Source organism: Gossypium hirsutum, chromosome D07, assembly GCF_007990345.1.
Source record: "Gossypium hirsutum isolate 1008001.06 chromosome D07, Gossypium_hirsutum_v2.1, whole genome shotgun sequence".
Taxonomy (NCBI): domain Eukaryota; kingdom Viridiplantae; phylum Streptophyta; class Magnoliopsida; order Malvales; family Malvaceae; genus Gossypium; species Gossypium hirsutum.
In genome coordinates this window covers 9,107,125-9,179,213 of record NC_053443.1, presented here as the reverse complement: position 1 = coordinate 9,179,213, position 72,089 = coordinate 9,107,125, and the positions used below count along the sequence as shown (strand labels likewise).

At 34.0% G+C, this 72,089-nt stretch overlaps 5 protein-coding genes across 10 annotated transcripts; 2 read left to right on the top strand and 3 right to left on the bottom strand.

The window, feature by feature from the left end:
• Positions 1-219: 219 nt before the first annotated feature.
• Positions 220-1,696, top strand: LOC107955942 (glycosyltransferase BC10). Its single transcript, XM_016891718.2, has 2 exons — positions 220-747; positions 995-1,696. Exons 1-2 carry the CDS (start codon positions 220-222, stop codon positions 1,625-1,627), a joined length of 1,161 nt encoding a protein of 386 aa, XP_016747207.2. The 3' UTR covers positions 1,628-1,696.
• Positions 1,697-31,643: 29,947 nt separating this feature from the next.
• Positions 31,644-40,214, top strand: LOC107953438 (delta(7)-sterol-C5(6)-desaturase). Of its 3 annotated transcripts, none has more exons than XM_041097383.1 (4): positions 31,644-31,795; positions 32,104-32,208; positions 38,354-38,659; positions 39,519-40,214. In XM_041097383.1, the coding sequence occupies exons 2-4, from the start codon at positions 32,154-32,156 to the stop codon at positions 39,812-39,814; spliced, it is 657 nt and encodes a 218-aa protein (XP_040953317.1). In that variant the 5' UTR covers positions 31,644-31,795; positions 32,104-32,153; the 3' UTR covers positions 39,815-40,214. The 3 variants fall into 3 exon arrangements, with proteins under 3 accessions (XP_040953317.1, XP_040953316.1, XP_016744234.1); XM_041097382.1 differs by having other exon boundaries at positions 31,647-31,795; positions 32,108-32,208; XM_016888745.2 differs by lacking the exons at positions 31,644-31,795; positions 32,104-32,208 and adding an exon at positions 37,728-37,998.
• Positions 34,401-37,459, bottom strand: LOC107953439 (uncharacterized). 3 transcript variants are annotated; one of them, XR_005916067.1, is made up of 4 exons: positions 37,203-37,459; positions 36,993-37,076; positions 35,819-36,160; positions 34,401-35,049 (listed from the first exon to the last, which is right to left on the bottom strand). XR_005916067.1 is itself a non-coding variant. In XM_016888746.2 (4 exons), the coding sequence occupies exons 3-4, from the start codon at positions 36,144-36,146 to the stop codon at positions 34,790-34,792; spliced, it is 534 nt and encodes a 177-aa protein (XP_016744235.2). In that variant the 5' UTR covers positions 36,147-36,160; positions 36,993-37,076; positions 37,203-37,459; the 3' UTR covers positions 34,602-34,789. The 3 variants fall into 3 exon arrangements, 1 of the variants encoding a protein (XP_016744235.2); XR_005916066.1 differs by having other exon boundaries at positions 34,401-35,043; XM_016888746.2 differs by having other exon boundaries at positions 34,602-34,995.
• Positions 40,215-40,615: 401 nt separating the features above from the next.
• Positions 40,616-48,674, bottom strand: LOC107953437 (plastidic glucose transporter 4). Of its 2 annotated transcripts, none has more exons than XM_016888744.2 (14): positions 48,391-48,674; positions 48,001-48,269; positions 46,617-46,731; positions 46,100-46,167; positions 45,568-45,700; positions 45,381-45,480; positions 45,189-45,301; positions 44,162-44,255; positions 43,898-44,051; positions 43,154-43,300; positions 42,981-43,054; positions 41,766-41,854; positions 41,524-41,638; positions 40,616-41,113 (listed from the first exon to the last, which is right to left on the bottom strand). In XM_016888744.2, exons 2-14 carry the CDS (start codon positions 48,260-48,262, stop codon positions 40,931-40,933), a joined length of 1,647 nt encoding a protein of 548 aa, XP_016744233.2. In that variant the 5' UTR covers positions 48,263-48,269; positions 48,391-48,674; the 3' UTR covers positions 40,616-40,930. The 2 variants fall into 2 exon arrangements, with proteins under 2 accessions (XP_016744233.2, XP_040953315.1); XM_041097381.1 differs by having other exon boundaries at positions 40,616-41,078; positions 48,391-48,656.
• A 1,369-nt stretch (positions 48,675-50,043) lies between these two features.
• LOC107953441 (uncharacterized) lies at positions 50,044-51,584 on the bottom strand. The gene has a single exon (XM_016888748.2). The coding sequence runs from the start codon at positions 51,246-51,248 to the stop codon at positions 50,499-50,501; it is 750 nt and encodes a 249-aa protein (XP_016744237.2). The 5' UTR covers positions 51,249-51,584; the 3' UTR covers positions 50,044-50,498.
• Positions 51,585-72,089: the final 20,505 nt, after the last annotated feature.

The following is a 72,089-nucleotide window of genomic DNA, read 5'->3' as shown; positions in this document are numbered from 1 at the left end:
AAGTCTTAAAGATGAGAAAAATTGTAGATGCAGAAAACCCTTGTCTTAAGCTTTAATTTATTTTCTCCCAATTCAACCTTAATAAATTTCATAACAATTCTATTCACACAGTTTCAATTTTTATGGTAAAATGAAGCAATAGAAAAAAATATATGTTTACGTTTGCTGTCACCATTTAAATCGATCCCTCTTCTCTCCCAAATACTTCTTTGCACAAGTATGGGCGGCATTGAGAAACATGCAGTTCAACCATTTTCCAAGCCATTTACAATACATAATCTTGTGTACTATGCTATCTCTTTCGTCTTTGGTCTGTCAATTGGTATTCTAATTAGTTTACAGCTTAAAAGCAGCTCCCCACGGCCTCTTATAGTTTTTCAAGCTGCCCCCAATTTTGTCTCTAGTACTTCTCCGCCAGTTCCACCACCGTCGCCAAGGAATGGCACGTTCAATTCTAGCACTGGTATTTCATTGAAAGAAGAATATCAATCTGTGATGCACAATATGAGTGACCAAGAGTTGTTACTGAGAGCATCTAGCAGGGTTCCAAGACTACAAGAATCTAGAGGTCATCCAAAGATAGCTTTCATGTTCTTAACGGGAGGTCCACTTCCCTTGGCTCCATTGTGGGAAAATTTTTTCGAGGGACACCAAGGCTTTTATACAATCTACGTTCACTCACATCCTCATTACAACCAAACAGTTCCTCAAACTTCCGTCTTCTATGGTCGAAGAATCCCCAGCCAGGTATAGTCTATATATATATATTTTTGATAAAAGACCCGAGGATCAAACTTCAATTAATAGCATCATTCAAAACAAAATCATGGATATCCGAAGGATAATCCATATTAAAATCCATATTACACATATTAATATTAGCCCACTTGCAAAGAGCATCAGCCACTTTGTATATATTTGTATGATCGAAACTGGGTGCTTTTTGCATGATACGTTGAAATAATGGATGCTTTCTTTTTTTGGTGCGGCATAGCCAGTGTATTGGGGAACTGCAACAATGATAGATGCAGAGAGACGACTCCTTGCAAATGCACTACTCGATCCATCCAATCAACGATTCGTTCTTCTATCGGATTCATGCATTCCGTTGTTCAACTTCACCACAATCTATGACTATCTCATCACTTCAACTCTAAGCTTCATAAGCGTATACGATGATCCAGGCAAAGATGGGCGGGGTCGTTACAATCCCCAAATGTCACCTGTAATCAATGCCACCGATTGGCTAAAAGGGTCTCAATGGTTCGAAATGCACCGCGACATGGCCTTACACATTGTTTCCGATCAAACGTATTATTCGATTTTCAAACAATACTGTCGGCCACCTTGTTACAATGACGAACACTACATCGCTACAATGGTGAACATGTTGTATGGGAAGCTAAACTCCAATCGAAGCATTACGTGGGTTGATTGGTCCAGAGAAGGGGCTCATCCTAGGAAATATGGAGATGCTGATATAAACCATGAGCTTTTGAGTCAAATACGATGTGGATCGGAATGTATTTACAATGGGAATACAACTTCAATGTGTTTCCTATTTGCTAGAAAGTTCTCACCATCTACCTTGAAGCCCATGATGAGGTTGCTTCATTTTCAGTATTGAACATATGTTTTTGCTCCGCTCCAATATTGTTCATTAAGGATGCCAAATGTTGCCTACTCACATTAGCTGTTCATAGCATAGGTTTGAATGGACAACTTTATTTGAGTTAATAATGATTTTTTATTAGTACCAATGCTTAGTGAATTGTAAATTGCAAATGTTGATTTCATTTTAATTTATTGTAAAATTTCACCTATTTCCTTTACAACATCTAACTTAACACTGATTTAGTTTTATCAATATAAATAAAAGTGAAACGATAACGACGAAGCAATAACAAAAGAAGATATAAAAACCTTTATGGAAAATGGAAATTGTTATGATTCCAGGTTGGGTCTAAAACGAATTTTTAAAATTTCAAATTTTTGATACAATAAATCCAGATCAAAAAATAATTTTTTCAAATCGGTGTTTAAAGGAAACTGAACAGTACACTTTTGAAAAAAAGAAAAGAAAACTTTTTTTTTTAAATATATTGGCAACCGTAAGTGCTCCGCCACTGAAAATCGGAAACTTGATTTCTCCGGCGATGAAAGCTTGCCGGACATAAAAATGGAGAACAATCATTTTTGGAAATTCGATTAAATAATGGAGAAAAAAATTCTTGAATTTTATAATGAAATTCATTCATGGGTTAATGTCATGGAGTCCTTTGGTATTTTTTGGTTATTAAAGATTGCAGCATTTTAAATTTATGTTTTTCCCTTTAGATTTTTTATTTTTTGAAAATGCCCAACACTGAAAGGAGGAAAACTATTTTAAAACCGTGGGCTATATTTTTTCCCTTTTAATTTAAATGATCGACTGAATATCAATTCTAAAACCACTCAAAAAAATCATGGCTAATTTTGAGAATAGTAAAATGCCCGCAAATTTTTATAAATATGTTTGAAAAAAAATAATTGAGAAAGTAGGCTGAAAATTTTAAAATTTATCAATTTATATTGTTTTTAGAGAGAGAAAGAAAAACGCGTCTTATAGAGCGTGCTTTCACTGTCACATCATTGAAAACGTGCATTGTATGATGCATTTTCAATAGAGAATACAAACGCGTTTTATAAGGCACGTTTTCACTTTGCTAATTTTTTTTCTCTTGTGGTTGGAAATTAAAAGTTTGTATATTTATTTTAGTCCATGTTTGAGATAGACATGATTATAGTTTTAAGGAATTTTTGAACTTACGGTGGTGTCGCAGAGCTGGGTGACTTACAAATTTCATCTACCATGTGAGTATGAAGCCATCACTCGGGAAGTCGAATTGCGTTGCAATTCAATGTCCTAGTTGGCGATGATTATACGTTCTGGGTTAGGGCTTCAAGTTTACAAAGATTATGATGTCAAATTATTGAGCATAAATGGGGCCCCATTAACAGTGGCTATGCAGGCACAACCACCAGTTTTTCCTCATCAGAGGAGGATGCTTTATACCCTGCAAGGAGCGTTTTCTCTCTGGCCATTTCAATCACCAAACTTGATTGCTTCTGAGACCTACAACTTGGGATAAACTTGATTGGGGAAAATTTAGAAATACGAACTCAATGACTTCAGTGTGTCCACACAACCCAAGAGCATCAATGAGAAGAGCTAATTAAAATACTTACTCATGCAGTGAAAATACTAACTTATTTGTTTATTCATTAATTTTGTTTTGTAAAGTGTAAGTTAATATTAATTATTAAAATAATATATATTACAATACTCAAGTCAAAGTTTTAATCTTTTTCCGAATCTTGTGAGCAATTATTTGCTTTCTCAAAATATTGTACTCAACAAACGGACGGAGAAAAACTTAAATGAAAAAGTAACATAAATAATTGTAAATTTTAAACTTACAATATGATATGGTACAAAACAAACCAATTTAATAAATTTGTTTAGTATATTGTAAATAAGTATACATTTGAGATGTAAAACAAAGTATACAATTTGGAAAAATTACAAAAAACATAATCATCGGCATCTCGAATATATATCACAACCGGGTGGGCGTCGGGCAAGCCTAGGGTTCCGTCGCACTATTTGAATTGGCGGCTCCTCATCGACTTCGTCTTGATCTTCACGTGCATGTCAGGGTTGCTCACCGCAATTATCTCATTCCTTTGTTGTTGATTGCGACCATGTCCTGGCCGCCCATCTTACATCCTCCTGTTTGAGTTGGCAGTTGCAAGGATGACCTACCTTGATAGAACAACGATCTTGGGGGTGTTTACGATACTATTGGCGGATAACTATTTTGTGTTGAATGGGCCAATTGCAGATAAATGGTGGGAATTGTCAGCAATGGATGCATCGATGTTGCTGGCGGGATAGGCATGTAATATGATATGGTGGGTGGCGGTCGTGCAAAATAAATTCTTGGAGAAGATGTTGATACATGGAATGATTGCGCGTGTTGTGGTGCTTGTGTAAAATAAACTTGTGTTGAATGTGTTAATGCAGTGAATGATTGTGTGTGCTATGGTGCTTGTGTAAAATAAACTGGAGCTGAAGGTGTTGATGCGAGGAATGAGTGTGCGTACTGTGATGCTTGTATCAAATAAATTGGGTTGGAACAAAAAATGAATGAACCATACTAATCGGGAGGTTGCACGACAATTGAGTCCTCCGATGCAAATGGAGTAGATGTCTTCAAAAAATTTAAATAATATTTATCTTAATTCAAAAAAAGTTAAATAATATTACTTAGTTTCATGTAGATTATAAATGTTATATTTATTGTGTTTTAACTTATATAAAATATATATTTTTAACATAATATGGGAATAAGAGACGAGAATGACATAGTTTCAATCTAAGCCAAATAAGTGTTTGACAAGAATTTTAATCATTGCTCCATACATATATTTCTAAATCTAAATTTCATACAACATTATTTTTAAAAATTGTAACCTTACAAATTAATTTGTTTACTCCTATTTTATATAACCAAAATTTATTATTATTTGATTCTAAAAAAAAGCCATTATAATTCAATTATTTAGTTAGAAATTTATAATTGAATATAGCATAATCTAATTTATACATTAAATTTAAAATTTATTATATTATATGAAATAAAATAATTAGAGGAGATGGTTTTTAGAAAATAAAAAAAGGTGGCATGTACAAAAGTATTTTAGTGATTATATTCATCCTTTCTCATGCAAACCTTCAACTTCATTCGCCAAATTTATTGGAGAAGATTATTCTCGTGTAAAAATAAATCAAAATACTTTGAGAAGTTTATTTAAAAAGTAGACATCAATCCACAAAATTATGTATTTAACCATAATCCAATCTTAATAAATCTGTTGTTGTCCGTGGGGCATAAGAGATAGAGGAAAGGGGAAAATGGTTAATGAATTAATATAACTGTACATAATATTAATGTTGTTGCATATCCAAACCTTAATCTATCAAGACTTGAGGAATTCTCTTATTTTTTCCACCAAATTTACAATCACTCTCGGATTAACATTTTATTTTTCACTTTCATTCGTATACCATGAATTCAAATATTAGAAATTTATAATAATTATTATATAAGTGTCAAAACCATTTTTATGATAATAAAAAAATTAGTTGTCGACTCAAATACGACAATTGGAGTCGCCACCAATCTTTTATTGAGGTGTGATCGGTTCACCTTGAAAACGATTTTAAGTCTACAAATTTTGAGAAAATAAGTTCGGTAGTCGGTTACCCAAGAGGAAGGGTTAGCACCCTGGTAACGCCTAAAATTGGTACCGAATCGATTGTTTAATGTCTTAGTGTCAAAAGTTTGAAAAGATTTTAAAATACGATCATTGTATTTAAAAACTTGTATAAATCAAATTACATGTTAAAACTCTCTCATTTAGGGAAAAGAAAATGTCACACCAATATTTCATATCCTCAAGAATAAACTTGTCCAAAAAAACTCAAGCGGTGAAATTTAAAAGGGTATTCAATTGTTTAAGTCAGACGAAGAAATCGAGACCCAATACGTTAGGGTACAATTTCTCAGAATCCCAAACATTGAATATTGCCTTTATTTTTTAGGAAAATCTTCATCTCGAGAAAGCAATATGTTATACTCAATGCGTTAGGACACAACATGTTGAATTCTCGAAAATAATTTTTTATTTATGTGTTTTAAAATAAAGAATATTCTCGGTTATTTAGGTTCAACGAGGAAAATTGGAACCCAATACGTTAGGGCTCAATCCTCTCGAAGATCCCAAATACCGAATATTGCGTTATCTTGAAAGTCTTTGAACAAAATGGTTTTAAAGCTTTGATGAAACCAAATATATTTTCTTAAAAATGTGATGGAATGTTAATATACAACATGAAACAAATATTTTAATATGAATTATATATGTATATGTATTTACAAAATATGTATATATATATAAAAGTATGATATATGTAAATAAATTATGAAAATATGTATATGTATATATTAAAATACGTATATATATAAGTATAATATGTATATAAAAAAATGACATATGCAAAAAAAAAAACAAATATATATATTTATAATAATTTAAAATAATAATAAAAAGTGTACGTATATACATATTATAAGAATGTATGCATGTATTTAGGATTATAAAATATGAAAATATATGTGCATATGTATATGTATTATAAAATGTACATATATATTTTAAAATTATAAAACACAAAACAAACAAAAACAAATGTATGTACGTATATGAAATATAAAATGTATATGCATATATTATAAGAAGTATGCACAAATACATGGTTATAATAATAATATTAATAAATAATAATACAATAATAATGAGGCAATATAAAAGGATTAATAATATATTAAAATACTTAAAAACCCAAAAAGACAGATTAAGGATTAAATTGAAAATAAACAGAGTTTGGGGGCCAAATTAAAAAATGGAAAACACAAAAAGAAACAAAATCATAACGCGCACAACAGGAGGATGGCCCAAAGGGAAATTAATCCCGTTTTCAAAACGCTGCACAGCATTGGATTAAAATGAAACAATTTCAATATTTCCTGGAAAAATTTGAAAACAAAAACCATGGTTTTGAAATGATGGAAAAATGAAAAGGATTAAAAACATAAATAGCACATTAATGCTTAAAACACACGGATCTGATTGGGTTTTTGGGTCTGGTCACGCGGGCTATTGGATCACACTAATACGACACCGTTTTTTAAACCAGATAAATCCCATTTCAAACCTTAACCAAAACCCAATTTCCCTTTGTAGCAACAGCAGCCGTAGGGACTGCTTCCTCCTCTTCTCTGTTCCACACAGAAATCTTTCCCCCTTTTCAACTCCGATTCGGACGAAGCGCAGCAAGGGCATCGACGGCATGCCACCACTGGTAAGAACCTCTCCTCTTCCACTTCGTTTATTTGTTTTAAAAAAAACAAGTAGGAAAATAAAAAAAACGAAACAAACTGATCTCCTTCAAAAATTTGTTTTTTTTTCTGATTCTTTATTTTTGTCTCTTTCTTAATATTTTTCAATCCCACATGTATCTAACCCTCTTTACAGATTTTTATCTAGCTTTATATAGCCAAAAAGATAAAGAAAAAAAATCTTGAAAACTCTCTCCCTTTCGTCGTAATTTTTGCTGTCGTTTGCTATTCATGGTTCGTGATTTTGCTGCAGGTAGGTACTGGATTAGAGTACGTGGGTTGTGCGAGGGCGACGTGTGCGACATGCGGGGCTGCTATGCGTTCGTGTGTGGAGACGGTTGCTGCGGCGCTGAGGCAAGGAAGAAGGCTGCCGCTAGGGTTCTTTCTGCTTCTGTTCTGTATTTTGGGCTAGTGGGCCGGATTAGATTTGGGTTAATAGACATTTTGGGCCGTGTAAATGGACTGGACATTTTTGTCAGTATTTGGTTTTTATTTGATTTTTTTAACCAAGCCAAAATTGGCCCATTACAGCTGCCCCTCTTTGCTCATTATCGTGTAACTAGAACAGAGCAAATACTTTAGAAATGGCCAATTTTGCCTGGTCGTGCTGGACTTCAGGGTTCTTTTCTTCAAGTAGCTTCATTCCATCCTACTGCATCTTTAGAGGTAAGATTTGTAACTCTTCGAGGGAACATTTACTATCTTCAGTCAGCTCCACTGTAACTTCAAGGAAATAAGACTTGTAGCTTCAACTTGTTCCACTAAGATCTGACGCGACCTGCTTTTCTACAATTCATAGAAATAAGATTTGTTTTTAATCCGCTCCACTGCAACTTCAGGGAGATAGAATCATTTTCTTCAATTTATTTCATTGCCACTTCAGGGAAATCAGATTGGTTTATTCAGTCTGCTCCACTGCAACTTCAGAGAAATCAGATTCGTTTATTTAGTCTGCTCCATTGCAACTTCAGGGAAATATGACTAAATGTGATATGCTCTTTGCAACTTCAGAGAGATAAGACTTTCTATCTTCAATCCACTCCACTGCAACCTCAGGGAGATAGGATTTGCTATCTTCAGCCTGCTCCACTGCAACTTCAAGGAGATAAGACTTGCTATCTTCAGTCTGCTCTGCTGTAACTTCAGGAAGATAAGACTTGCTATCTTCAATCCACTCCACTGCAACTTTAGGGAGATAGGATTTGCTATCTTCAGTCTGCTCTGCTATAACTTCAGGGAGATAAGACTTGCTATCTTCAATCCACTCCACTGCAACTTCAGGGAGATAGGATTTGCTATCTTCAGTCTGCTCCGCTGCAACTTCAGGGAGATAAAACTTGTTATCTTCAATCCACTCCACTGTAACTTCAAGGAGATAGGATTTGCTATCTTCAGTCTGCTCCGCTGCAACTTCAGGGAGATAAGACTTGCTATCTTCAATCCACTCCACTGCAACCTCAGGAAGATAGGATTTGCTATTTTCACCAATCTGTTCTCTGGAGAACATGACCTATATAATTCATTTTATGAACCTAATTATGCCTAGTGATTAGGATGTCATGATCAGAATGAATCAAATGCTCCTAACTAGACGTGTATGAATGACATTTGAATGAATGCAAAATGTCATTTTTTCCGAGAATGATCCCTCTTTAACGCTTAGGTTGTCATTACTCAAAGTTTATTAAGGTTTTATCACTGACGTGCTACAACGCCTTCTTGCCCAGCTAGCGTCTCCAATGAAACACTTAATCAGATTGCCCCCCAATGTAGACTTCAAAGTTCAATCCATTAGGACGCAAAATTTATATCATATTTCTCCCACTGTAACCCAATGGTAGAAAAATCTGACTTTTTTCTCAATCCTCTCCTATTGCAAATCAAGGATACAGACTGTGAAGCTCTTTGGTCCTTTACACCATTCCCAAAGAGTCATACCAAATGTTCATGCACAAATGAAGAATTCTCTTCTCTAAGAATAACTTCTTATTATTATTTGGTGAACATTGCTTGCTTGTTCATTTAAGCTTTATCACCAACACGACATCTCGTCATTTTGTTCAATCAAGTTTTTGACAACAAGATCCAAAGAGATAGTCCAAATTTAGACTCTTCCTTCTTAGATTTCCAACCTTTAAACTTTGTGCGTTCTAAACAATAGTTCTGTTTCAGGTTACTGTATTATCTAAAAACTTTTAGAGTAATATGCGAAACTTCCTTTGTAAAAGTATTATTAGCCCATTAATCGTTGTTTCAATAAAAAATACTTGAACAAGATTATCGTAATGGACAAGATGAAATTTATTGAGAATAAAACTCGAGATGAATAAATCATCGAGAATAATAAGAATAAAAGAGAAATTGATTGGAAACACGTATCTTAAAAAAGAATGAAGTATTCCCAGGCAGCAAATTTAATATAAATAGTGGGAAGGTTAGGCGCCCCAGATATCGCAGCTTGAACTTATTTGTGCAAACTTTCTGAAGACCATTCTGAGTTTGACATGTGCTTAGAAGACCAACAGTACTCTGTTGATGCCCCAAGATGTCGCGTCCCCCTTCCTACTGATCCAATCATAGGAAAATCACTGGATGCCCCACTTGATCAACATTTAAGCCGCCCTTTTTCGAGTTTTCAACTCAAATCCCCATTGGTCTCAAAGCGCCTATTGCGGGTTTTCGCCTTGGCCTCTCCCTTTTTTATTTTTTTTATTTTTTTAAGAAAAGTACTTCTTAACCGAATCTGAGTTTACAGGGTTTGGAAAATCTTTGCCATCCATCTCGCTCAAGATCAAAGCTCTCCCTAAAAAGGTTTTTTTTACTACATATGGACCTTCCCAATTTGGCACCCATTTTCCTCTAAAATCCCTTTGTATAGGAATGATCTTTTTCAACATTAGCTCCCCCTCGTGGAATTCTTTGGGACGAACCTTTTTATTGTAGGCTCGTATTATTCGCCTTTGATACATCTGACCGTGCTGAATAGCCTTTAGCCTTTTTCCTTCTATTAAGTTCAACTGATCATAACAAGATTGAACTCATTCTGCCTCATCTAATTTCAACACAGCCAATACTCGGAGAGAAGAAATTTCCACCTCAATAGGTAAAACTGCTTTCATCCTATAAACCAGAGAGAAAGGTGTTGTCCCGATCGAAGTCCTGACAGACGTTCTATAAGCAAAGAGGGCAAATGGTAATTTCTCATGCCAGTCTTTGTAAGTTTCAGTCATCTTTCCCACAATTTTCTTGATATTCTTATTGGTTGCTTCTACTGCGCCATTCATTTTTGGGCGATATGGCGATGAATTATGATGTCTAATCTTGAATTGACTGTAGACCTCCGCTATTGTAGTATTTTTCAAATTCAGTGAATTATCGGATATGATCCTCTCAGGCATTCCATATCGACATATGATCTCCTTTTTCAAGAATTTGTTAACTGCTGACTTCATGACACTTGCATATGAAGCAGCTTTCAAACATTTTGTAAAGTAGTCAATAACCACAAAGATGAAGCGATGCCCATTAGAAGCCTTTGGCAATATTGGCCAAATGACGTCCATACCCCACATAGAGAAATGCCATGGAGAAGTCATAACATGAAGAGGTGAAGGAGGTGCATGCATTTTATCACCATAAATTTCATGATCTGTCTGGCCATATTAGACCAATAGTACCCAAATCTCATGATCTGTCTGGCCATTGTGAAACCATTTGCATGTGTTTCGTAGATACTCTCATAGACCTCTTCCAGAATTTTTCTAACTTTCGCTGCATCCACACATCTTAGCAGTACCTGATCCTTCCCTTTTTTGTATAGGATCTCTCCATCTAGGACATAGCCAATGGCCGTTCTTCTCAATGCTCTCTTATCATTCTCTGTTTCCTGATTTGGATACTCACGATTTTTCACATATTGTAATATATTTAGATACCAAAGATGATCAACTTTTTCTTCTTCCTCAATATTATAGCAATGAGCCGAAGTTTCAAAAGTGCTCATTTGAATAGGCTTCATGTCTTCCAACTTGTTCACTCAGATCATAGAAGCTAGGGTGGCCAACGCATCAGCCATCTGGTTTTCCTCTCGCGGAAGGTAACAGAAAGTGATGTCATCAAACTCATTCATCAATTCAAGAACCATCTTTCGATAACTGATCAGTTTAGGGTCTCTTGTCTCCCATTCTCCTTTGAGCTGGTATAATACTAATACGAAATCCCCATACACTTTTAGCACTTTAATTTTATGTTCGATGGCTGCATGAATGCCCATAATGCATGCTTCATATTCTGCCATATTGTTTGTACAACCAAATTCCAGTTTGCTAGCAATAGGATAATAATCTCTGCTTGGAGATACCAGAACTGCCCCAATTCTGTTACCCATAGCATTTGAGGCTCCATGAAAATTTAGCTTCCACACATGATCCATTTGGGGATTTTATTCAGTGGCTACCACATACGTCAAATCCCCATTTGGAAAATCAAAGTTCAAAGGCTCATAATCCTCCAAAGCTCTGCTAGGTAAAAAGTCAGCTATTGTGCTCCCTTTCACGACTTTCTAACTCACATACATTATGTCAAATTCAGAAAGTAAGATCTGCCATTTGGCCATCCTTCCATTCAAAACAGTCGACTCCATCATATATTTTAAGGGGTCTAACTTTGCAATCATCCTCGTTGTATGATACAACATATATTGCCGTAATATCTGAGTTGTCCAAACTAGGGCACAACATAACTTCTCGATAGACAAGTATCTCGCTTCATAATCGGTGAATTTCTTGCTGTTAGTATATTGCCCTTTCTTTTCTTCCTGTCTCATCATGTTGGCCTAACACGCACCCTATGAAGTTGTCAAACACTACTAAATACAATATTAATGGCCTATCCAGACTAGGTGGTGACAGTACTAGAGTATTGGACAAGTACTGTTTTATTTTGTTAAAAGCCTTCTGACATTCTTCATCCCATACACCCGGATTATGGTTCCTCAAAAGACAGAATATGGGATCACATTTCTTAGTTAGTTGTGAAATAAACCGAGCAATGTAATTCAATCTTTCCAGAAATCCTTGTACTTCTTTCTGAATGTATGGTGGAGGCAAATCTCGTATTGCCTTGACTTTGTCTGGCTCAACCTCAATTTCTTTTCCACTGACTATGAAGCCCCCCAACTTTCCTGATTTGGCTCCAAAGGTGCACTTTGTTGGATTAAGCTTGAGCTGGAAATTTCTTACTCTCAAAAACAATTTCCTCAGAACTTGAACATGCTCCTCTTCCATTCTGGATTTTACAATCATATCATCAACATAAACCTCAATCTCCTTGTGCATCATGTCATGAAACAAAGTCACCATGGCTCTTTAATAAGTTGCTCCTGCATTCTTCAATCCAAAGGGCATCACTTTATAACAGAACGTTCCCCACAAAGTGATGAATGTGGTCTTTCTCATATTTTTCGGATGCATCTTTATTTGATTATACCCAGAAAAGTCATCCATGAAAGAAAACAATTAATAGCCTGCTGTATTATCCACTAAAGTATCAATGTGAGGTAATAGAAAATTGTCTTTTAGACTGGCCTTGTTCAAATCCCTGTAATCCACACACATTTTCACCTTCCCATCTTTTTTAGAGACAGGGACAACGTTGGCTACCTATTCTGAATATTTGACTTCTTGCAAGAACCCAGTATCAAACTACTTTTTGACTTATTCTTTTATCTTTAGCATAATATCGAGCCTCATTCTCCTGAGCTTCTGCTGAACTGGCTTGCAATCTTCTTTTATAGGAAGACAGTATACCACAATATCAGTGCTTAACCCGAGCATATCCTGGTATGACCATGTAAAGACATCTTTGAATCCATAGAGTAATTCGATGAGATTTCACTTTGTCTTAGCAGTAATGTCAGTTCTGATCTTTACCTCTTTTCCCTCCTCTAGGCTCACAATCTTTAATGATTCTTTGTGAGGTAGGATTTGCTTATCCTCTTCTTCTACCATTCTCAATAAGTCCGGAGATACACCACAGTCTACGTCATCTTCAAAATCATGTGATCCCTCTAGACACATGTCTTGCTCAAAAGGGGATTCTGAGTCTAAAGCATCGTCATTCATATTATTGATATCCGGGGACCTATGGTAGGTGCCAAAGAATATACAAAGAATATATGAATTTATGAACAAATATAATTATGAATGAATAAAAGAATGATGTGGAAAAAGACTAAAAGAATAATTACTCGAAAAGAATGAAAGACTATTGGCTCAAAAATGAATACAAAAAGTGTACTTTATTAGAAACATAATGTTCAACATATGCATATAAAGAAATTCATATTTTTTAAGTCAAAGCAACAAGGATGTTCTGAACGATTACTCTGAACAAGCTCTAAAAACTACAAGAATTTCTTCCGTAGTCCTATTGTTCAGCTCACTTCCAGGTTCGTAAGGGCGAATCTCTAGCAAAGCCTTTCTTTCAATTGCGTCTATGGCATTGATGTGAACATTTCCTAACATTTCTTCAATACCATCCTCTTTAAGCATTCTTCGTTCAAGATAAATGGACCCCATTGATACAAAGGTCTTGGATATATGAGGAAAAACCATAGGCTCCCACTTAACTTCATCTCTACTCAGGCGTGCCTTTCTCCTCTTCTGTCTTTTTTCTATTTCCTTCCTCCTTTGTTTCATGTCTGGTCTATAGCCTAGACCAAAACAATCAAACTTATCTTTCATCATTGGTGTCTCAACTCCTCATTGCAGATGTCTTCCTAATCCTTTTCCCGATACAGCTCCTTTTCCCACCATTAATTGAAGACTCATTTTTGTAGTCTTGGATATCTTTGGCACTGGGATTCTATTCCCTTCAGCAATAATATCGAATTCATGAACTCTAGGGACTGGAAAGAACATTCCACCGCCTCATCATCAGTCTCTACGTATGGTGCATTACTAGTTACTGACGTAATAATACCCTCCTCGGCATTTATTGTCACCAACCGTCCCTCTGACACTAACTTTAAATTTCGATGAAGTGATGAAGGCTTGATATCCAAGGTCTCCCCAACAAATTTCGATGCAGTGATGAAGGCCGAGTGTATCCAAGGTCTCCCCAACAAACAGTTATAGGAAGGCTTGATATCCATTACATTGAAATCCACTTTATAAGTATTTGGGCCAATCAGCAATGGTATCTCAATTCTCTCCATAACCTTCCTTTCTGTTCCATCGAACGCCTTTACTACATTTTGACACGTTTTCATATGTGAGCTATCCACAGGTAGCCTATTGAGAGTAGATAAGGGCAATACATTCAATGCGGATCCATTATCAATCAAAACTCCCAGCAGCATGTACCCTTTACATCGAGTAGTAATGTGCAGAGCCTTAGTGGACCCCAAACCTCCAAATGGTATTTCATCATCATTGAAGAAGATAAAATTATCAACACTTATACTGTTTACCTACCAATCCAATTTATTGACAGAAATATCATTAGCCACATATGTTTCGTTCAACACCTTCATCAGTGCATTTCGATGCACCTCTAAACTCATGAGCAAAGCTAACACAGATATATGAGCTGGTTGCTTATGCAGCTACTCTGCAACACTTTACTCACTGTGTTTTAGAAATTTCAAGAATTCAGTGGCTTCTTCCTCCTTTATTGGCCCATTAATCAATGGCCTAGATTCAACTATCTTCTCTTCCTTTTGCTCTGCCACAAAAAATTTTCCTTCCGCCGATTCTGCTTGGGTATTTATCCAATCGTAATGCTTCTCAGAACCTATCTCTTGGTTTTCTTTTGCAACACTAACCAAAGCTTCCTTTCCTGAAATTGTTACATTGCACTTATAATTCCAGGAGACCTTTTTACTATCCTTATACGAAAAATTTGTCAGCTTCTAAATTACAATCTTCGGTGTCACCTATGCCCTAACCTCATTAACCTTACGATGTGAGATGATAATCACATGATGATTAACCTTCAAAATCCTCGTCATTGACTCTGATGCGTATATACTTCCTTTTTTCTCCACTTATTCGAAAAACTCCACTTTTCTATTATCCATCATGCTCTGGACCAGAGCTCTGAATTCTTCAAATCTCCGAATTTTGTGTCACACCTCATGATGGAACTTACAATAATTTTAGGTCTCACAACCTCCCTCTGAATCCGAGACGATTAACCCTCTTCCCGCCATTTCTTTTCAAACCCACTTCAAAGGGATTTTTACATTAGCAATGCTCTCCTTGACCCTTCTCCCCATATTTTCACTCATCATGTTTACCCCACCATTAGTGTGATTGGGTAACGGATTTCTTGTACCAGATGCATAATCTACCTTGACAACGCACATACTGATGAGCTTTTCAACAAGCTTTTTAAAAGCTGTACAATTTTCTATGGAATGCCCAATAATTCTTGTATGGTAATCACATTGTGCACTCAGGTAATACCATTTGGGATACGGAGGCTGTAAAAGGGTCAAGTAAAAAGGGGCAACAACGTGTGTGTTAAATAAATTCTGATACAACTAATTATATGACATTAGAATTGGTGTGAACTGGGGACTCTCAGTACTTGGCCTCACACCAAATTCCTGTTTTGATGAACCCTGTTGATTAGCCATTACTTTTCTGGGTTGATTCACCGTAATCGATTTGTTGTATGTATTCACATTATTCACCTCACTTTCTTTTTTCTTTGAGGCTTGCCTTCTGTTATTCTCTCCAACATCAATCTTCCCACTCCTTATAGCACTTTCAATCATCTCACCACTCATGACTATGTCAGAAAAGCTTTTTGTGGCACTTCCTAACATATGTGTGATGAATGGGGCTTTCAGCGTATTTATAAAGAGTATTGTCATTTCTCTTTCAAGGAGCGGTGGTTGAACCTGAATTGCAACCTCCCTCCACCTCTGAGCGTACTGCCTGAAACCTTCATTCGACTTCTTCTTCATGTTTTGCAATGTAATTCTATTAGGAACCATTTTTGCCACATGACTATACTGCTTCTAAAAGCCTGTGCCAAATCCCTCCAAGAACTAATCTTAGTACACCGCAATTGATTATCTATTTAGATGCTGCCCCTATGAGGCTATCGTAAAAGCAGTGTATCAACAGTTGGTCATTATTGACATATCTAGTCATTCGCCTATAAAACATGGTGATGTGGGCTTCAGGGTAACTGGTCCCACTATAGTTCTCGAACTCTAACGTCTTGAACTTTTAAGGGAGCACCAAATCTGGAACCAAACTCAAATCCTTAGCATCAATCATACCATATCTCTCAGTGCTTTCCATCGCCCTGAACTTCTCTTCAACCCACTTCCATCTTTCCTCAAATTGCTTTGGTAATTCTTCCTTCGATTTTTTCTTTTCGACCGTCTCATCAAAGTCGGGGATAACAGGATTGACAGGATTATTCTCAGGGCTAGAGCCTGATCCAGCTTGGTAATTCATTGACCTTGAAGCGTCTGCCTGAAACAGCTGAGGCGTAATGGTAATAGAAGATTTACGTGGGTAAACTTCAACTTGGGGATGCGCATATGGAGGAGTAAAGCCTGGAAGATATAAGGGTCCATCATCACCTTCCTCTTCAACATTAGCCATAGGGCCCTTTCCTTTATCTTTTCCTTCAGTCAACAGTCACGTTAACTGTGTCATCATGCTCCCTTGAGATTCTACCATTTTGTTCATCATATTCTGCTGGATCTTCTCGAGCTACTCTTGCATTTGCTACTGAAGTTCATCCTGCAATTTTTTTAGAACAGTTCGAACTTTTCTAATCTTTGGTCCATACTTTTTGATTTCGCCCGTGTACCGTAACAGTGTTGAGTTGGCTGGTTATCTTCCAGGTTAACTTAGGAATGATTTTGATTAACCTTTTAATAGTTTTTAATGTATATGATGCGATGTATGAGAATGAATGCAAAAAGGCGTCAATTCTGATTTCAATTACTTTTAGAAAACTTTATTAGAAAATAAATCTCTTTACATAGAATGGGCTACAAATAAGTCTTTGCCCTAATACTTAAAACCTTAATTTTTTTAAGTAATAAGGCCAATTCTTGTCCCCGGTCTGACTCCAATTCATACTTCACGCTCAACGTGTCGGCCTGTACTGCCAAAGTTTATAGGTGATCTGCTACTTCTCGAATCTGAACCACAGCTTCTCCCATAAGATGATCTTTGTTTTTGACTTGATTCTGAAAGTAGTGAAGTTGCTTATCCTGACGACCTTCCTTTGCCTCTAAATGCTCAATCCGAACCTCACAATTTTGCAATGTTGTTTTCAACTCCTCTATTCTGTTCTTCATCTTTTCAATCTTACTTAGACTCGCTTTCAGCCCTATTGCAGAATTTCGACTTTTATATTGACGAAGAGACCCTTCTAACTCAACCACTCTGTCTTTTAGCTTGTCCTTTTCCTTTTGGCTTTCTGACAAGCTATTTTTTAATGCTTCATTTCGTGCTTGAACCTCTTGAAATTTTTTTCCCATCCATCTACCTTGTTTCTTTCTTCTCGAATCTCTTCACACCACTACTCTGAAGTTTTTCCAAGCCCGACAGTTCTCATTGACAAATGCAGCTTTTTATAATCTGTCTTCAAGCTATCTAGTTCTTCTTCAGCCTTATTCTTCCCCTTTCTTAATTTCTCTGCCTCGAGTTTTTAAACGTCCACATCTAGTTTCAAATTCATCTTTTCTTTTTCCATTTGCTCTATTTTCTTCTCTAATTCCGCGTTTCTTCTTTCAGAATCTTTTTTTATGATCTCTAGCTTAGAAGGGACAACACGCAAATGCTCCTCTATCGACTAACTATTTTCCTAACTTGGCCCAGAGATGTTATCGTTGATCCTCTTAACCCATCATTTGCTATACTTGGGAGTTATCATCGGACCCACAGCCAATCTCTTCATTCGGCGAGTCTGGCTCCATGCACTGACCATCTCACGAACTCGCTTTTTGTAACCATCGCCCTTATACGAGAATTCACACTCGGCCCCTGCCGGAGTTACGGGTACAAACTACATTGACCTGTATTGCCTGAGCACTAGCAAAGGGGCATAACCAACAGCTCCCCAAATTCTAAGCAAAGGAACCTAGTAAAAATCCCCACATCGATATAGGATCTTGTCTGGAAGTAACCACGGAGCTCTCCACTCGATATCCTCCTCTTGAAAATTCTAAAAAATTGTCATCCATTTCTCTTCCGAGACGTCATCCCTCCTTAGTGTAGCCACTATCTCCTTCAATGGTGAATGATTAAATACTAAAGTTACATATTTTATGTAATTAATTTGGTATATTTATGAGAATGCACCACTAAATTTGCCATATTTATTGAATTTTGTGCAGGAATGCAATTTGGGGCTAAATAGAAGAAAAAGGAAACAATTGGGCCAAATTAAAGAAAGAAGCAAAGAAGGAGGGCCAAAGTAGAATTTTTCTAATATTAATTAGCTGAAAATTTTGTTGACTTAGTGGGGGAGATTATTTTGGGATATTTTTTGTCATGGAATATTTATATATTTATATTTTCTTGATTTTCTAGACTAGTTGGCTCCTAAATTAGTAAATCCTCTAGTATAAATAGAGCATGTATTGTTCATCAATTAATCAATCAAAAAAATATTTAGTTTTTATCTCTCAATTTTCTCCTTTCTACGTAGTCTTTGTTGTTTCTTTAGTTTCCTTTCCTTCAAATTTTAATTTCCAGTAGCTAATCACCATTTGCAATTCCTTTTTCAATTTTTTTTTCAAATAGTCAACCACCCCACTTAATATATTTCAACTCCCATACTTAATCACATCACCCACCTTTTCACCCATTTACCTTAATTAATTTATCAAATACCAACATGTCCCAAACCTTAGCCAACTAAACCCATTTTCAGCTTTAGGCTGAAATTAGTCTCGTCAAAACCCATGAGTTACGAACCCGAGCCATTTAACTCCTAAAATTCCAGTACTTATTACTTCTCCGGATTAAGAGTATGATTTTGTCAGCTCATAAAGCCAGATCAACACTAAGTCAAAAAAAGACGTCGTTTGATTTGGTATGACGTACAGTTGGAATTTCGAAAAGAACGTTTCTAATCGGTTTTCTGTGAACACATTGGCGTGCCAAGTGGAGATTGTTGTTTGGTTCCGTCAAGGGAAGTAGTAACCGGATTTAAATGTCCCACGCGGTTGAGGGCATTGGTTCGAGCTAGGCTTTTCAGAACGCAAAGCTGCCGGAGTTCTAAATCACGAACGTTTCGTGGACGTTCCATAACTAATTTACACAAGGAAGAGTTGGTGTCCGAGGCATCCTTGGTAGTTATAACTAGCTTATTGGAAAAGAGGAGTTCATCTAATTTCGGGGATCGGTTCAAAGACGAGGAAAATTCGTGTCTAAAGCTGAGCTTATTCTAATTAATTTTTCTTAATATTTATTTCATGGTTTTTATTATTTTGTTTTCAATTTTTACTTTTGACGTTATTTTTCTGTTTATTTCAGGTTTTCAAATTTTTATCCCCCCGAACGTCTTGGGCATGACAGCTGCCCCGACATAAATCTGGTCAAGCGAGCAATAATTTACAGTAAACCCAGTCTCTGAGGGATCAACCCTACTCCCTATACTGCTTAAATCGTAAATTAGGCGTAGGTCTATATTGGTGGATTCGACACCCATCAGTTTTGGCGCCGTTGCCGGGGACTGGCAACACTTACAAATTGTTTAGATTATCTTCATGACCAGATCTTCATCTAGAGATCTCGAATACGACCCAGAGATCGAAAAATCAGCACGAGCGCGACATAAAGAGACGAAAGTTCTTAAACGTGTAAAAGCAATTGAACGTGGAAAACAAGTCGAAGTGGTTGAACCTGAGACCAAACCACTTTGTGAAACAAAAGAGGTGAAAGACAACCTCGGTGAACCAGAAAGGATGGCGAACCGAACCATTCGTCAGCTAGCCGCTGCTCCCAATGAACAAACACTGTTATGCATCAATTATCCAGCCAGAGAAACCCCGTTCGAGTTGAAGTCAGGCCTGATTCACCTTTTACCCATTTTTCGAGGCCTGAAGAATGAAAACCCACATACCCACTTTAAATATAACTAAAAAAGGAAATATATTTTAGACAAAAAAAGAGAGAAGATTTTGGAAGCCAAAGAATTAACTTTGAACTACTTTTGTTTCTTCTTTCATATTATATATAATTAGTTTGAATTTCTGTGCGATGCATGGATAGGTTTTTTTATCTAATCTTTTTTATTTAAGCATCTATAAAATATTTTAAAACCAATATTTAAATGTAAATCAAATTATATGTATGTATCTATGAACTTAAAAGATTAAACAAATCAATATTTTAATATAGTTTTTATACCCGTGCCATGCACAAGTTAACCATGCGTATTATTTAACTTTTTAATAAATTATAATGTGAGAAAAAATTTTTGTAGAATGTACTGTTAATAAAGTTTTAAAATAGAGAATTTTGTGTTTATTATTTTAATATGAAAATAATATTTTAAGGGTATTATTTCAATTTATGTATCAAACATAAAATTTATTTATAAATAATAAGTTAAATTCTAGAAAATTTCAAAAATATACATTCTAGAAAATTTATAATAAATTTTAAATTTTTAAAAATTATAAATTCTAAAAATTTAAAATAATAGATCAAAATTTCAAAAATAGAAAAATGTTAAACTAAAAATTTATAAAGTCTACAAATTGAAAAGGTTTTAATATTAAAAATAAAAAAAATCAAAATACATGGTCTGCTCAAGCATGAAACCACAGGGAGTAACCGAAGATGAAATTAAACTTCGGGCCTTTCTATTTTCTTTAGTTGATACAGCAAGAAAATGGTTATTTTACTTACCCCCGGTTCAATTACAACATGGGATGACTTATCTCGTGTTTTTCTTGACAGGTTCTTCCCAGCATTACGAGCAGTTGAACTAAGAAGAGACATAGTGGGAATCCACCAATTGGAGAGTGAATCGCTCTACGACTATTGGGAGCGATACAAGAAACTGTGTGCAAGTTGTCCTCAACACGGTTTGACAGAGCAATCACTTCTTCAATATTTCTACGAGGGTTTGCTCCCTATGGAAATGAAGATGATTGGTGTTGCTAGTGGAGGGGCGCTTGTCAATATGACTCCTCAAAGGGCAAGAGAACTGATATCTACCATGGCGGTAAATTCTCAACAGTATCGGCCGAATTCAGAACTCACAAGACGGGTTAATGGGGTAAACGTTTCATCCTTAGAAGATAAATTGGATAAGCTCACTAATATTGTCCAATCTATGCTTACAGAAAAGAAGAATCAGACCCAACTGTGTGGGATTTGTACTACATCTGAACATCCGACGGATTTGTGCCCAATCCTTAACGAAAATTCAACGGCACATGTTGACGCTGTCAGAGGTTTTCCGGGACCTCCACAAAGACGCTATGATCCTTTTTCCAACACCTACAATCCCAGGTGGAAGGATCATCCTAACTTGAATTATGGAGCTAATCCCCGATATAATCTGGCATACCAACCGAGACCTTTGCAACCATCGCAACTGCCACCCAAGCCGAGCACATCTCTAGAAGCAATTATGGAGAGACTTACCGTCGATGCTGCAAAATACCAACAAAAGACAGATACATCAATACAAGAGTTAACTAATCAAGTTAGTAAACTCTCGATGGCGGTAAATCGTTTGGAATCTCAAGGTAAATTAGCTTCCCAGACGGAGCCGAATCCTCGACAAAATGCGAGTGCAATAACTCTTCGTAGTGGAAAAATTTTAGAAACAGTTCCAGATAAACGTCATGGGCAAGACAAGGAACGGGAAAAATAGATCTCTGATCCAAAAGCCAGACCGGAATCAGAAATTCAGAAACCAGTTGTGATGCCACCTCCTTTTCCAAGGAGACTTGCGGAGGATAAGAAAGAAAAGGAGGAAAAAAAATCCTCGAAACGTTCAAGAAGGTTGAGGTGAATATCCCTTTGCTTGACGCTATCAAACAAATCCCTCTCTATGCAAAATTTCTCAAGGAATTGTGTACTAGAAAGAGGAGGTTACTAGGTAATGAAAGAGTAAATGTAGGAGAAAATGTCTCCGCAGTACTGCAAAACAAAGTCCCGCCCAAATACAAGGACCAAGGTATGTTCGCTATTTCCTGTGAGATAGGTAATGTAGGCATTAAGAAAGCCATGTGTGATTTAGGGGCTTCCATTAATGTTATGCCTTATCCTATATATAAGTTGATTAACGCGGGTCCTCTTAAAAATACAGGAGTGATAATCCAGTTGGCGGACAGGTCAGTCGTCTATCCCGAAGGGTTGCTTGAAGACGTCCTTGTTAACGTTAACGAATTAGTTTTCTCTGCAGATTTCTACATTATTAATATGGAGGACGATAACTCAACTAATTCGTCTGACATTTTTCTTGGAAGACCGTTCTTAAGTACTGCAAGTGCAAAAATTGACATTCGGAGCGGAACACTGACAATGGAGTTTGACGGCGAAATCGTGAAATTCAATGTCTACGAAGCGATGGGTCATCCTAACTCATTATCAAATATCTCTAGCATTGATATTATAGATTGTTTAACTCAAACTTATTCTGAATATCATGATTTTGATGAGTTAGAAACTATCCTTTACAGAAGCATTGACATGGATGTTTTAAGTCGCTTCGACGAATTATCAATTATAAAAGATCCGTTGCGAGAAGTTGTCAAACACTTAGAGACTCAACCATCATCGACGAATCGAGGTAACCAATTTGAACTTTTACCTTCCCAAACTAAAATGTTGCCTTCGATTTTGCAGCCACTAACCTTGGAGCTTAAAGCATTACCGGACCACCTCAAGTACGTCTTTTTGGAAGAGAAAGACACTTTACTGGTGATAGTGTCAAACAAACTAACCAAAGACGAGGAGGAAAGTCTAGTTCAAGTTCTGAGGGATTATAAGGAGGCTATTGGTTGGACAGTAGCCGACATAAAAGGGCTAAGTCCATCCATCTGTATGCACAGAATTTCCATCGAAGATAACACGAAACCAAAAAGAGATGCTCAGAGGCGCCTTAATCCACCCATGATGGAGGTAGTGAAGAAGGAAATCCAGAAATTGTTGGATGCTAGAATGATATACCCGATCTCCAACAGTGATTGGGTTAGCCCAGTTCATGTAGTGCCCAAGAAAACTGGTGTGACAGTGGTGAAAAATTTGTCAGGAGAGCTAGTTCCTACCCGAGTCCAGAATGGATGGAGGGTTTGCATCGATTATAGGAAGTTGAACGCAACTACCCGAAAAGACCATTTTCCACTTCCTTTCATCGATCAAATGTTCGAGCGATTAGCTAGTAAGACTCATTATTGTTGTCTCGATGGATATTCAGGATTTTTCCAAATTCCGGTGGCACCTGAGGATCAAGACAAAACAACTTTCACGTGTCCCTTTGGAACGTTTGTGTATAGACGAATACCGTTTGGACTCTGTAATGCTCCAGCCACTTTTCAGAGATGCATGGTGAGCATATTCTCCGATTATATTGAGAAAATTATTGAAGTCTTCATAGATGACTTCACAGTAAATGGTAACTCTTTTAACGAATGTCTCAATAATCTTGCTAAGATATTACAAAGATGCCTAGAATTTAATCCTGTTTTAAATTATGAAAAATGCCACTTCATGGTTGACAAAGGGTTAATTTTTGGTCATATAGTTTCCTCAGAAGATATTGAGGTCGATAAAGCAAAAACGGATATTATCAACTCATTACCTTACCCCACATTTGTGAGGGAAATTCGTTCGTTTCTTGGCCATGCAGGATTTTATAGACGATTCATAAAAAACTTCTCGAAGATCGCGCAACCGCTCTGCAGTCTATTACAGAAGGATAAAGAATTTAAATTTGAGCAGACTTGTAAAGATGCATTTGACGTACTGAAGCAGAAATTGGTTTCCGCCCCCATAGTGCAACCATCGAATTGGAACTTCCCGTTTGAAATCATGTGTGATGCAAGTGATCGAAGTGTGAGAGTTGTTCTTGCCTAAAGAATAGGGAAAGAGCCTCATGTTATCTACTACGCTTCGAAAACTTTGGATGCTGCCCAAAGCAATTACACAACCACTGAGAAAGAATTATTAGCTGTTGTGTTTGCTTTAGATAAATTTAGATTTTACCTGTTAGGAACTAAAGTGATTATTTTTTCTGATCATGCAGCTTCGAAATATTTGATAGGGAAGAAAGAGGCAAAACCTCGACTAATTAGGTGGATTCTACTTCTACAAGAATTTGATTTTGAAATCCGGGATAAGAAGGGATGCAAAAACTTAGTAGCCGACCATCTGAGTCGATTACCGATTCCGGCAGATGACACACCATTGAAAGACAACTTTCCAGATGAAAACTTGTTTTCAGCAAATGCGGTTCATCCTTGGTACGCAGACATAGTAAACTATCTCGTCACAGGTACTATACCTTCAGAATTACCAAGGTCCAGAAAAGATAAGATTAAAAAAGATGCTCGATATTACATTTGGGATGATCCTTACCTATGGAAGCATTGCTCCGATCAGGTAATTCGACGGTGTGTAGCAGAAATAGAGGTACAGTCTATCTTAACTTTTTGCCATTCTTATGCATGTGGAGGACACTTTGGACTTAAACGCACCACACATAAAATTCTTGAGTGTGGACTATTTTGGCCAAGTATATTTCGTGACGCCTTCTTATTTTGTAAAACCTGTGAAAAATACCAAAAAGTCGGTAATCTTAGCCGTCGAAATGAGATGCCCTTTACTCCCATCCATATTTGTGAAATTTTCGATGTGTGGGGCATCGATTTTATGGGTCCTTTTATTTCTTCTTTCGGTAATTTCTATATACTTTTAGCTGTTGATTACATTTCTAAGTTGATAGAGGCAAAGGCTACTCGCAATGATAATGCTAAGACTGTGGTTGACTTTCTTAAAAATTCTATCTTTTCCAGGTATGGCACCCCACGAGCATTAATCAGTGACAGAAGAACTCATTTCTGCAATAAGCTCGTAAGTGTACTTATGGAGAAATATGGAGTGACTCAACGAATTGCCACTGCCTACCATCCACAAACAAATGGATAAGCTGAAGTGTCAAATCGAGAAATCAAGTCCATATTGGAGAAGACTGTTAAACCTAACAGAAAGGATTGGAGCTTGAGACTAAATGACGCACTTTGGGCTTATAGGACAACTTATAAGGGACCAATAGGCATGTTACCTTATCGACTTGTTTTTGGTAAACCGTGCCATCTTCCGGTCGAATTAGAGCATAAAGCATTTTGGGCAGTTAAGCAGTGTAATAAGGAGATGGAAACCGCTGGAAAAGCTCGAAAGTTGGACATTCAGGAACTCGAGGAAATTAGAAACATGCATATGAAAATGCTCGAGTTTATAAAGAAAAGACGAAGGCGTTCCACGATAAGATGATCACTAGGAAGCAGTTTTCAGTAGGACAAAAAGTTCTCCTATACGACTCCACTTTAAAAATTTTCGCTGGTAAGCTTTGATCCAAATGGATAGGTCCATTTACTATCATTAATTTATTTTCAAATGGTGCAGTGGAAATTCAAAGCGAAGAAACCCAGAAGTGCTTTAAGGTGAATGGTCAACGATTGAAACCCTTCTACGAGAATTTTCAAACGCACACGATTGAGGAGATTGTTCTCAAGGAGCCCAGAATTTAAATAACAGGTCGTCGAGCTAACGACGTTAAACATAGCGCTGTTGGGAGGCAACCCAAATTTTCTTTTTCCTTTATGCAAATAAAATTTTTGGTAAAATGGAAAATGAAAATGCATGTCAAGGATTAGTTCTGTCTAAGGAAAGACTTGGTACTTAAGTATGCCCATTGTGACTCACCTCTCTTTCCTGGGAACTTACTTGGTGCATTTATCACGACTGTTTTACCAAATCTCGTAATCTTGGTTTTTAATAATTTATTTCTCGAGTTTATAGCTTAGCTAATAAATTTGAAAAAAATTCCTATTATTATTATTTATTTTTACTATTTTATTTTATTTTCATTTTTATTTTTGCAGGAAAACATTCCAAGACAAAATTAAATTCCACATGTCAACCCACAAAATTCTTTTTTCAGTTAAAGCCCACTCTACCTACGAGACCGCCCTCTACGACGTTGAAATACATGGGGAGTTTCTTTTTCTCTCTTTCTCCTACTTATCTTTACTTTTATTTTTTAAATTACATTGGGACAATGTAAAATAAGTAGGGGGAGGAAAATATAAATTGATTCTAATTTGCTTATCTGTCATCGTTATTTTTGCATGTTTTCGGTAAAAGGTAAAATTTTTCTTTTGATAAATTGGGATGGTACACTTATGGTTTGAACTATTTAGCTATTTAATTTTTACACATGAAACTTTTTAATAACCTAGACTTAGTGGGTAAGAAATTTTTGGGAATTATGAGTTTGCTTGACTGCTTACCTTTTATCATATGTTAAATCTTTTCAACAAAAAAAAAATAAAAATAAAAAATAAAAATAAAAATACTCCTCTGATACGAATGTTAAGAGTGAAAAATTGGGGTTGTACATCGGGCTGAGTAACCGAAACGTGGTGCTTGGGTTGTCATTACATCTCGCGTAAAAAGGTTCGTGTGGCTACCCAATTTCTTTACACTCACTCTGCTAACAAGTTATCATGAGTAGGGCGAAATAACCCGCTTAGAGATGTCCGAATTGAGTAACCGGAACATGGTGCTTAGGTTGTCATCATGTCTCGCGTCAAAAAATTCGAAAATGCCCTAAGTACAAAAATAATAGAATGAAAGGTAAGCCTATCAAGCTCTCATAAATTCTGAAATATATTTACTTACTTCTTAGGCTAGGTTATTTGAGATATTAATGTGTTAGGATTAAATTGTTAAATTTTGCAAACCATGGGGGCCAAGTCCTATTTTGGAGAAAATTTTTCCTTTTGCAGATACATACAAAATGCTTGAGGACTAGCATGAGCTAAGTAGGGGGGATTTGATTAAATACTAAAGTTACATATTTTATGTAATTAATTTGGTATATTTATGAGAATGCATCACTAAATTTGCCATATTTATTGAATTTTGTGCAGGAATGCAATTTGGGGGTAAAGAGAAGAAAAAGGAAACAATTAGGCCAAATTAAAGAAAGAAGCAAAGAAAGAGGGCCAAAGTAGAATTTTTCCAATATTAATTAGCTGAAAATTTTGTTGACTTAGTGGGGGAGATTATTTTGGGATATTTTTTGTCATGGAATATTTATATTTTTATTTTTCCTTGATTTTCTAGACTAGTTGGCTCCTAAATTAGTAAATCCTCTAGTATAAATAGAGCATGTACTGTTCATCAATTAATCAATCAAAAAAATATTTAGCTTTTATCTCTCAATTCTCTCCTTTCTACGTAGCCTTTGTTGTTTCTTTAGTTTCCTTTCCTTCAAATTTTAATTTCCAGTAGCTAATCACCATTTGCAATTCCTTTTTCAATTTTTTTTCCAAATAGTCAACCACCCACTTTAATATATTCCAACTCCCATACTCAATCACATCACCCACATTTTTACCCATTTACCTTAATTAATTTATCAAATACCAACATGTCCCGAACCTTAGCCAACTAAACCCATTTTCAGCTTTAGGCCGAAATTAGCCTCGTCAAAACCCGTGAGTTACGAACCCGAGCCATTTAACTCTTAAAATTCCAGTACTTATTACTTTTCCGGATTAAGAGTATGATTTTGTCAGCTCATAAAGTCAGATCAACACTAAGTCAAAAAAAGACGTCGTTTGATTTGGTGTGATTAGACGTACAGTTGGAATTCCGAAAAGAACGTTTCTAATCAGTTTTCTGTGAACACATTGGCGTGCCAAATGGAGATTGCTGTTTGGTTTCGTCAAGGGAAGTAGTAACCGGATTTAAATGTCCCACGCGGTTGAGGGCATTGGTTCGAGCTAGGCTCTTCTAGAACGCAAAGCTGCCGGAGTTCTAAATCACGAACATTTCGTGGTTGTTCGATCGGTAAGAATTAGTTATTGGACGTTCCATAACTAATTTACACAAGGAAGAGTTGGTGTCCGAAGCGTCCTTGGTAGCTATAACTAGCTTATTGGGAAATAGGAGTTCATCCAAATTCGATGATCGGTTCAAAGACGAGGAAAATTCGTGTCTAAAGCTAAGCTCATTCTAATTAATTTTTCTTAATATTTATTTCACAGTTTTTATTTTTTGTTTTCAATTTTTACTTTTGACGTTATTTTTCTGTTTATTTCAGGTTTTCAAATTTTTATCCCCCCGAACGTCTTGGGCACGACAGCTGCCCTGACATAAATCTGGTCAAGCGAGCAACAATTTACAGTAAACCCAGTCTCTGAGGGATCGACCCTACTCCCTATACTGCTTAAATCGCAAATTAGGCGTAGGTCTATGTTTGTGGATTCGACACCCATCAGTGAATAACTTTCAGAGAAGACCTGATATAAAACTTTATCAACCTTCTAAAAGTGACTATGGAACCATGCAAGTAGGAGCTACGTACATCTAATGAATCTACCCCCTCCCGCTCTCCGGCATGCATTTAGTGACCTGAAGGTTTCTGCCAGAATTGCCGGGACTGGTGAAACTCTCTTATTAAGTCGATCAAATAAGTCAGTGACTTCCTCGTCAACATGTCCCAAAGCCTAGGGAATACAACCAAACCATATATACTTAGAGCAAAGACATCTACCTTCTTCATCGCATCTGGGTGTGCAAGAATGAGGTCCTTCAAATTTTTTCAATGAATGTACTTGCTATCCCCCTTTTGCTTGATCCGAGCTGTAACCCACTGGTCACTCATCCCCGTTATATTCATCAACCTCTTCAAAAAGGTCGGTACATTTACTACTTTCGAGTAGACTTTGGCCACTTGAATCTTCGAACACCGAAATAAAGCCATGTATTCTTCTATTGTAAGTACCAAATCGACCTTCCCAAATGTGAAGCAACTGTAGGCTGGGTTCCAAAACTGGGCAAGAGCTTGAAACATACGCTTGTCTATCTTCATATTAAGTAAATAGGGCAAATCCCCATAATTAGAATAGAATAACTGTCTAACCTCATTATTCCACTGATCATAAATCTCTTTCAACTCCTGCAAGTTGTTCTGGGTTACACTAACACGGGTGAAGTCCCATAATTCTGATACATATCCCTCGACTAAACTATCATATTTTTCGCTCTGTGTCATCTCAGCCCAAGTTCGGACAGCCGCATTATGCTCCACTCTATCAAGAAACCCTTTTTCCATGATAAGCTTTCTATCTAGCAACTGAATACGAACCAACGTCTTTTTATAATGAAATGCTATGTTATTGTAATGCCATGCAATCAGAGGAAAACACAAAAAGTCAGTATCAATTTAAATGCAATACAACTAAGAAATAGTAAAAACTCCTAGATAGGTATCTACTAAGGTTAAGAGTAATTCTACCTAGGGTGAGTTCTTAAGGTTCACTATATGTGGTTTAGCTTCTAGAGCATAGGTACTTGAACCAGCAGATTTCTCGATCCTCACCTATTATAGGCTCATATGGACCAAGTTCGGTTCAGGGGAATACATTTCCCTATGACTATACGGAGATGTAGATCTCACGGAGGCATAGGTACGGGTGTATCTCGAAAGCGGTCCACTATTCTATACGGAGGTGAAAACCTTACGAAGGACTAGCTTCTCACTCCAACTTAGAAGGGTAAGACTAAACAGTCTTTATGCAATATGATATGAAGTTATAAAACTCAATTTACAGTAATCATACCACAAATGAATGCAACGAGAGGATCGTAATTTTTCAAATCAAATTTCAATTTTTGACAATAATACAGAAAACAATCAATCTTACGGCTTGACTCTCTAACAAGACCCCAGTGGAGTCTCCAAGCTGTTGAAACCATTTTTATGATAAAACAAAAAAAAATTAGTTGTCGACTCAAATACGAAAATTGGAGTCACCACTAATCTTTTATTGACGTGTGATCGGTTCACCTTGAAAATGATTTTAGGTCTACGAATTTTGAGAAAATAAGTTCAGGAGTCGGTTACCCACGAGGATGGGTTAGCACCCTCGTAACGCCCAAAATTGGTACCGAATCGATTGTTTAATGTCTTAGTGTCAAAAGTTTGAAAAGATTTTAAAATACGATCCTTGTATTTAAAAATTTGTATAAATCAAATTACATGTTAAAACCCTCTCATTTAGGGAAAAGAAAATATCACACCCAATGCGTTAGGGCATGATATTTCATATCCTCAAGAATGAGTTTGTCTAAAAAAACTCAAGCGATGAAATTTAAAAGGATATTCAATTGTTTAAGTCAGACGAAGAAATCGAGATCCAATACGTTAGGATACAATTTCTCAGAATCCCAAACATTGAATATTACCTTTATTTTTTAGGAAAATCTTCATCTCGAGAAAGCAATATGTCATACCCAATGTGTTAGGACACAACATGTTGAATTCTCGAAAATGATTTTTTATTTTTTTGTTTTAAAATAAAGAATATTCTCGATTATTTAGGTTCAACGAGGAAAATTGGAACCCAATACGTTAGGGCTCAATCCTCTCGAAGATCCCAAATACCGAATATTGCGTTATCTTGAAAGCCTTTGAACAAAATGGTTTTAAAGCTTTGATGAAACCAAATATATTTTCTTAAAAATGTGATGGAATGTTAATATACAACATGAAACAAATATTTTAATATGAATTATATATGTATATGTATTTACAAAATATGTATATATAAAAGTATGATATATGTAAATAAATTATGAAAATATGTATATGTATATATTAAAATACGTATGTAAATATAAGTATAATATGCATATAAAAAAATGACATATGCAAAAAAAAACAAATATTTATATTTATAATAATTTAAAATAATAAAAAAAGTGTACGTATATATATATGATAAGAATGTATGCATGCATTTAGGATTATAAAATATGAAAATATATGCGCATATGTATATGTATTATAAAATGTACATATATATTTTAAAATTATAAAACACAAAACAAACAAAAACAAATGTATATACGTATATGAAATATAAAATGTATATGCATATATTATAAGAAGTATGCACAAATACATGGTTATAATAATAATAATAATAATAATGAGGCAATATAACAGTATTAATAATATATTAAAATACTTAAAAACCAAAAAAGACAGATTAAGGATTAAATTGAAAATAAACGGAGTTTGGGGGCAGAATTAAAAAATGGAAAACACAAAAAGAAACCAAATCATAACGCGCACAACAGGAGGAAGGCCTAAAGGGAAATTAATCCCGCTTTCAAAACGCTGCACAACATTGGATTAAAATGAAACAATTTCAATATTTCCTGGAAAAAATTGAAAACAAAAACCATGGTTTTGAAATGATGGAAAAATGAAAAGGATTAAAAACATAATAGCCCATTAATGCTTAAAACGGGCGGATCTGATTAGGTTTTTGGGTCGGGTCACGCGGGCTATTGGATCACACTAATACGACGCCGTTTTTTAAACCAAATAAATCCCATTTCAAACCCTAGTCAAAACCCAATTCCCCTTTGCAGCAACAGCAGCCACAGTCTTCCTCCTCTTCTCTATTCCTCACCGAAATCTTTCCCCCCTTTTCAACTTCGATTTGGACGAAGCGTAGCAAGGGCATCGATGGTGTGCCACCACTGGTAAGAACCTCTACTCTTCCACTTCGTTTATTTGTTTTAAAAAAACAAGTTGGAAAATAAAAAAAACAGTAAAAAGAAAAGGAAAAAAACGGAACAAACTGATCACCTTCTAAAATTTATTTTTTCTGATTCTTTATTTTTGTCTCTTTCTTAATATTTTTCAATCCCACATTTATCTAACCCTATTTACAAATTTATCTGGCTTTATATAGCCAAAAAGATAAAGAAAAATAACTCTCGAAAACTCCCTCCCTTTTGTCGTAATTTCTGCTGCCGTTTGCTGTTCGTGGTTCGTGATTTTGCTGCAGGTAGGTACTGGATTAGAGTACGTGAGTTGTGCGAGGGCGACGTGCACGACATGCGGGGCTGCTGTGCGTTCGTGCGTGGAAACGGTTGCTGCGGCGCTAAGGCAGGTAAGAAGGCTGCCGCTAAGGTTCTTTCTGATTTTGTTTTGTATTTTGGGCTAGTGGGCTGGATTAAATTTGGGTTAATAGACATTTTGGGCCGTGTAAATGGACTGGACATTTTTGTCATTATTTAGTTTTTATTTGATTTTTTAACCAGGCCAAAATTGACCTATTACAATAAGAATCCAAAATTTTAAAACATAAATATAATCTGAAATCAAATTTTGGGTGGTTTACTCCACCCATACAATAATGGGAAGGGATAAATGAATTTTGGTTTAATGTGTAATTCGATATATGAATTTTAATTTGGTATAATTATATATATGAAATTTTGATTTTTGATTCAATTACATTTAAAGAAATGAATACATATATTTATTTTCATATTCAATTAATATACTTGTTCCTGTATGTAATATATCAATGTAAAATAATGCTAATTCAATAATATTGTTAATGATCTGTAAAAATTGAATCAAACCAAAATATTATGTATAAAATCGCGCAACATGAAAATTCTTATACAACATTACGCATTGTATCAAAATCTATGTATAATTTTGATACTTTTGTGGTTGTAAAGTGAATACAACACTAATCACAACAATTAATATTTTTTTTTGGTGAATTAGTGAATTACAATATCAGGGTAAAGGCGAACAACAAACACGGTTAACGCGACTCAATCCTAGATCACACTTGGGGCGATGAACACCCTTGACTATCAGGCCATTACATGGTGTTTCAACAATTAATATTTTTCATCTATTATACATAATTTTGATTGATATAATAATAAACTAATTCCTTAATATATATATCATGTCAATTTGGTCTTGATTCTAAAAAGAATATCGAAAAATGTATAAAATTTTAAAAATTCTAAAATCTTCAAAAAGAATTTATCTATCAAATTAATGTAAAATTGACTAAAAATGTTAATAGTATGATTAATTATTCTTAACTCACATTTAAAATAAAAAGAAGAAGAAGATAAAATTGGTCCAGAGAAGGACTAATTTAGTTAAAATCAAAATTGAAAGGGAAATAAATCCCAGCCTAAATAATTAAAGTTGGGGGGTATTATGTGGAACAATTTCAGCGAGGAATGTTGACAAGATGAGGCGGTGTCTGTCCGGACCTATTACGCAGCCTGCTTAATCACATCACGCCGTCCTACGCACTTTTATTATATAGTACATGAGTAGGAAACAATGAACTTGACAGAGTCGTATGGGCCATTTTTTAACTGACAATCCAGCTAATAAGAACTTAATAAAGATTAGCTATATATACAGATTGTTTCTGACATCAAACCTCACACAAATCTTTTAGGGTGCGTTTGGTTCGCTGTATTGGATTAGAGGTGTATTGAATTAGAGGTGTAATAGCTAATCCACTGTTTGGTTGAATGTAATGGAATAGAGGCGTAATAGTAATCTTGTGTTTGGTTGAATGGAATAGAGGTGTAATAGCATAATGGAAAAAACTAAAATGACTAGAATACCCTTAGCATAAAATTGTTTTGGTAAATGATTATTGTTATTGTTATTTAAATTTTAATAAGATTATTATTATCAGTAATAAATAATTTAATCATATTTTAACATAATTATTATTAAATATATTTTAATTAAAATATATAATTTATAATAAAATTCTTAATAATCAATATTCTTATATGAATTTACTCAAATCATAATATATGATACTATAAAATATAATTTGAAATAATTAATATTAAATATATTTTAATTAAAATATATGATTTAATAAAATTCTTAATATTAAATATTCTTATATGAATTTTCTAAAATCATAATATATAATACTATAAAATATAATTTAACATAATTATTATTAAATATAAGTTAATAAAAATATATAATTTATCATCATAATATAGATAAATATTGAAATTTGTCACTGTACTTTATTTTTATTTATATTTGCCGTTATTTTTTTAAAAAATGAGTAAATTTGTAACTTAATTTTTATGTTATTGAATTTTACCACTAAAATTTAAATTTTATTAATTTTTGCCACTAACTCTTATTTTTTAGTTAAAACTCTTATTTTAAATTTATATTGAATTTTTATTTTTTTAAATTACAAATATCTTCATTTAACTTAACGAGTAAATATAATTATTGACTTTCCTTTCTCATCATCTAAACAAAAGCACAATAAACAAATTGTCAAAAAGAAACCCAAATCCAATAGTTGGGAGATTCAAAAGCTTTCTCCAATAATGTGTTTCTTCTATAAGAAACAATGCTTATAAGCAGCTTGTCAAAGCTCAAAATCTATTTAGTCCTATGTCATACATCCAATGTCATTTGTATATATGCTCCCTCACATCAGCACAAAACACAAGACTCAATATGAAGCATACATGAGAAGAAAACAGTTGGATTGAGTTAATGAAGTACATGCATCTTATGTGTTTTTCTTTCTCAGGGAAAACCTTTCGAGAAAAAAGAAAGTAGAAAAGGAATTAAAAAAATGTTGGTGAAACATTTGAGGAACATGCAAACAAGGTATCCTACAGCTAGTAGTGGTGATGAAATACTCTGCAACAAAATCAGCGCATCTTATAGAATTGAACTCTCGAAACCACACAACGTCGTCCGCTCAATGAATATTTAACCATTATATCAACGTCTCGGGGATTCTTCTTGTTTGGTGCAACAGTCATGCTCCCAATTATTGTCTCCCCTTCACAGATGGTTAACACATCCTCTAGATATAGGACTGTTTGCTTCCAATGGGTAGCTCGCGATCTTGGTCCTGCATTTTGTATTTGCCATTAGCCAAGTACCAGTCCAACCCTTTAACCTACAGCTTAATTGCAGAAACCTTATGAGCCCTCAAACTGATATATATTGCCGAATCTTGATAAGAAGAAGCAAAGGAGAGAAAAGGGGTTTTCCAGGAATAAAAGAAAATGAAAATGAATACCTTGAAAACGGCATAATTAGAAAACAACATGCTCAGTTAGTAAGCAATAAAGAATATTTAGTTTAAATGACAGGAAGGAAGTCTAATTCATTATGCACTCCTTTGTGCTAATAGGAACCATTTCATAGTCGAGCATACCAACAATCAGAAACAGAAACTTATATAATATCCAAGGCAACACCAATGTTCGTAAAGAGAATTCAGAATTATGAACAGCCAAAAACAAAACTTGAAAATAACCTACATAAAAGCGTTCAATGTTATATTTCATATTTACTCCAGGCTAATGTTATTTTCTCCACCAATTTGAACATAAAGCCAATTTGATTAGGAAACTACTTTGGAGGAAGATTGGCAGTAAGTTGCTCAAGTCAAGACTGGGAAACGGATCTCTAGATTCAATTTTGTAACACATGCAAGTTTACCAAGTCTACCACTCATTTCACTACACAAAGACACCCTGAAAATATTGCATTCGATCATTTCACAAGAAAATAGATTGATAATCTAAACATCCATCAGTATTGCAAATGATAAGCTAGAATTGGCAGAGATTTACAGGTCCATGATAGAAAGTAAAGCAATCCAGTATAATAGAACCAGAAAGCCTCACATAGAAAAGAACATATATGATATTAAAATCAATAAAAACCTGGGAGGAGTTTGTCCCAGCGAAGCATGTCCTCTTCATCACCAGTTGAGTACAAATTAGTAAAATTTGACTCGAACTCTTCATCATCCACATCGTCTCGTGGTTGCACCTCCAATTCATCCATCAATTCATCATCGGTCTCCTCATGCTTCCCAGCCAACTTTAAAAATTGACATCTTTGCTTCCTGTGTTCAGTCAATGGAGTTTTAGGATCCGCAGAAGTATTCTTGGTTTTGTTATCAACAACAGCTAGGATCTGTCTTGCAAATTGATTTGCTTGAAGCATTTCACCCATTGTTTCCCCTACTAACATTGCTGGTAATGACATTCTCCTACATTCACCTGCATCAAAAAGGTTGGATAAATCCAATTATTTGCCATCTTAGCTTGCTCAACGAAGTTGAACTTTGAAAAAGATCATTTCATAAAAATTAGCTTATAAAGGAAAGCTAGTTTAATTGGGTTTAGGGTATATATGTATCTAACCACACTCAAGTGCAAGAGAGTACAAGAGGTAGACAAATATGGCATTCTAAAAGTTACCTTGTAGTGGATATTTATATAGGAAATTCAAAATGAATGATAAATTCAAGAAACAATGCTCAAGAGAGGGACAGGACTTGCTTGTGGACTAATATAAAAAAGATAATTTAGATTAAAATATCATATCTATAGTCGACTAACTACTGCAGTAGAAATTAGGGGTGTAATTGAGTTGAGCCAAGCTCCAATGTTGATAAGTTTGAGTTTAAATTCGACTTGAAATTCGAAACTTGATACTTGATACTTGATTTCCACATATGCTAATTTTCAATCAAACCCCAGTATTAGGGGACTGCTTCAACGAGACAAGGATGTAGAAAATGAGCATTAGCATATGTACAAATGTAATAAGAAAATGGACTTTGGTCTCCCCTGCAACAACTCTTTTTTTTAAGTAACATCAACGAATGGGCATCAAGGTGGTTTTTTTTCATAAGAAAATGTAATTAGAAGGGAGAAGAGATTTACAAATACAAATATTAAACCTCATATCATCACATACAGATTCGAAGGTTAGGGCAGACAAGGTTAGGGAGAAGAGATTCAATTTCTACAAATGTTGAATCTTTCGTCATAAAAAAACATAAAAGGGAAAACATGTTGAAAGAATGTTAGGGCAGACAATGTTTACCTTGATTGAATTGGGATTCACTGCATTTGAAGTCACTGCATTTGGAGATAATTGGCAGACAATTTCAAGAGACTTCCCTACTCACTGCATTTGAAGAAAACAAAAAAACAAAAATAAAGAAACAATATTTCAAGAACAGATCATTAAATTCATGGTATATATAAAGAAATTTAATTGAAATCAAAGGAATAGAAGAAGGGAGAAGCGTACTTGGGAACCATTGCTGCTACTCTCTGTTACTCTGTTACCTCATACGATTCGTAATTGAAGGCCTTGTTGAGGGTTGTTAGGGTTTGTTAAAGGGTTGGTCAGGATAGAAGCATGAAAAGGAGGGAGAAGGTTGGAAGGAAATGGAAAGAAAAATGAAAAAAAGAAGAAGATGTTTCAGACGTGAGAAAGAAATGAGAAATGAGAAAGAAATGAGAAGACGGCTGGGGAGGGTAAAACAGACTCTGATTAGCTAATCCTTACTTTTGGAAGGTATTAGAAATCAGCGTTGAAGCAGAGAAATAAGGAATACCTCCGTAATGTAATAGGCCCGTATTAGGGCAATACATTGAACCAAATAAGGGATTAAGTGGGCCCACGGAATAGGGGTGTAATGGCTAATCCATTACACCCAACCAAACATGGTGTTAATTTCAGTTTTTCTTTTTGATCCAGAAACCAAAGAAAATCCCTTCCCCCCTCCCCCCTTGTTATTTGTCTTGACGTCTTCTTTCCTGGGTATAAATCTGTTGTTGCTCCGGTGATTGATCATCGCCGGTTGTGTTCGGTTGCACACCAATGGGAGACGAGTATTTGCAGCAGTTCTTGGATGAAACCACTTGGTACAATCACATTGTTTTGGGATACCTTTTGCCTACAAATCTATGGTACCCTCTTCCCCGTTTCTTGCAGACATGGCTACGAAACTACCTTGCTGGGACTTTGCTTTACCTCATCTCTGGTTTCCTTTGGTGTTTCTATATTTACTACTTGAAACGCAATGTCTATGTTCCCAAAGGTATTCTTTTGTGATTTTAAATCTGGGTTGGGTTTAATTTTTTATGGTTTGGTGTTGATCCTAAATCGTTTTCATTCTAGCTGTTGTTTTTTATTTGAGATTGTTTTGAATCTGGAATTTCATCACTGATTTTTCAATTTGGGAGTTGAATCAATGATGAAATATGGATCGATTGTATTATGATCATTGTCGAGAATATTATGAGCCTAAAAGAATCTTACTCTTATCCTATCTATGTGGATTACATAATCTCAAATGCTATTAGGGTGCAAACAACACACTACACCTAGGTTAGTTGTAAACTATGTTAGTGTAGGAGCCTTTACTTATTATATCATCAATGCACTTGTTGTAGATGCTATCCCCACAAATAAAGCCATGCTCTTGCAAATTTATGTTGCTATGAAGGCCATGCCATGGTACTGTGCTCTTCCATCTCTTTCCGAATACATGATTGAAAATGGCTGGACAAAATGTTATGATAGAGTAAGTGAGGTCGGCTGGCTTCCACACTTACTATATTTGTCTCTTTATCTCGTATTTGTGGAGTTTGGGATTTACTGGATGCACAGAGAATTGCATGATATAAAACCATTATACAAGTACCTTCATGCAACTCATCACATCTACAACAAGCAGAATACACTTTCTCCATTTGCTGGTAAGTTTCTTATATGTGTGCTTCACTTGGTTTATAGTTGCTTCCACTGCCTAAACACATTTTGGCTGATAGCTATAGAACACAATATTTGACATATTTAAGTAAGAGAGAATCCATAATTGACCTGTTTTAGCCCAACGGTGCCTTGAATTAGATATAAGATTAATCATTAGTCTGAAACTTAAAGATGTGTGCCACAAGTTACTCTAGATTTAGTGCCGATTGTTTCTGATTTCCTGTGGGAGTGCATACCTTAACAAAATCTTTGATACTTGTGGATTTCAGAATTATAGTTATATGGTAAATAGAATTATTTCATGTAAGGTCTGTTTTGCTGCTATAGTATCGATGTCACATTAATTAATCCATGTTAGTATGGGCTGCCTACATATTTGAGATACGGAAAGCAGACCATTCATGTCTTAATGGCCAGTGGTGTTCTGTAAAAGCTTGTATCTTTGGGTGCCTACTGTGTTATTTAGTTCTGAGATTGGGGATACATAGAATTTGATGCTTTCATTTCTGGTAGTGGATCTATGTCAGTTCAAAATAATTTAGAGAAAATGATTTGGCGTATTCCTTGACAAAGGTGATGGAGAAGATTCACCCTGGTGGTAACTGTAAGGATGTCAGTAATAGATTCATGCCCATGCTAGACACATACCCGTATCTGACTATCACACTGGAGGCTAAGTAACATGTATTATAAATGATTTTACCTCAAAATAGTACTGTTGCTCCCCCTACCCCCCTCTTTTTTTTTTTTCTTTTCTTTTTGATTTATATGGACTGAAGCAAGTAGGTGATAGTGATTAACAATTTGCTATTTGATATGGGTGAAAACAATTTGCTATTTCAGGTTTGGCTTTTCACCCAGTGGACGGAATACTGCAGGCAGTACCTCATGTGATAGCACTCTTCATTATACCAACTCATTTTACAACACATGTCGGACTGCTGTTCCTCGAGGCCGTCTGGACGGCAAACATTCACGATTGCATCCATGGCAAACTATGGCCTGTGATGGGTGCTGGGTACCACACTATTCACCACACTACGTATCGCCATAACTATGGCCATTACACCATTTGGATGGATTGGATGCTTGGAACCCTACGTGACCCTAGTGACGAAGAAGGCAAGAAGGTCATGTAATTCCCTTTGTGCTCATCTTGACATTTTCTGTTTTGTCGTTTTAGAGTCTCTTTTTTTGGATAGGTCCGCATGTTAATGGAGTCTGAGATGTTGTCGTAGCCTGTGTTGGTCGTAGTTTTTTAAATCATTCCTCCACTACAAACGTTGTTCTGCTTTAAGCTACTTTGGTGTTTATTATGGGAGCTTGGATCTCCTGTTTTCTTGAGTTTTAAATCTAGACGTTGCTTTTTGGAACTTGTAACTCCAATAGTCTCAACCAGTATTTAATTAGCAATGTCCTTGGAATTTGTGGGGGCACAACCCATATGTAATATTTCTCTCCTAATTGGAGATTGTGTTAGCCACAACAAAAGGTTCTACTTGGAATCTAATGAACATCAAATGTTTACTTGGATGGAAATACGAATGTTTCTGAATATAACCTGTTTTGTTATTGTCCGATAATATTCAATTCAACGTCAAAAGAAATTGTAAATTTTTTTAAGAGTATCTTTAGCCAATATTTAAAGAGAGTTGTAATCACTTTCTTTGGTTATAATCATTGAATGTTGTTTCTTTTGTAACAATTTCTAGCAAAATCAATTGAATGTAATTGTAAAACAACATTTCTAGTAACGCATCTTTCCTTTCTCTTTGAAAGAACTTACCTATTTAATTGATTAGGGGAGGGATTTCAATCATCCTTTATCATTACACCATAAGCTCAGTAGCCGTCATATTAAAATTTATTTCTTTCCATAAAAAATAAAATTATATCCACTACTCCTTCCGCTACCGTGCTTCTGAAAACTGCACAAACAGTTACCTCAAATTTCCCCTTCTCCTGATCATCTCATTATCTTCTTTCTTTTTTTAATAAAATTATTTCACGCTTAAAGCGTGTACATGGGACTAATTTTCTTACGCAACATCTTGCATTTCATAAACCAACAGAGTTCAAACTACCAAAAATCTCTTCTTTCCATATTTCAAGCAACATAGGTATACGTACACGTCACTAGAACTAGTTGCCTCTCTCTGGCCTTAACCAAAAGATGCAAAATAATGGAATGCTCATGAGATGAGCATTAACCAGCTTCAGAGATTATTTCTGCATACCTTTGGATATTGTACAAATTAAGTCGTCGGATTCAGAGCAAGCTCTATTTCTTCCAATGATCGCCCCTTTGTTTCCACAACGTTACCAGCTATGTACAAGACAGCAAGAGCGCACACACCAGCGAATCCCAAGTACACCGAGCTGATCCCAAACTTGTTCACAACACTCAAGAAATACAGGCCAATGACAAAGTTGGAGATCTGTTGGAATAAAAACACATGCCGCAGATGGAATCAATAAATACCCAATTGGTAGAAGAATGCAAAGATATTGAACGCCAAACATTTTCAGATCATGTTCTTTTAAACACAATATATAATCATATTACCCGGTTTGGAGGTGTTGAATGCGGGTATTATGTTTTGGGTATTCTCAAGTTTACTGTTCTGAGCTTCTCCATATTTTTGGAGAAATTATGCTCGTCTACTCATGTCCAAATATGTATATGAATATACTGTATGGATACTTAATGGTAATAAAAAGTCCAGGTAACACAGATAAGTAAGAACAAAAACAGTTGGTCCTGTCACAGTATCTACATATACAAATTTGCTTTTACGGATATGCATGAATATCAACAACTTTGGGCAGGTTCTCGATGGTGACTTACCCAATGCGTGCCAAGTGATAAAGCCACTGCTTTAGCTCTAATTCTGGAAGCAAATATCTCTGGCAGAAGAAGAGCAGGCACAGGCCCAGCACCAAGTGAAAAGGATAAAACGTAGCTGCGTAGAAGATATCGAAGCCAGGTTTAGATCTTATTAGCCAATAGGAGGAGATAACAGTAGCAGGTATCAAAATAAGAAGAAAATTTCATGGGCTTCATTAATTGTATAAAAAGCATCAACTCACAGAACAGTTCCGACAACGGCTAGTGTGCCAGAATAGGGAGCCAAGACCTTCCAAGTGAATGACAAAGAAAGTAGCAACATTGAAGCAGCCTTCATGAGCCAAAAGAAGACAAAAAAATAAGACCAGTGAAAAATAAAAGTTCGTTAGTTTAAGAATCAGATGAGAAAATTGGGTAATAAATAATACGGACCACTTATGGTGACCCAAGAAGCAGGTCTAACAAAGTTTTTAGAATTAATAACTTTTGCATTTCCTCTCAACCAACTAATGTTCCCATATTATAAAATGTAGGGCCAAGCACATTGGAAGAAATAATACCAATAATAAACACATTGAAATATCACACCCATACATGGGTACAATTCAGCCATTGGAAAGTCGAACAAAATGTTATGATGGTATTCTTGCTCATCAAAACCACTATTTCAGTCAAAGAATGGGCTATTTTTATTGTCTGCGAAAAGTACAATCCATTCAAGCATCCATGAATCAAAGGAAAAATATAGGCTCCAGATACTAAATAAATGCTTGCTGAGGGAGTCGTTTTACATGCAAGTAAATGTTAATTGCTTTATTCATAGTTTGCATAAACTACTCATTTACTGAAACCACCTGTGAAGTATCTTAGATGCTAAAGTGCACTACTTCCAAGCCAGTTAAAGAGAAATGTACTCCAATAAGGCATTGCAAATAATATTGAGGACCATAAATAAATAAGCATGATTTTATAATCTGAGCCATGGTTTTGAAACCATAGAAAGAGAAGAATATGAACAGAGTATTACAACAATTCAACCCTTCAACACAATTTAGTAGAAAAAAAAAGAAAAAGTAACTCAATATACTTAGAAACATCTTTTAGACAATCTAGAATAATTATCCTAGAGTTTCCACAGTCCATACCTACAACCTAGCTAGAGTTTTGCATGCAAGAGAAGTTACAATCTTTAACAACATGGTATAATTTTGCCAATTCTAGTATAAAACTTCAGATGAAGTCTTTGCATCAAGGTAAGATCAGTTTCAATTTAAGAAACTTGATCATAATGTAGGGGGCAAAATAAAAGAAACTTTATGCAGTGAAGATACATGAGAGACGGCTTGTTTATGTATCTGAAGGCCCAAAATGGAAATGCAGTTAGTTTCAAAGAGATTGGCAGTGGAGTCCGCACTCTCTAATTTGGAAAAAGAATTACTACAACTTAATAAACCTACCATTCCAGAAAAACTTGTCATCAGAAGACTTTTTCTCCCTTGTCTGTCCATCAGAGAGGATGCAATAGCTGAGCCTGAAAAGCATATCAGAAGCGAGGGATGTTAAGTATCCTATGTGAACCTTTTTATTTTCCCCAAGAATTTATATTTTTGGGAAATAATTAAATACTAACCAAAGACATTTGATGCCCCAACGAGAGCACTTGCTGCAACATCAGATGCAATTCCAGCACTACGAAACACAGCTGTAGAATAGTAAACTACAGCATTGATCCCAGCTAACTGCTGGAATAAGAAAAGTGCAGCTCCAACACTCACAACTGCAGCAAGACAAAAGTCAAGAAAGGGCATTACCGTTATACATTAGAAAGAATTAAAATACTTGAAGGTCTGGTTCTCAGGATAATCAGTTTTAACCACGTGAGTAGTGATCCAGAAATCAGAAGAATCATGGGCTATATTAATTAGAACTAGGAAGAAATCAAGTTTAAACAAAAGGAGTTATATTACATCCTTGACCTTTGAGTTCATCATTGTTAATCATCAACAAATCAAGACAAAAATAAAATATTGCAAGGAAAAGGGCAACTGATGGTTAAAACAAAACCTAAGTCTAGCACATTAAGTATTTGTGTCTTTATTTTGTAATCAGATAGGCTAGTGCAATCACTGTGACAATTCTTGAAAACAAAAAGAGAATACTAATGAAAGCATATTTTGATAATATTGAACCTTCAAGTTCAACTCCTACATGGTACATAAGTTTGACAAAGCAATACAAGAATTTAACGAATCTTTTGTATACCATCTGATCTTTCTTAATATTGTCCAGTAGCATAATTTTTATCAATAAGCCTTACAGCACAGTATAAAATACACCATGTCCACTTATGGTACCTTTCAAAATTCAGGTATACCTTTCCAGTAACGGCTGCTAAATAGATCAAACCATCCTGCTTCTTGTTCTGTAGAGCCCTGACCTGCAGTTCTTAACTCATACATAACTTCAGCAACTCTTTCCTTCCCATATAATGTTCTTATAGCTTTTTCAGCTTCAGGAATTTTCCCTTGCTGCAAAATTTGTGTTTAATCAATAAATAGTCATTATGTGTATAAAATCTATATCTAAGTGAGATGAACGGAAATACAGAATAGAGAGACCAAGTAGTCCATTAAGAAACCTGAAACAGCCACCGAGGACTTTCTGGGGAAAAAGCCATTCCTACAGCCAATAAAATAGCAGGGACAATAGCAACGCCAAACATTGTTCTCCACCTAAATAGGAAAATGCATAAATAAGGCTGAAAAAGATAGTGTAATGGAAATGCTTAAGCTGAAACAAAAATTTACTTGCAAAATAAATCTTAATTCTTAACAACATTTTGGCACATCATGCACAACATTATATTATATATAATGATCAAGGCATTTACCTGACCTATTCACTCAATCTCCATACAAAAGAAAAAGATCCAAAAAATAAATATTGATCAGAAAGCATACCAAAATAATTAGCTATTGGTCAGATGGAGCTTTTTTCTTCCTTTTATTTATTTAGTACAACTTTTTTGGGGAAGATAAGATTTGCACCAAGCTCTTTTAGCAGGGGAAAAAGGAAAATTAAAAATATAGAAGAAAAGGGATAAAATCAACCATGACCAGGTGCCAATGAGAGGAAGAAAGGTCTTTAGTACTAGTAAGGGGAAATTTGTTATCAGATATAGCTACTAAAAACAGAAAGAATTTTAAGAATCACCACTTTTATACCAAACTGAAGCTCAAACTTCAGAAATATCTACCTAAAACTCTTGTCGAAGGTTAGAAGGGTGAAACTCTTTAGGTGCATGATTGAATGCATGCTCGGTAATTTCCAGACAAATTGTTAAAACGCAATTTTAGGTAGAAAATTCACCAATCAATGGTGGATTCCCAACTTAGACAGTTGAATTTGGGTATGAAAGAAAGGAGAACTATTGCAAGCAACCTATTGAGACTAAAAAAGAACATGGGAATTAGCATCATTCCTATGAGTGCTCTTTTTTGAAAAGCCAACAGAGGTGGCAGTCCCCATTCAAAAGAGAAACTCAATGGCTTAATTGCTGAAGAAGACGAAGCGCCAGATGAAACCACTTTGAGGGTCAATCCAAATGCCATGTTTGGAGCAAATGATCCATGTGATGCAAGTATAAGAGTGCTAAGATAACATACCACAGTGGGTTTCCTGCTAAAGGTAATCCAGCCACTAATGCTGCAAGAATCCCAATACATATAAAAAGTTGATTTATAGATCCAAGTGCACCACGGATTTCAGTTGGCGAGATCTGACCAATTGAAAGAATGTCAGCAGAAGGTTCCAAAAACTAGACAACTAGAGCAAATAATAAGATCAGAAAGTTTTACCTCAGATATGTAAAGAGGAACTATAGCAGACGATATGCCAATACCAATACCAGCCAGAAAGCGGCCAATTATCATAGTCTGGACCGTCTGGGCTGTAGCACTAAAATCAATTAAGGCATTTTAATGCATTAGTTTTCAACAAACTTCTGACAGTTGACAAGCTAATAGGAAATGAAATGGCACAGACGTGAAAAATGCTCCAATGATAAGTGGAATAGCATCTAATTGAAAAGTCCTAGTCCTGCCAAATTTGTCTGCCAACGTTCCCCCAGTAAATGAACCAACAGTGGCACCAGCAAGGAGTGTGCTGACAATCCACCCTACTCAAATTACCATAACATAATAATAAGTTGGCTAGTTCTTTGAAAAGTTAGACAGTTTAAAGCGTGACAAGTTGGGTACATAATCAAAATAAACAAATTATCTAAAAAGGAAAAAACAGCAATCCAACAACATCTGACATTGTTCAACTGACTAAAAGTGAAGCAAAATCATTTTTATAAATGAAACACGCAACAACTGATGAATAGCATGGAGCAGTTGAGTGCCATCTATTCCACTTAAATTTTACTAAATAATCTTCAAGCAATAAACGTGTTATTTATTGAGTCATGATACACAAGTAAAATATTCTAGGAACAAACAGGGGGGGGGGAGAGAATGAAAAAACAGATGTAGAAATTTAATTTGCATATTAACTAGAAGATCACAATACATGCCTTGCATGACAGTATTTTCAGGAATCCCCAGATCCTTAGATAGATACTCAAGAGCACCATTTACCACCCTGAATAAAGGAAAAAGAAATAGAAAGGAGAGAGAGAAATTAGAAGCATGTAGAAAAATCAAAAGCCAAGCAAACAAATAAGCCATGTGACAAAAAAATATAGCAAGCAACTGCCAAGATATTAATCCAGAATTCTTTGCATAAATTTTCGCAAGAAATTTCCTTTTCTGGAATATAATAAATGGGGGGAGTCATATAGTTTGAATATTTCCAAAATATTGGAAATATTCACCACCATCCCTTGTTGAATGTGCTTTATATTTTCAGGACTCTACATATATGAACCACAGAGAACCTCTCTCAAGCTTTGTTATTGGTAAAGTATGTTTATCTGTTTCTAAATCACAAATCGCCTAAGTATATAATCGAAATGCTAAAATCACTAAATCAACAAGTTTAGAACCAGGAAACAAGAGCATGTTCCTCCTGAGTTGAACTGGGATATATACCCTAGATGGTAACCAAATAACATAGCTCCCAAACACGCAACACCAACAAATGGCAGAACTGCCCCAGAAGATTTCGCCTGAGGGTTGATTGGTGTCAAATCCTCAATGTCTCCACCTGCAATATAATTTCAATTGCCATTTGTAAGGATAAAAAAGCCGGTTAGAAAGACTAACTTATTTTGCAATGGTTACAAAACTCGGATGCTTGGCAAATGATCCATGCACAGGCCAGCACATATCTGAATAGGAAGAATGCTTTCTTCCAACAAGCTAACCCACTAACACATCAGTGTCACATATAGTAGGAAGCATCTGACAAGCATACATCCATCACAACTTAGCAAGTTAATAAATTTTAGTATTAAAACATGTGCTTTTCAACTTAAACTGACACAAAAAGATTTAGCAAATCATTTCAGAAAGAATAAAGTAAGTTCATCCGATTCACCATCGCAATGCTGCTATAGAAGATATAAAGGCCACTAGCAACCTCATGAAACAAATGTTTACAATTTGCTCTATCACTTAGAAAAATTTACTAATAATAAGGATCCATTGCTTATTTATTCTTGCACCTATTTGTTTCTAGATACAAAAAAAATAAAAATAAAAAAAGGAAGCTTGGAATTTGGATACAAAATCAAGTAATATTCCTAAATAACCAAAGTAAAATGTTAACCTTTTAAACACCAAAATACATTAGTTTTCTTGCATAAAGAATAATAATTTGAATGCGTCACATTTAGTTTTAATTAAATAAACAATTTTATTTTTACGACGTTCTTTTACTTTGATTTTCCTATAAGCAAATAAGCAGGCAGCACAATTAACAACAAAACAGCACCTAATGATTCATTCCTTTACGTGATGCTCCTTATAATTCCCGATGTAGATTTAACAATTCATATACACATATTGTTCATGTTTTTTCTTTCAATTTCATGGTCGTATTTGAATTATATAAATATGATACTAATATGAGTTACATATGAGATGCTCCTTATCCATGTCGAATTCATGTTTTTTTTTCATGTTCCATTTCCTTATATTTACTGTTTTCGTGTATCATGTCCACAATTGACATATCAATCCAATGCCTCCAAAGTTTTACCATACAATAAAAATTATGAAACATTTGATTAATAACTTTTTGTTAAAGGAAAAAAAAAAGAAAAAAGAAAAGAGCAGCGGATAATTAACAACAGCAACAAATCGCGCCATTCTATATCACTAGCCAAACAAAAAATCGATTTCACTAACATGCAATTCTTTCATTAAGCAATTTTCCTCACCTAAAAATTCAACATAAATTCAATAAACAGATTCAACCACGACACACAGCTTAAAAGTGAAAGGAAAAGGAAAACGAGAAAGAGAAAGAGACCAGAGGCTTGAGCTTTGATCGATCGAGTTTTGACCGAAGGGCGAACGGCAATTTCGATACCATTTTTGGCACGTACAAGCCCAGCTCCCATCGAAACGTCACCTGATCTTGAACCGCTGCAGGTGGAACCACTTCGGATGCAAAAATTGCGATTCAAAGTTAAACAACGTTGCTTAACTTCACCAAAGCAAAGGAATACTCTCCGTTTCGAAATCTCAATGCCGAAATTCCCTCTGACTAAATGCGTTGACGCCTGCATCATAAATTACCTGATTCACAAAATAAATAAGTAACCGACCAATCAAAAAAGAAAAAAAAATAAAAAAGGATCAAAACGGAAGCGCATTTGGAAAGCGGAATCAGTGAGTGAGAAGTGAGAGATGGATTTACCAAATCGGAAGGCGGAGCTGAGAGTGAGTGAGAGGACGAATCGGAATCTGACTTCTGTTTGGAAGACGACAGCAGCCTCGGAAAATCTGTTGAGAGAGAGCAGCAATGGAGTTACTGTTTGTTATGCTCAGTAAAAGCTTAGCAACAAAAGAACAAACTTGGTGGAGATATCAATCCATCAATGAATTATCCTCTTGTAATTTCATTTTCTGTACAAACTTGGTAAGCCAAATGACCCATTATTAATATAATAATGACAAAGATTTGCGTTGTTTTAAGTTTATCAACCGAGTGGATCAAAGTATGTAATTATTCTATTCAAATAGTAAATTATACTCTTTTCTTTTATCTTTATAAATTGATTTTAATCTTAAAATATTATCTTCTATCATATTTCATCCCATTTAGAATTTATGTTTATTTCGGTAAAAAGGAAAACTAAAGTTTATGTATTTGTTTTGGCTTATATTAAATTATGAATTTTTAATAAAAATATTATATACTTGTAAATATAAATAAATGTTAAACTTATTAATTATATTCAATAAATATTACATTGTATTTTAAATATAAATATATAAAAATGATTTATGATGCATGTATATAATTTAGTATAAAGCATATTAAATAGTAAAAGAAACAAAATTTAAATTATTTCATATCTAATCAAATTCAAAATGTGATGAATAAATTGATTGTGAAGTAAATTATACTCAAATAAGAAAAGTTGAGATTCGATCCAGAAAATGAGTAAATATTATTATTTTATAAAAAATAAGGAAAATGAAAATAAAATGAAAACGTTGAGATTTTGGATTAGATTTGCAATGCGTTGGAAATGACGTGGACACACGTGAGGGCCGCTTCGCCTACGCCTCTTGTTCATCATGCAACACCATTTTTTGTTTTTTTTTCCCTTTATTTTCAATATTTTTTATATGATTTGAAAATTAATTAATATTTGAGATGATATCTCAAAGCTCAAACTTATATAGTACTTTTAGTTTTTGGGTTATGCTATTTGGACATTTTCGGCCTAACTATTTGGACTTGAATTAAGTTCATTATGGAAGCCCAATTTATAATTAACATATATAGTCTATGATAATTATTTTGTACACTGTAATTAAAAAATCATAATCGGAATTAAAAAAAAATTCAAATGTTTTAAAATTATATTTTAATTAAACAAAAGACGTGATGACTTCGTAAACCCGTTGATAATTAATTTTTTTTTTAAATTCCAGTGCGGCTCTATAAACTGATTCTCTGTTTTTCTATTTCTAATTTTTCTCTTGGATTTGTGGTGGTGTTTTTCTTTTTCCCATATATCTTCGATTTTTTTCATTTTATTTTTACTTAGGCATATGGAATATGATAAGGTGACGAAAGGCAATTAAAAAGTAATGCGAGTGCTGCCACCTAACCAAAGGCAAGCTTAGGTGTACATTTGAGTATGTCTTTTGGCTTCTTACAAGTAAATTATTTACACAACATTTAAAAAAGAACCAACCATTTTGATCAATGATTTGGCTTGCCAACACAGATGCTCAATTATATCCTTTTCGTATATACCAACTGATGAATTAAAACATAACTATTGATGTCTGAAAAAGCTTACATTACAAACAAATCTTAATTCACATAATAAACTATCAAACAGCTTATCTAAAATTAATTGGAAATTATAAGTAAAACATATGAGTTACATTATTGTCCAGCGGTAAGTAAATATACATATACCCAAAATCAAGAAGCATTTCCAGGATAGCAGTCATCAACAAACTTGCACTTGCGCTAAAGAGAAACAAAATGAGGTCTAATAATCTTGAGAAACACATCATGGAAAAAAGTTAATGGGAAAAAGGAAATTATAGAAAAAAGAAAAAGAAAAAACCAACATGTGACAACCATGAAAGCAGTGGTACCTGTCATTTTGTTTTCCCAAAGCAGGTTCCATGAATTATATCTTTCCACCCCTGGTCCTGCCCCCCCCCCCCAATTGACATTTCCATCTTCTTTTGTTGTCTTCTTAACCCCAATCTCTATTTGCATTTTTTTCTCTCAAATGGGTAATTAACAAGGATCAAATCCATGTATGGATCATATCATTTCCTCTTGCAGCTGTTCTTAGCTTTGTTGCCATTGAAGAAGATCGAACCTAAACCGAACAAATTACCAGAAGGAACATTGAGAACAGGATGAACACCATTACCATAATAAGGCTTATAAGCAGTCTTCTTCAGTGGAGGCTTTTGATGATAACTTGTGGAAAACTTGAAAGATGGATTAGTAATAGCATTAGCAGCAGCATGTTTATGTGAATGGATGTGTTTAGGGTTATTGGGCGAAGGGTGTTTAACATTTGGTGTAGAACCAGTTGAATTGCTTCTTGACAAAAGTGGTAAAGGACATAAGCTTCTGCCATAACCACTCCCACAGCTGAAGCTACTACTCCTTTTGAAACCCCAAAATGAAGTTGACTTTGAACTTTGCTTCTCTTCTTCTTTCGAGCTTTCTGCTGCTTTCTGAGGTGGCAATGGCGGCGGTGGTGGTGAAGAAGAGTGGTCAGTTTGTTTAGAGGGGTTGCTCTTCTTGATGTCAGTGGGAAGGATTTTACCGTCGGAGAAAAGTTCATCGGCGGAGGGCGCTTCTTGTTCGAAGGTTTCACCAACGCCGAAATCAAAATCAACGCTTGAATTCAAGGAAGAAGGCTTAGAACGGAAAGGGCGTTGTTCAACAGGGACATCATCGAAATGACAAAGATCAAGAGAAAATGAAATCCTTGGACTGATGCCACAATTGTCTGAGCAAAGTTCTACTGCCATTTTTGTTCCAATAATAAGAAAATCAATCATGCAAAAACAGAAACTCTGAAACTTTGCATTAAAAATGCTATTCAGATAATGACATGCAAAAAGGAAAAAGAATTTAAGAACGAAAAAAATGCAAAAATCAAAGCATGTCGGGGGAAGATTTTGTTTGGGATAAAAAGGGAAATGAAAATGAAGAAATGATAATTGAAGGTAGAAGGAATCAAGTGAATGGCAGAAAATAAATGACCAAAAAAATAGACATATTTGCAGCCTTTTATCTCTCAGAGTCAGTAGAGGAATAGGAAGTCAGTTAAAACTTTACATGGTAGAATAATCTGCTGCCTGCTATTATTCTCATACATACAGCTAGACATTTTTTCCCTTAATTCATGGCCTACGTCAAGATTTTATCACTTATATAATTATTATTAATACTAAAGGTTTTAACACATGTGCGTGGAAATAACTATTTAGCAATTAACTGTGTTTAAAAATAACATATCAAGTTTAAAATAGTTTAGTTTCATTTGAAAGACCGTCGCTTGTTGCAGACACAATTTCAACATCTCACATTTTGTTGGGTTCGATAATCTGCCAAGAAGGCCGCTCATAAGCTTGCACGGGCAGCCTTATCTCATGTGAATCCATCTGTTTATGTTTCTATTCCAGCATGTGTTTTCGATGTTTTACAGAGGGTGCGCATAATCCTGTTATGGAGGGGTTTAGGCTCGGGTGTATAGAATAAGCCTGATGATGACTTAGGTTTAGTTTACCTTTTCTATTTGTTTTTGTTGCATCTTATTTCATTTTCTCCTTAATGAAGATTTGACTTAAAAAAAAAATACATATGCAATAATACGAAATTAAAATAAAAAATAATTTAACTTTTGAGTAAAAAGATATGTAAATAAGTAAATACATCAAATTAAGAATATTAAATGCATTGCAATTATTTATTATAATATTTATTTTGCTTGAGTTGATATTGAGTAGACTTGTGACACCAACTCAAGTAATGACATTTGTTGACACCATTTTTTTTTGTGAAAACGAGGTCGACTTTTATTTTGAAAATGAAAACGAACACGGGAGTCGCCACCAATCTTTTTTGATGAGGTGTGATCGGGTCACCTCGAAAAGTGGTTATTTTTAATAAACGACTTGATTTATTAAAACAACAATTTTGGTCCACGAAATTCAGAAAGACGGGTTCGGGAGTCGGTTACGCACGAGGAAGGATTAGCACCCTCAATGCGCCCAAAATTGGTACCTAGTTGATTACTTAATGTCTTGGTGTCGAAAATTGAAAACTCGAAAAGAATTTAAAACACGGATCCCTCTTTATATCGTGTTATTAAAATTATTCGAATAAGTCAAAATGTGTAAAATGCATCATTATCTCAAATTAACAAAATGTCTCATCTCGTAAGTTAGGACATGACACCTCGTATTTTTGAGAATAAGTTAAACTTTTATTTTTATTTAAACCTCATTTATTTTAATTTTAAAAAAGGATATTCGGTTATTTAGGTTCAATGCGAGAAAAATCGAAACCCAATAAATTAGGGCACGACTTCCCGAATTTTCAAATACTGAATATTGCCTTTATTTTCAAAATTTTCTTTTTACAAATTAAGGTAAAAATTAAAATTGATATATGAATAAATATCGCATTAATAAATGACAATAATGAAAATAATAAAAATAATTTACGAGAATCATATAATGTACACTATTTCAACGTTAATATGAACCATCAAAAATAAAATAAACAATGGCAATGGCAATGACAATGGCAATAATCAATAATTTAATTTGTGGCATTAATAAAAAAGTAAATAAAGTGACCCAAAATAAAATAATAATAATAAATGAAAATAAAAGTGCTTAATGGAAATGGAGAACAAATGGTATCAAATTAAAATATTAAAAAGAAGTGAAAGAATAATAAATAAATATATAAAATAAATAATAAATAACATCAAATTTAAACGTTTAAAAGGTAAGAAAAAAGAAGAAGAAGAAGAAGAAGAGTAAAACACATATAAATAATATTCAATTTAAGCATTTAAAAGGTAATAGAATAATAAGTAAATAGATAAATAGATAGAGCTAATATAAATAAGATCAACTTTAAGTATTTAAAAAGTAAATAATAAAAGTAAATGAATATATAATATGAATTTAAATAAAACAAGGCGATAATAATAAATAGGTAAATAAACAAATAATAAAAATAATAAAAAAATTTAATACAAGGCGAAATTATATAAATAAAGGATTCAATTAAAATTTAAATGAAATTAAAGGGTACAAATTGTAAATAAAAATAGGCTGGCAAGGATCAAAATGCACAGCACTAAAAATATTAGGGATTGAAAGGGAAAAATATCCCTTGTCTTTATGCGGGTCGTTTCTCAGGTGGGTTAAAAGAAATTGAAACAAAGTTATAGGGTAAAATGTAAAAATAGATAAAAATAGATAGGACTGGATTAAAAAGTAAATAGAAAGCGGAAGGACCTGGTCAGCCAATAGCCCATTAGGCACGAAAACACACGGACCTTGGCCGAGAAGTCGAGTTATCGGGTAATATTAAAACGACGCCGTTTTGGTGCCCGAAGTTTAGGACCAAAACGACGTCGTATGGACCCTATATAAATAACAAAAATTTGACCCAAAAATATAATTTCATCAGTTTTTTAAAAAGAAAAAAAATTGGAAAACTCTCTGTCTCTTTCGCCCTCTCTCTGGACGCTAATCAGGTTCCGGCCATCAGTCACCGTAGCACCGCCGTGGCTCCGCCGTAGGCGGTGGCCGGAGCGATGCGAGGATCGAGTTTTTTAATCCCGTTTCAGATCCCGTTCGGATGCCCAGTTTTCTTGACCCAAAAGGCCGAGGAAGAAGGGACCTTTCACACCCCTTTTGCGCCAGAATCCGACGACGGCGAAAGAACCACCGACGGTGAGACCGCTGGCCGATTCAAGTGAACCCTTCTCCTTTTTATTTTCGTAGATAAAATAAATAAAAAATATATAATAAAACTTAAACGTAAAAAAAAGTAAACAAAAATATCAAACGAATATCACCTTCTTAAAACTATAAGTTCAAATCTTTGATTTTTTTTTGTATTCAATCTTTTTTTTTGTATTCGATTTTTTTCTCAAAAAAAGGGGGATTTTACAATATGTTTTCGTGGCCTTTATAGCCACGGATACATTATTTTTATTACTGCTTCTCTGCTACTGTTTGTTCTCCTTTCTTTGCTTTGTTTGCAGGTATTCTTTTGGTCTTTTTGCAAGCGCTGGCGATCAACGGAAGGGAAACCTACCATTTTGGTGCAAGGGGGCCAGGACTCGGGCGATGGACGCGCTGCGGAGGCACGTGGGCAGCAGAAGGAATGGCGCATTAGGGTTAGGGTTTCAATTTTTTACTGAAACTAGTTAAGGTTTTGGGCTTATTGGGCCTTGGGTAATGGGTTTGTAATTTGGGTTGCAATTTGGGTTGGTAGTTTATTTTTTTGGGTTGTTTACTTATTTTAAAAATTGGGTTATTTTTTAGTTCGGGCCCGGGCAGAATAGGGCCTGTACAACATTATCAATATATACAAACAATATAGATAAACAATTTGTGTAACAAATTTGAAATGTATACAAATATTAAAATAAAATTGTGGTTGAAACAGTAAAAAATAAAAGATTTTATAAATATTGGTAAATTACATCTAAGGTCACTAAACTATTAGTAAGTTTACATTTTGGTCACTCAACTTCAAAAAGTGACAAAATGGTCACTGAACTATTTAAAAAGTTTTCATTTAAATAATTGGGTTTTTAAAACCGTTGTTGTATGACTTTCTTTATTTGCACAACTTGCACTAATTGAAAGCTTTCATTCCCTTTTTCTTCTAGAGTTCATTTTTTTTATGAATCAACTTTGAACGTCACAAATTTGTAAATCTAAATCCAAACAACCTTATTCTCCGATCTTCGATATTGACTGTTAGATCGACTTGGACCTAAGGTATGTTCTTCTACTCGCCGATGAGTACTAATCTATTAAATCGATCTTTGAATGGTAGCTTGGAGCTCGCTAGACAGACTTCAAAAAAAAACTCAATGACTTAAATAAAAACTCTCAAATAGTTCAAGGACTTAAATGAAAACTTAAAGAATAGTTGAGTGACTAAAACGCAAACTTACTAATAATTTAATGACCTTAGGTGTAGTTTACCTTATAGATATTGATAGCATGGATTCAAATATTAATATTTATAATTTTTTTAAATAGTGAAAAGACAAAAGTACATTCGTAATAAAATAACTTATTTAAAATATATAAAATTATTTTTATAATTTCATTGACCAAACTATTGTCAATCACACACTTAATTAATGGTATAGATATTCAATTATTTTTATATAAATTACAGTATTTTAATTTGAATGAGGTAATCATGATATTAAAGAAACTCAAATTCTAAAGAGTTACCATAAATGATATTTGATATTTTCTTTATTCTCTATATAGTTTTTAGGTTAATTACATGGGTTCCATATAATGTCATGTATTAATTATTGGGTAAACTATATAAATATTCAATTTTTGTTTTGATTATTCAATTATAATATTTATTTTAATTTAGTCACTAAATTTTTGAAATTATATTTTTTAACTACTTATTATTAAGTCAGTAACAAAAGTCTAATATGAGCTTTTTTATTAGTCTAATAATAAATTTAACCTTCAGTATATACACATTCTATCAATTTAGTCCTAATTCTAAAAAAATTCCAAAAAGGAACAAGAATTAAAAAAAATTGTTAAAAAATATAAAAATGGTAAAATTTTAAAATGTATAAAAATTTTATAATATTTGTAAAAATTATAAGAATGATATAATTAATTTATTTGAAATCTTAAATTTTTTACTTTTCTCCTTGAACGCAAATTTATAATAATTATTTATTTGAAATAATATAAATAATCTCAATCCAAACCTTCCCTTCGTCTTCTCAAGTCTTAGACATTATTTCTGTAACGACCCAATTTTTAGTAGTGTCAAAAATTGCGGTTTCAGGACATTATTTCTAAAAGATTGAGTCCGTAAATGTTAAATACAGATATTTATGAAGTTAGCATAAAAATATATTAATAATTGGTCAAATAATTTTCTTGAATTAATAGTTAATTAAGGCCTAGAGATTAAATTGTAAAAGTTCAATCGTTATAGAGTTTTAATTGTCAAAAGGCTCGGGGACTTAAATAACAATTAGCCAAAGGTCTAAAATGGTAAATAAACCAATTACTATTATAAGGTAGTGGACATTGATGATGTTGGCCACTTAGTTTAATTAAAATACTAATTAAAATTATTAACACCTAATTAGGCTAATTAAGTTAGATTAATTAATTTATAATTAAGGTATATAAACTTAAGTTAGTGGAGATGAAAGTGTTATCTTACTCATTCTCATTTCTTGCCGTCTAAAAAGAAACCTAAGGAAGGAAGTCATTTTCATGTCTTTATATTCGTCCATCAATAGTTAAGGAAAATTAAATCATTTTTCTTGTAATTTTTATGAATTTTGGGTCATAAGAGCTTAATTTAGCTAGCCTATGTACCAATTTGTGAAATTGTTAACATTTTAGAAAGTTTCCATCGTTTACTTCTTGAACAAATAGGTGTGAAATTGATAGAAATAAGCTTAGTTTATGAAAATGACTAAATTGTAAAGCTTAATTATTGGTTTCGTATATTAGGGACCAAATTGAATAAAATATAAAAATATTATAAAATTTCGATAATAATGGAAAGTAGGATGTCACTAATGAGTATATGTGAAAACGAATTTTAATTCGAAGCCCTAGATCGAAAGTTATGCTTGTCTCAGGTTTAGGGACTAAATTGAATAAATTAAAAAATATGTATGACTTTGTATTTGAATGTGATTTGATATAGAATTTGATATTTTTCATTGTTGAATTATTATTCATAGTTAAAGATGACGTCAGGTCGTCGAGAATGAAAGGAAAGGTGAGCATTCGATTTATAATTCTATGATCCGAGATCAATCTAATTATTGCATATTATGTTAAATTGCATAAATTAGTAATGAGGTGAGTATATAATACTAGTACGAGTTAAATTGTGTTGATTGATGTGGTATATCGAGATAGAGAACTAAATTGAATAAAATAAAAAGTAGTATGATTTAATTGATATGTGGTACCTGGATGAAATTGAGTTAAAACATGTTATATGTTGTATTGGAATGGTCAATTGAGAATGATGGAACGTGAACTGAACTATGTGATGAAATTGGAAATTGGTTACCTTATTAATTGTATGGATATATACTTCGGTTTAACTGATGACGCACTACGTGTGCCAGAATTTTTGCTTTAGTTTATCCTATGATACATTATTTGTGTCAATGTATTTGTTTCGATTTATGTGATAATGTACTATGCGTGCTAGTATGATTGCTTGATGCACTATGTGTGCTAGCATTGTTAGGGTACTGAGGCTTTTGTTTTGGAAAGATTTGATTGTACTTTTGTTAATCAAGGTTGGATGACACTTTCTGAGTATTATTGGAAATACTGAAATATATAGACTTTTTTAGCACCTTCTGAACATTAATTCATGCAAATTTCAAGTATTTTCTATCTAATTTTGTGCTTTCATTATAAAATAATTAAATTGAACATGATTTAAGACACATCTTGAAATTTAGTTATTTTGATATTAAATTTATGTAATTCTGTCAATTTTGAGGAACTTTGCACAATGAGAGCAAAATCAGCTTGGAAGTCACCTTTGGAAGATTTAATTGCTAGGGCATTTTCGAAGTTTTAACTGATTAATTAGCAACTATGGATGCCCAAAAAAATTGATTTTGAACCCCTACAATGCAATTGGCCTGGTTCTCAATTATGGTGATTTAATTGGACAGCTTTATGTAAGGAAAAAGGGCCTAAAAAATTCAACTTGAAGGGGACTAATCCACAAGAGAGAGAACAGCCTAAGCCGACCTAAGTTGCTGCCCAAATAAGCTATTTTAAGCTGATTTTAATAATTGCAAAACAACCTTAAACTTTTTCCTCTTACCCGTTCCAACCCCTCAACTTCTTAAACTTTCACATTCAAGCACCTAACTAATTATGGCAAAGCCATCCCAACCCCTCTCCTTACTATCAAGGGCCGACCATGGGAAGGGGGGATTGACTGCTATTTTTAGTAAATGCAGGGTACCCTCTTCATGTATAAATATCATCCCTCACCCCCTCATTACATTATCCCATTCATTCTTCATTTCTCTCTTCATTTCATCTCCATTTGAGCTTCTTTTTCTCTCTTTTCCATACCCTTTTTCTTCCTCTTGAGAAATAGTTTTGTGTGGCCTTGAAAGCAACCATAATTCAGCTATATTGAGGGTGCTTGGCTTAGTTGTGACGACAAGACAGAAGATCCAAGGAGGGAGCAAGCTACTTGTTTATGAATTGAACAAACTATTAATTTTCTTATGCATGTTTAATGTGACGAGATTTATGAAAGGTTTTAATTAATTGACAAACTACTTGTATGGTGTAATGTTTAATCAAGTAGAGATTAAATCTATAATAATACCAAAGCTATTATTACCTTACATAACTCTATAATATGTTTTGCTTATGAAATTTTGAGTCTATTGAACATAGAAATATATGAAATAGGTTTAGTAATAAGTTAAATATTTTACTAAATTCAGTTAGGGTTAATATATGATCAATTTATCCATGGAATTCCATAACATCTTATCCTAGATGATCGTTCTGACACAAGCATGCCATTGTGATAAACTCTTAAGATTCGCATAAATTTTCTATGATCATTTTAATTGCATACTTAGGTATTTATTAGTGTGATTAATTTAGTTAATCTTATCTTACTCTTAAAAATATTATTTTCCACCACCAATTAGCTAAAGTCTTTATTCGTAAATTTTTTCCTAAATAGTCCCTATAGAGACGATACTCGATACTTTTCACTTTGTTACTTGATACGATTGTGTACACTTGCACATTTCTGTTGTTCCAGGTTTTTGGTGCCGTTGTTAGGGACTGTTGTAACAACCCGTTTTTCCAGTGGTGTTAGAAACAATGGTTTTGGAACCACAAATCTGACATGTGAGTTTGTAAATATTATTATTTAATATTTACGAGTCAATTATAATATTATATTAGATTTTGGTTTAATAATTTTTGCAAATTGAACAAATAGCTAAGTTCAAGTGGTTGTCCTTAATGTTAAGTGGTTTTTGAAAATGAGGTCCCTAAAGTTAATTGGAGTTACTATATAGGTGTATTTAATTTTGGTCCGAAAATTTTGATGTTTGATAGGTTAATTAAGGAAAAAGGACTAAATCATAAAAGATCGAAAAGTTAATTGCTATTGATTTTTATTAATTAAATGGCTTAAATGGTTAAAGTGGAAGGATTAACAAGGTAATTAGACTCTAGTATTAAATTTATATGGTTTAAACATCTGATTTTAATTATAAAAACATGTTAAATTTGTAATAAAAATATTAAAGAATTAATAAGTAATTTAAAAGAACAAAAATGGATGGAAAGAGAATGGTTCATTCTCATCTTCCTCCACTGTTTGAATGCCATTCTTAATGAGAGGAAAAAGCTTCAAAATTTTGGAAGAAATCAGTCCTTGCATGGTATGAATTTTAAACCCCTTTTTTAATTATAAATTTTATGTTTTGAGATAGTTGTAGCTTAATCTAGTCAATTGCGGGACTAATTCATAAAACTGTTGAATGTTTTGAATTATGAAATAGATGAATTTGTGATTTTTTTTGAAGTTTGATGATGGATTATTAAACTTAATAGTTAAATAGGACTATTTAGTAAAGTGATTTTTGTTAGTTTTAAGTTTAAGGACTAAATTGATAAAATAATAAACTTGGCATGAAATTCTTGTAATATTTTAATAATTATGGGTTGTAATGACATGAGGGAAAATTTGGCTGGCATGAAATTGGTGAAATTGTGATAAATTTGAAAGTTTCGGGTTTAGGGACTAAATTGAATAAAAGGTAAAAGTTTAGGGTAAAAGTATAAATTATTGATCAAAGGGTCAATTATGCCAAGTTTAGTATTTAAAAGTATTTGAATTGGATAATTGAATTAAATTGTTATATATAAATCAAGAAAAGGATCAATCGGTAGACAAATACGGAAAAGGAAAAATTATTGATTAGTCCTTGGAGTCGTGTTTGCTGCAGAATTAGTTTAGATAAATTTGTATAGCATATAAATTGAGTTAATTTATGTTTGTGTAATATAATATAATTTTTCTATGCTTGTGATTGAATTAATGGTTTAAATTGAAATGAAATTATAATTGAGGATCATGATTGAAAGTGGAGAAAATATATAGTTGAATTCATGTGACAAAGAAATGCTTAATCATTTATATGATATGAATGTGAATCACGGCCCGTATGAACCTCGTGAACGCTTAGGATACAAATGACATGTCATTAGGGTTATTTACCATTTCGGGTGCTGGTCTTGGATGTCCTACCGATGGCTGAGGTCCTGCATTTGTTGCGGATTCTCCACAACTCGTGTGAGCAACATCGTGTAGTTTAACATCCCGACCCATAGATCATGTGAGCATATACAGTTAATAGTCACAGCTTGTGTGAGCATTATTCCCATGTAACCAATGTTATTTCATTGTGGTTCATTGGGTGGAAAAATGAATATTTGAAATGGTTATATGAATTTATTATATGGAAACATATACACGAAATGGTTATATGAATTGATTATATGGAAATAGATATATGGAATGGTTATATGAATTGATTGTATGGAAATAAATATATGAAATGTTTATATGATTTGGCTATATGGAAATAGCTATATGGGAATAGTTTAACATCTCGACCTATAGCTCGTGTGAACACATACAATTACAGTCACAACTAGTGTGAGCTTTATTCTCATGTAACCAATATTATTTCATTGTGGTTCATCGGGTGGAAAAATGAATATTTGAAATGGTTATATGAATTGATTATATGGAAACATATATACGAAATGATTATATGGAAATAGATATATGGAATGGTTATGTGAATTGATTGTATGGAAATAAATATATGAAATGTTTATATGATTCGGCTATATGGAAATAGTTATATGAAATGTTTATATGAAATGTTTATATGGATATAAATATGTAAAAAGTGACATTTGAAATGAAAACTTAAAAGGAGAATGTTAAATGTTAAATGAATAGATGATGGATGAATGCTATATCAAATGTGTTTACTTGTATATGCTTTATGACATGAAGAAGTTACATGTCATCATATATGTGAATTTACTATCCTAGTGAGACTTGTGATATGTATAGGCAATTAAATAAATTCATAACCTTGGTTATGATTTTTATTGTGAAAGGTTAAGTTAAGTCCTTTACAATAAGTTAATGTTTGCGTTCAATATGAACTTACTACATTTTAAGCAAGTTTACCTCGTTTTGATTTTTCTTCCTTGTAAATCGTCGGATATAAGCTGTCGATTGGATTGTTTTTGTAACAGCCCGTTTTCTGTGAAATCGGAACAGTGGCTTTGGGACCACAAATTCGAGGTCGGAAGAAAATTTATTTTAATATTATTTTATGGTCTATAGTATGATAGAAATATCGTATAAAAATTTTGTTAAGAAATTTTACCGTTTACATGTCTAATATGATAAAAAAGGACTAAATTGCATAAAGTGCAAATATTAAATTCTAATAGCTAAAGGTATTAAATAACTATGGAATTTTAAAATGGAGGTCCTTATATAGTAAATAGACCATTTAGAGTAGTTAGTGGATAAGAATGATTATTCATCATTGGAAATTTAATAAACTATTAAGGTTAATTTTGGAAAAAGAAATGATAAATTATGATAAATAAATAAAATAATCTAATATCATCATCTTTTACCAAATAAAATAAATAAATAAAAAAGATGGAAACCCTAACCATGGAAGCTTGAAGTTAGCAAGCTTATTTTTACTGATCTAGATCCAGATAGACCTAGTATGGAGTTAGATTGAGGCAAAGGAAAAGTAACAGATTAGTAGCCTTCGTATCTACATACACTTGTCGAGGTAAGTTCGTGTAACTAAATTGTACATTTATATGTTTTAAAATTGAATATTATTGTGTGTGATTTGGACAATTTCCATGTATAATTACTGATCACATATCTGATAATTTTTTAGTCCCGTTTGAACCTTAGAAATTCGAAGGATACAAATGACATGTCATTAGGGTTACCGTTTTGGTTGTAGTCTTGCATGTTGTGAACACACCATAGCTTTTAAGAGCTTCCCAATATTTAGCTCGCATGAGCTTCCCGATTTCAGCTCTTATGAGCTTCCCGATATACAGCTCGCATGATCTTCCTGTTATTTAGCTCACATGAGCTTTCTGTTATATAGCTCGGAAGACCTTCCCATTTACATGCTCATATGAGCATACATGTACATGAATTGACGGATTACAGTTTTGTACACTTCGTGTGTACTACCAGTGTATCCAACGATATTTTAAACGGTTCAACGGGCAGTGTTATGTTATGAGACAAAATGAGTTCGGTACAAACTATTACCGGTATATACATGGAAATGATATTACTTGATATATTGAAACATGATTCGGTTGATACATGGATGTGGAACTTGCTTAATGACTATGTTCATCCATGATTACTAGCTATTATATGTGTTTACATGGCTAACATGTTGAGGTTATGTGTTTAGGCTTTTGGCCAAATTGGTTTTAATATGTCTTGTATGCTTACCTTAAATGTGATTAAATGGTAAGTTAAATTCTATGTTATACAAATTTACTAAGCTTAAAAGCTTACTCCGTGTTATTTTTCCATGTTTTATAGTAATTCGGAAGCTCATTTGGGATGGAAATTGGTCGGAGCTGAATCACATTATCCATCGACTCTTTTGGTATTTTCAGTAAATTAATTCTGGTTATAATGACATGTATAGGTTATTTTGGTCAATGTTGGTATATAAATGTTTTGTTGAAACTAGCCATTTGAATGGCTTGTGTTTGGTATATTTTGGTGTGTGTATATAAGTAGCCTTATCATGTTTGGAATGTGTTTGGAATGGTTGAATGATGGAAAATTATAGGTATACTGAGAATTGGTTGATTTGGTATATTTAGCAAAATTATGCATATATGTATTTGGTTATCTAGGTAAATTTTGGAATTTGATTGACATGTTTTCAAATTGTCATTTGAATTGCCTATGGGCATATTGGTTATATGTTGTGATAATACATGTTTAAGACTAGATTTTAGCTTGATTTGAATGCCTTGTTATGGCTTATTGATGTGCAAAAATGTTGAGTTAGGTTGATGACAAATTGGGTGAGAAATGTGACTTGGAGAATGTTCTATTTTTATCCACATGGGTAGAGACATGAGCGTGTGTCTCAGCCGTGTGTCAGGTGACACGACCGTGTGTCCCTTGCATCTTTTAAATTGTGCAAGTCAATATGCTCACACGACCTAGCACACGAACGTGTGGCTTGGCCGTGTGACCCAAGTCAGATAGTTACGCGGGTATGGACACGAGTTGGGACATGGCCGTGTGCCCTTATTTCGAATACCCACACAGCCTAAGGCACGGGCATGTCTCTTGACTGTGTGAGTCACACGGCTTGGCCACACGGGCGTATGTCCTCTGCACCTTTGAAAATTTTTAATGTTTTTCAAAAAATTCTTTGAGTACCTGATTTAGTCTCGACTTATTTCTAAAGTGTATTTTGGGCCTCGAGGGCTAGCATAATGGACAATATATATTTTTTGATTAGTTTTCGATATGAATGTTATTTTATATGACATATCTGTTTATTTGATTTGTAAACTCCGTTAATGCTCTATAACCCTGTTCCGGTGATGGATATGGGTTAGGGGTGTTTCAGTTTTTGAAGATCACACTATTCGATAACTTAATCGGTAACTAATTATTCACTTTGGTCTAGTTATAAGTTGCATGTAAATAGGGTTTTGGTATATGCATGTTGGTGATCATTTGGTCATGTTTTGTGCCATTTGAATTATGAAATATGTGTATTGATGTAAATCCTTAATGATATTTTGGTTGGTTTGGTAATTTATGGCATATGTGTGCTTAAACTCAATGCATTGTTGGTTTGGTGCATACATGATAGGTTAATTGGCGAAATTCAATTGGTGAAAAATTGGCATTAGAAGGTTTGTATAAATAGTTGATTGTAGCATACGTTAGATGGAAATTATTGGATGATTGAATAAGGTTAATATGTTGATTATGACTTGTATTGGATGGCTTTTGTTTATATTGAAATGTGGTGCCAATGAGGGCATATTGGTTAGGCATATTGGTTAGGCACATAGGTTGAATGTGAATTGGCATATTTTGACATGTTTTAATGTGTTTTTAATAGGTAAAAACGTTTGGAAATGGTTTGGTATGGAACCTAAGGAATGGTAGTTGAAATGGCTTGGTTTTGAAGTTATTTTAGGTGCACACGATCTAGCACGATTTGATTTTTTGTGCAAGATTGTCCACACGATCTCAGGGAGTTACACGACTTGACAACACAGCCATGTGACCCTAAGTTACACGGACTCAAGTTGTTACACGGTTTGGCCACACGACCATGTCTTTGAGCCACACGGTCTGGGCTCTGTCATAAGGCCTGGCCACACGGCTGTGTGACTTCTGTTTTCAGTTTTTTCCATATTTTTCTATTTTGTTTCAGATTAGTCCACATTCGTTTCTAAACTGATTTTAGGGTTCCGAATGCTTGATTTAAGTCTCGTTTTAGTATTTATACTATGAATAATGAATGATTATTAATTTTTGATGATTAAATAAATATTTTGGATTGTGATAATGTATTATCATACTGTTAACTGTTGTAATATCCCGTAACCTTAATTCGGCAATAGAGATGGTTTAGGGGTGTTACAACTGTTATTTTAGTCAATTATTTGTGAAACTTATTATCTTGCAAATTGGTTCAATTTTCTTTTATTTTTACTGTAATAGTTTTTGTTATTATTCAGGTGATACTAAATCGTCTACAACATGTTCAAGGAGGAGCATTTGCTTATAATGCTCACGATTCGATCACTGTTGCCGATGATAGAAACTGTGCTATTCGACAATATGCCGTTCCTCTCTTCAATGAACTTGGCTTTGTTAAGTGCAACATTGATGCGACTTTGGATATGTTTGCTTGATATATTGGTTTTGCCGCGGTTATACAAGATAAGTATGGTGACTTTTTGAAAGTGTTCTTAGGCTACCGTTCTAGACTGTTTGGATCATGTATTGCAAAAACTGTTTCAGTCCGGGAAGCTTTGTCGTGGCTTAAGGTCGAAGGCTTTGATAAGGTTGTAGTAGAGATGGATTTGTTAGAGGTTTTTACTGCTTTACAGTATTTGATTCTAGATTTTTCAGCACTGGGAATTCTGGTTGGTGATTGTCGAACTTAGTTGGAACAAATTTAGAATATGTCCTTCCATTGGGTACGTCGAAGTGCTAATAAGGTGGCTCATCGTCTTGCTTGGGTAACCTTGACTGAAGCTTATTAGCATTTTTATAATGATATTTCAATTTACTTAACTATTATTCTTTTGTCTGATAGTTCTGTTTCTTGTAATGGGGGTGGGCTTGAGGATACGGGTGTATTGGGAGAGTCTGTTGATTCGGGGTAACTCTTGCCCTCTTCAATTAATTATTTTCTTTCATTTTGATAATAATTTAAGGTAGTTGTCATTTAAAAAAATAGTTTTTTATATTATAATTTAGAAAATTAAGAAAAGCTAGGGTTTTTTTTTATTTTTAGTGAAGATAATGAAATTTAAAATTTAAAATCAGTTTTAAAAAAATCATTATTAATTTACTTGAATTAATAATTAACCTGATGTATCACTTTTTTTTTTTGAGAAAAATTCATTAAACAAAATCAAAATTGATCCATCACTAAAAATCAATCCAAATTTTTAAATAATTTGTACAAACAATCAAAATTATCCAAATTAAGAAATGATGAAATCATCTGATTTAAATGACATGTAGGTCCAAATTAAAAGAAAAGAAAGGGTTAATTAAGACATCCCATTCTTAAATTACATATAAATTGCGTATTGCCCTTGACATCTATCAACAAAGTTCATTGGATCTAAGATGAGGAAAGTCGACTACAAAAGGGAAAAACAAAAGTGGAAGATCTCAAAAATCTTTGTAATTTGGTGTCCAGAGCTTTTATTTTATCAACTTCTTCTTCTAAAATTTTTAAATAATCAATGGATAAATATTATAAATTCTGGTGTTAAAATGATAATGTGTATTGTAAAAAACATGAAAAAGATAATGCCTGACAAAAGAATGTGTACAGGCCAATTTTGGGCTAAAACCCAACTAGCCTAAACCCAAACTACCCAAAATTAACCCTAAATCCAAACCAATACCAAAACCCTAGCCCAACTATTCCAAAATTTTTTCAACCGTCAACCCTCAGCCGCAACTCAGCCCCCCAGTGTGCTACCGAACCTCTAGGCCAACCATTGGCCACCTTGCGCACTACCACCGTCGCACGCCCCACGCATGCCCCTCTCCTCCATGCGTCTGACACCCCACCACCAACACCGGCCATACCCTGCAAACACAAACAACAAGAAGGCAGCCACAACAGAGGAATAGGGCATTTTTTTATTGTAATCGATTATAAAACGGGGGGAGAAACTTTGAAAGAAAGGAAGGGGCTCACTGGGCACAATATACGTTTCTGCATACATACATAAACAAAAAAATCCAGTATAAAGGTGATCTCTAGTTTTTTTTTTCCCTCTTTCTTTTCGGATCTATTTTTGGTTTGCTAGATTTCTTTTAATTTATGGATCGACACCAAGGAAAACCCAATAATCTCTGAAATGAAGAGATTTGGGTGAGGGTCGAATGTTCTTCTCAACTTTTTTCTTCTTTGTTTTTTTGTTTTATTTTCAAAGAAGCAAAGCACAATTTAAAGTTTTTTTTTAAAAAAAAAGGAAATGAGATGGATTGGTTTACCAGATCTCCATGATTGCAATCTTCACAGGCAAAGGTTGGGTTGTTGACCGCACATCGTCGGCCATTAGTCCAATATTGGCTCGTCGTCTGCTAGCCGAATGAAACCCTATCATTTGGGGGTTAATGGCTGCTACTACTTCTAAAAAATGGTTGAAATTAGGTTATGTCTGAAGAAAAGGGGGTTTAAAATCCTTCACAAAGCCAAGCGGCACCGTTTATAGCAGTAAAGGTCTGCGCATTGGCCCAAAAAAGTGAAATGGATTTGCACCATTTTGTTAAATGGCAGATTTGCACGTTAGATCCCCCTCTTGCGCGAGTCTTCAATTTGTGCCCAATTGGCTTACCTTGTATTTTAAAATTTGGCCTGCTAATTTGTGCATCATTTCATTTTGATCCGCGGTTCATTAATGCATTGTGGATGCGAGATATTTACAAATTCAGTCCTCCTACATTTATGTGCATTGAGCATTAATTCATTTTGTAATTGCTTTATTTGCAAATTATCTTCCTTATTTTTACTGTAAGTTTAATTTGGCCTTGTAATTCTACGATTGGTTAATTTTTAAATGCATTAAATATGTGTAATACCTTACCGTGAATTATTATTTCTTGGCATTTAGTATATTATTTAAATTATTATTAAACATATACTTTGTATTTATATTTAATTTGCATCCATTGGTAAAGTTTTAATATTCTTATACATATAGATTTTAATAAGTTTGTAATTAATTGTGTTTTTTTTTTAAAAAAAATTATTATGTATATAATTTATGATAAAATTAGGTTAATCCTATAATTCATATTTTAATTAGATGATATTTTGACATATAATTACTTCTTACATTTTTCACATGTATAGGGCACATATTAAATTATTTTTGCTATGGTCCATGTTATTATTTTCATATAACTTTATGTAAATATTTTTCTATGTATATATATTCTCTTTCAAAATTATTTATGTGAATAATATTTTTAAATCATTTATTGTATCTTATATTATCCTTATGTTTTTTATATATATATATTTTGTTATTTATATAACGTATATGTTTACTTCTTTTTTTATACAATATTAATTTCATTCTTTTTATCAATAATTATACCCAATGTTTATCTGTATATAAAGATTTCATAAATTTACTTTATATATTATCTTATATCATATTTCAAGTCAAACTAATATGTTTTAAGCTATTTTTATAATCAACCATTTAAAAATTCTTTAAAACGAAGGCGATGTGCGATATTTGGCAATTCGCGGAATCGTGCCCTAACGTGTTGGGTTACAATTTCTCGTTTGCTTAAAATAATCAAATATCCCTTCAAAATTTCACGCATACCTTCTAAAAATCATTTAAAACGAAGGCAATATTCGGCGTTTGACAATTCGAGAATCATGCCCTATCGTGCTGGGTTGTGATTTCTCGTTTGTTCAAAACAATCGAATATTCCTTTAGATTTTCATTCATGTTTATTAAAAACCTTGAAAAACGAAAGTGATGTTCGATGTTTGGCGATTTGAGAATCGAGCCCTATCGTGCTGGGTTGTGCTTTTTCATTTGCTCAAAATAATTGAAGATCCCTTCGGAATTTCACTCGTATTTTTCTAAATAAGGCAATATTTCGCGTTTGGGAACTCGAGGAAACGTGCCCTAACGTGCTGGGTTTCGATTTCTCGTTTGACTAAATAGCCAAATATCCTCTTAAGGCTTCAAATTATGGTTTCCTTAAACTATAAGGTGACCTTGGTTTCGACGGTTTAGAGTATCGTGTCCTAACGTGCTGGATGTGATATTCCTTCGGAACAAGAGAATCTTATGTTTCAATTCACGATATCAGATTTTCTTTTAAGGATCGCATTTTTTAAAACTCTTCGAATTTTCAACTTTCGACACTAAAACACTAATTAATCAACTAGGTACCAATTTTGGGCGTATCGAGGGTGCTAATCCTTCCTCGTGCGTAACCGGCTCCCGAACTCATTTTTCTGAATTTCGTAGACCAAAATTGTTGTTTTAATAAAATTAAGTCATTTGTTAAAAACAACCACTTTTTTGAGGTGACTCGATCACACCTCGTCAAAAAGGATTGGTGGCGACTCCCGTTTTCATTCTTCTTTTTTAAATCCAAGTCGACCCCGTTTTCATTCAAAAATGGTGTCAACAGAATGATAATGTTTTTCTTTTCTTCTGCCATAATATTCTTTCTTTCTTATATTATGGTCCCTCCATCTGCTTTCTCTACCCACACAATAATAATGCAGCTGCTTCAATGGCTCTCTAGTGCTTTACAGTAATTGAAAACAACAGTGCACTGCGGTTGTTTGCCCACTTCATTACTGATTTATTTCGTGTGTAAATAAGTTTTTTTTAATTAAAATAAATCAAAAGGAATTGTAGTGTTGTCGTTGTAGTGGATTTAATTTTTAGACAAGATGTTGATGTACTTGTTGTCCTTATTTATTGTTGCTATTGTTAAATGTAGTATTCCAATCATTCAAGTAACAATTTTGTAAAACAACAACCAGACACCAACACATCTTGTTGTGATCCTATGAAAAAAGGAAGCTCAATTTATTCATCACTTAATCTCAACTATGCATCATCAAAACTCTAAATAAGAAAACATGGCATTTATTACTTACAGGATGGGAGCCTTTCACCATCACTAGTACGAATCGCACTCGATTTAAGGAAACTTGGACTATTAAGAAGGGCAAAACAACTAGGCTCTTGTAGATGTATTTCAAAATGTGTGTATGTTTTGAAATTCTTCAAACAATGTATAAAAGAATTTTAAAAGTTAAGATGTCACAATTACATATTTTGATTTCACTTGTTTTAGTCTGTGCTTTATAAATTGCTTCGGCATCAAACAAAAAATAGTTTCTCCAGCACATAAATGGTTGGGAGTTTATATTTTCATCATCTTTGGTAAAATCAAGCCTGCCACGTAGGCATTCATAAACTGTTCTATCGTATAGTTCTTAGCAGATAACCCCAATTTAGGTTTAATATATTACATCCTAATAGGGGGAGACCATACTTGTGCAATTTATCTCTTTCAACCTAGATGCCATGAGGCGGGCCTTAGAAAGTTTTAACATAAGCAGTAGAGATTCGCGGATCCTCTAGATGTAGAGCACGCAAAGCTTTGAACCTACCCAAAGATTTGAGAATAATAGAATGCCAGAAAATGAAACAATATTTGCATTATGGGACTTTTATTTTCAGAGAATCATTTTGTTTTAGGTCAAGTTGATTCATAAGGTGTAGAGCAAGTTGTTGTTTGTTGTGCTATTAAAGTAACAAATACAAAAGAAATAAAAGATACTCTTTGCAAACTTTTGAAAGAAATATGAAAGATGGTAGAAAGAGAAATTAAAGTAAAAAAAGAATATTATTTATTGGTTCATTGATTTGAATATTGAAATCTTAAACTTTAAACCCTTAAACAAAAATAATTAAACTAGAAAAAATTTAGAGAGAACTCAAATATAAATAATCCAATATTTTTAATTTTTAAATCTAAGTTTGGATTGAAATGATGAATTACTTTGCTCACTAATTGTAATTCAGATCTGAAACCAATGTCCTTTTCAGCCATCACTTTTTTTTTTTAGTTCATCAAGTGTGAATTAAATATAATATCAAAAGAAGAAAAGAAACAACTCGAAAACAATCATCACTTTTTGGGGGGTTAAATTATTGATGCCATAAAATGATATCCATTGCTTGATAATTGGGCAACTATTGTTCATCAAACCATTATTATTTTTCACCAATTTGGAACCCCGGCCCCCTTGAAAGCAACTATTGAAAGAATAGATTGATGCATATGAGTCCAAGTTTAAAGAGTTGGTTTTGGTTTGTTTTTCTTTTAAAATATTTAAGTTCAAATTACCTTGTATTAATATATTTATGTGTTAAAAAATTGAAATTTATTTTATCATATCTAAAAAATTATTGAAACCTTCTTTTATATCAATTATTGGAAGAGGGGGATGGGGATAAGAAAAGAAATAAGCCGAACCCTTAAGACCCCCATTCCATTCCCTACAACTTTTACATACAACAAATCAAGAGAATAAGAAGTGCAATTTTGCCACCTGTTGTCTCATCCAATGGATTATTAACGAGTATGGAGATTTAAAAAAATCTAGATTTTAAATTTTTGAAAAAAAATTAGATCAAATTTGGGTGGGTTATTTATGTAGCCAAAGTTTCTTTTTTCATGGGGGTATTGTCACATGGCAAGTGGGCAAACATAGAAAGGAGAATGATAAAAGTAGAAGGTTGGTTAGCTACCATTTCTCATTTCATCAATCAGTCGATAAGAAAGATAAAGGGGCCCCTGCCCATGCTCGACATAAAACCAACTATACTAGTTAATACATATAAATAAACGTAAAATGAAGTTACATCATTTTGACTGCTAAATATCAAAAGACCTTTTGAAAACTTTTCTAGGTTAATGGGACGTGTATACCAAAGGAAGTCTGGAAGTTGGTTTGGTCTACCTTTTAGGCTAATCATTTTCCTTCTGGAAAATTGCAGAAATTCAGAAGAAGACTGGATGAGGATCCGTAGAGACCGAGTGCAGCTTCACCATCTGTACTTGCAGTGAATTCAATCAAGGATCGGATAAGCATTGCTGTGGAATGGAGGTGATGGTACTTTTATGGAGCAGTAAGGGAATGGAGTGGGTGCTGAGAAGAAAACATACTAAGC

Bases quoted from the DNA above. Each gene is read 5' to 3' on its own strand.
- LOC107955942 (XM_016891718.2), top strand. From the start codon at position 220: ATGGGCGGCATTGAGAAACATGCAGTTCAACCATTTTCCAAGCCATTT. The intron at 748-994 runs GTATAGTCTATA...GGTGCGGCATAG, and splicing joins GTCGAAGAATCCCCAGCCAG to CCAGTGTATTGGGGAACTGC.
- LOC107953437 (XM_016888744.2), bottom strand. From the start codon at position 48,262: ATGATGCAGGCGTCAACGCATTTAGTCAGAGGGAATTTCGGCATTGAG. The intron at 43,301-43,897 runs GTATACCTGAAT...GTCTTGCTGCAG, and splicing joins TAGCAGCCGTTACTGGAAAG to TTGTGAGTGTTGGAGCTGCA. The intron at 41,639-41,765 runs GTGAGTTGATGC...TCTTCTACGCAG, and splicing joins GCCGTTGTCGGAACTGTTCT to CTACGTTTTATCCTTTTCAC.
- LOC107953439 (XM_016888746.2), bottom strand. From the start codon at position 36,146: ATGTCATTACCAGCAATGTTAGTAGGGGAAACAATGGGTGAAATGCTT. The intron at 34,996-35,818 runs GTTTTTATTGAT...TACAAAATGCAG, and splicing joins CTGGGACAAACTCCTCCCAG to GACCAAGATCGCGAGCTACC.
- LOC107953441 (XM_016888748.2), bottom strand. From the start codon at position 51,248: ATGATTGATTTTCTTATTATTGGAACAAAAATGGCAGTAGAACTTTGC.
- LOC107953438 (XM_016888745.2), top strand. From the start codon at position 37,779: ATGGGAGACGAGTATTTGCAGCAGTTCTTGGATGAAACCACTTGGTAC. The intron at 37,999-38,353 runs GTATTCTTTTGT...CACTTGTTGTAG, and splicing joins CAATGTCTATGTTCCCAAAG to ATGCTATCCCCACAAATAAA. The intron at 38,660-39,518 runs GTAAGTTTCTTA...TTGCTATTTCAG, and splicing joins TACACTTTCTCCATTTGCTG to GTTTGGCTTTTCACCCAGTG.